This window comes from Haliotis cracherodii, unplaced genomic scaffold, assembly GCF_022045235.1.
Source record: "Haliotis cracherodii isolate W230 unplaced genomic scaffold, xgHalCrac1.p SCAF_5, whole genome shotgun sequence".
NCBI lineage: Eukaryota > Metazoa > Mollusca > Gastropoda > Lepetellida > Haliotidae > Haliotis > Haliotis cracherodii.
The window spans coordinates 29,983,455-30,055,543 of NW_027266308.1; the positions used below are offsets into that span (position 1 = coordinate 29,983,455).

At 41.8% G+C, this 72,089-nt stretch overlaps 2 protein-coding genes across 2 annotated transcripts; both read right to left on the reverse strand.

Moving 5' to 3' along the window:
- Nucleotides 1-10,296: 10,296 nt before the first annotated feature.
- LOC139442631 (transmembrane protein 196-like) lies at nt 10,297-34,681 on the reverse strand. The gene is made up of 4 exons (XM_071223491.1): nt 34,458-34,681; nt 33,295-33,856; nt 13,939-13,995; nt 10,297-10,633 (listed from the first exon to the last, which is right to left on the reverse strand). Exons 2-4 carry the CDS (start codon nt 33,445-33,447, stop codon nt 10,298-10,300), a joined length of 546 nt encoding a protein of 181 aa, XP_071079592.1. The 5' UTR covers nt 33,448-33,856; nt 34,458-34,681; the 3' UTR covers nt 10,297.
- Nucleotides 34,682-45,448: 10,767 nt separating this feature from the next.
- LOC139443645 (uncharacterized) lies at nt 45,449-46,306 on the reverse strand. The gene has a single exon (XM_071224595.1). The coding sequence runs from the start codon at nt 46,304-46,306 to the stop codon at nt 45,449-45,451; it is 858 nt and encodes a 285-aa protein (XP_071080696.1).
- Between the last annotated feature and the right edge of the window lie 25,783 nt (nt 46,307-72,089).

Consider the following 72,089-nt stretch of genomic DNA (forward strand, 5'->3'; position numbering starts at 1 on the left):
GATATAACTGGAAAACTGTTACTAGCGGCGTTAAACCCAACTCACTCACTCACTCACTCACTCACCATGCCAGGCTTGAAGTTCGATGACGTGGCAGCCAAATGGGACGTGAAGCTGACGTCGTGCAAAGTCCTTGCACTAAGCCGGGGATGCAGCGGGCTGTCAAAGTTCCAGTCTGAATCTGATTTCGCAGGTTAACCAAACCAGATGGACATGTTTATCTGGCCGACGTGATGTGGTCGGTCCCTGGTGTTGCCAGTCTGTTGGTACGACCCCAGAGTGACTGCTTGGTGAACGATGAACACCAAAACGTCCAGTAACAACGTCTTGTGCATTTCCGATTTTATGCATTTCATTTGCACGCAACTGCTTATTTTCAGATAGGCGTGACAACGTTTACGAGGTTTGGCTGTCAGCAATGTTGCTTTTTACGGTTAAAACACTTCAACGATTTACTCGATCATCAGTGTTTGAATTGACAGTGTGAACTGTGAACACGTGATGACTCATGACATTTTGTGTGCGCAATGACCGGGATGCACGTGCAGTTTCAGGGTTACCGTTGGTAATAATGTCATTGAGTTTGTGCATATCATTATCATGCATGGTTCTGAAAAATCCACAGTAATATTAATTCAGTTTGATTATATATTTTGCACAGGAATTATCCCAGCTAAATAGGGTGAGTAAAGCGGCATGGGTTTCTGGCGTGCCCAAGGGACGCAACTCGGCACAGCGAATTGCAGCGCCTTAGACGACTGTTTATTGTTAGTTGATAACCTCTGACTGACCAATCAGAATCGAGTAATTTACAAATTCGTGGTGGAATATCGGCTTACGAACCTCATCTCGAACACAACGAGCATGCGTTTCTTAGAACATCTCGCACAACACTAAGCGGAATTTCCCGATGATAACCGACTGACCGATGTAGATAGAAGCTGTTCCAGGGTCACGTGGTCTGGTAATTTTGACATTTTCTGTCCTAACCTTATATTCAAATCGCCTACTATCAATTTCAGAACTTGCCCACAAGTACACCACTCCAGTAAACTGACAGTATCAGTCTTTTGACTGGGATTACCCACGTGGAAAATGACTGATATATATGGCTTCTTATCCATTACGCCTATCTGTCGTGACAGCAACCCCACGGTGCCATTTATTGCGAGATAATACGCAATCAGAGTTACCCTGGTAACGGAGAGGCCGCGTTCTATTATCAGATGGGCAAAAGCCCATGGGCCATATGACATGAGGCAAATAAGCTTTTTCTTAATTTCTTCCTCTAAGAGCTGCACCTGGTATTTACCATGTAAAGGTCACGGACGTCCTTCAAGACTATGACAAATGCTGCTTGCAACATAACTCCTTATGACTAAAATCTTGCATGTCGATGGTTACAACTGAAGAACCATCTATGACGTCTTTGGACATTACCACATATGCTTTCCGTCCAACAAATGTCCAAAAATGTCGTTTCGCGATTGATTCACGTGGTTAAGTGTTCCTGAAGAGTTTAGTTCGTGACCAGTGAAGGTGATTGACTTTTAACCTGTCTCTGGATTCAATTCAGTGTCAAGCACGCAATGGTATGGCACATTATTTAGGAGCCAAATCTCTGGGATCAAAGCGAAATACTGAAGCAAAGTAACTGTTCCTCTTTTGCGTAATTTTGCCAGCTGAAAGTTGAGTTTGGGTATTATGTGTTGGTGATACAAAAGGACTCACATGTGACAACAACAAAAACAACCGGAAAAACAAACACGGTAAACGAAAACATGGTTCCTAAAACACTGGTTACAAGAATTGTGTGTTTGTTGTTTTACTCCGCACTCAGCATATGTCCACCTGTATGACGGCGGTCTGTAAATAATCGAGTCTGACATCTTGAGAATCGATCTACACAGTTTGACCAAGCAACTCAGTGAGCCTGATCACCCGATCCCGCTAGTCGTCACTTACGACAAGCATGGGCTGCTGGTCAATTTTAACCGGACCATTGATTATGATATGGTGTTTAGTCGTTGTGGCGTGTTTGATTTGGGTTTGAATAATAAATCACCAGAATTCAACCGGTGGTCAGGCTCGTAGACTGGTTAATTGTCATCGTACTCCGACTGCGATGGGCGTTGCGCATAATATCAATCACTGGTTTGTATGGTCGAGACGCGATTTTCTACAGGCAGTCGTTTGAGTGCTTCGTCTCGTTAAATAGTCAAACGACCTTGTTATAGTATGGAATCTAAACTGGACGATTGTGTATTTCTATGTTAAAGTGTGGGATCTTAGAAATTCTGTCGTAAGTTGTTCTATTATCGTAGGTCTATGTTAAAGTAATGCTGTTACAGCCGTAAGATTACGTTTACGTGTTTGATATTACTTGTAAGTTGATGTGAGGTGAGGTGGGGTGAAATTGGGTTTAACGTCGCGTCAAAGATTATTGCACTTATACAGCGACGTGCAGGTATGTGTGACTGCTTGTACTAGTCCGGACTGATGCCGATTGATAGTGCTAGCTCGCTGAGATACCATGCCGCAGTTTAACATGAATACCTCACTCAGACACAGTATACTGATTCCGAGCCGACCAGTCCTTGTTTTAGCCCCTTAATGCCGAGCGCCAGACAGGGTAACAACAAGTACCATCTTTTAACGTCTTTTGGTATGACGCGGCCGGGGATCGAACCCCGGACCTTCCGCTCTCGGGTGGACGCGCTACCACTAGACCACGGAGGCGGTCACTGTAAGTTGATGCTTTACAATTTGAACTAAATTGAAAATATGAAAATAATATGAAAATATGGGATCGTTCTGAAACTATTGTCATAGGTTTTTGTTAAAGTATAGATTGAGGTTGTCCTACATCACTTTGTTGGACGACTCCTTGTTCGCATCTTCCTGTGGTAGCGTGGTGGAGGTATGAACAGTGAATGTCGCTGATTCGCTTTGACGTGGAATTGTACTTTAAATCACATTGTCTGTCTGTCCCTTACTGGTTTTACTCGCATATAATTAGTCGGTTAATACTATTGACAATGAATAATGTCACTTATAAGTGGAACCCATGGTATCCGACTATGAGCCGGGCTGCTATGCTTGTATAAAAATATTTAAGGGTTCTGCAGCTCACCTAAATATATGACATAATATGCTCTCAAAAACAAATTAGAGCACATTCTAACATAACAAATGGTACAGAAATACAACGAGGTTAGGAGTGATGGATGCATAAGATGGACTAGAAATGACCAACAACAAAATTTGTCGGCGGTATGTTGTAAGAGTTCAAACAACCAAGAAAGAGTAAAAAGAAGAACGACTTGTTCAATAATGGGTCATGCCCAAACGATTGGTCTCCCAGTGATGAATAAGGAAGTCGTGTCTGCAGCGTCTGGCCCAGTCTGGCAAACGTAGCGGGTGACCTCTGACGTCGGCGGACACGTCACGTCTTCCGCCCATAGACATGCTTTTTTGGGGAAGGTCAGATGGCCATTGCACTCTTTTTTGTTGCTGGAGGTTGTCAGTCAAGATCCGTGCAAGGTGGGATCCAGCGTTATCGTCTTGCACGACAAAACGTGGCGCAACATGGCGCGCAAACGGCAAAACTACTGGCGCCAGTATGTTGTCTGAGTAGCACTGCCCCATGAACAATATGTAATGGCGTTGTGGGGTCAAAGTGATCTCGTCCCATATCATTACATATCCTCTCCCAGGTTAAGTTCACATTCTACCAATGTAGGGAATCGAACCCGGGCCTTAGGCGTGACGAGAAAACACTGTAACCACCAGGCTACCTCACCGCCCCGCAGTGTCAGAGAGGAACACACACACACACACACACACACACACACACACATACACCCACGCACGCACGCACGCACGCACGCACGCACCCGCGCACATACACACACCACACACATACACACGCACGCACACACGTAAAGGTGTAACAGATGGATTAGAAATGCGACGAGCAGACGACGGACAACCCCCTACGATATACACTTTAACACATATCTCACGCTTAATGCACATCAAACATCACATTTATTCTCACAAACGGCTAAGTAATATGTCGATGTACAATTTCAATATGGCAACCATTGATCCACACAGGTCAAAGGCCTCAACTGAGACGCAATCATCTTGGTAATGACCAGGCGTTGTGCACTGGCAGACAAGCAGGAATCCCAGCTCCGCAGACCTTTTGTAAAGGAAATATGGAAAGATAATATAAAACTTTACAGCAACTGGGTCGAGACCGCTGAACACATGACCACTGATTCAGGTGAGCTAAAACACCAATGTTTTCGCTTTAAAATATTCCTGTCTATATTCCGCCTGTCTACACACTGCTCACCTAATCAGCATATAAATAGAGAACGCCCGGGTTATGTATGCCACTCGGTATAATGAATTGTACTAGTATTCAGATGAAATTGAAAATATTTGGCTCTCAACCACGTTTATTACCTATGCGGGCAAACATATCGGGGTTCATAGAAATCGTATGTGCCCTCTGACAGAGGTACCGAGACAACGGTCCTCGGAACACCGATAGGCTAATGGCGAACTTACGTCATGTGCTTCTTCCACCGATCATGTCGTTGCTCGGAGATTAAAACGGTAACGGAAATAATTAGAATACTATATTCGTGCCCATGCCATACGATGTTTACGTCCCCCTGCCTAAATTCTGCTATCGCTCGAGAAATACAGATTTATTGAGAATTTATATAGGCTGTCGAGTCTTAAACATCGTATGACATGGACACTCGTGTGACATCCTCTACATGTTGGTTCCTGGTAACTGAATATACGGTTTCTTATCATCTCTTATATTTATGTGTGTGGGGATATATTTCAAAGGTTTTTCTTCCTACCTACTCAATTAATTTTATAAAAAGTGATGAGAAACATTTTTTTCTTTTATGTGGCCTAACGACAGTATTCCATGTTTAGAAAATCCGTCATATTGTGAACAGTCTAAATCTTCCCTTGACCAAAGCCTGAAAGTACTTACAAATCTAATATTTATTCAAACGTTTACCTGAACTGGTACGCGGCCCAAATTGGAGAAATCCATTAACACCCATCAATAAGCAAATACAAAGACGTCGGCGAATGTAAAAATGTGTCAGTTAATCATATTAATGGATATATCGTATATCGATCCGGCATTGCAACACACATGCCAATACCACTCTCAATTTACAACCCTGGAACAGAATTCCTGGAAGCTATAAGTAGTTCCGTCTGTTAACTACAAATAAAACAGCTTGGCACCCCAGACCCGAGCAATAACCGAAAAACGCTTTCCTTCATTTAACTTTCCTTCTTCACACGCCTTTGAAAACTGAATTGCCACTTTGATTGAATTTTACGAGAGCTATGTTTGTTTCTTATCACCGTTCCGGAATCCTTTTTAAAGGTTTTGAAATAAAGCACAGTCGTGGAAGTGAAGTACACGTTTCTGGAAGTTTGCCAATGCTGAGATGGGAAATATAACATTCATCGCCCGTCGCAGAGGTCTGCATAAAATGATTTATTTTTCTATTTAAGAGGAATTTGGGTCGAGAGAGCGAAACAGCACCATCGGTATCCGCAGATAGTCCGAGGTAGCATTAAGATAATGGAGTTTGATAAGACCAAGCCTTAAGTACTTCACGGGGAGGGTGATGCTGCAGGGAAGGATAAACAGACTTGCTGAAAGTAGTCAAATAGGACGGGATGAAAACTCCAGGAAGACTGCATCTGCTTCATTGTAGAAGAACTGAAGAACTGCTTTCCCCGTTTGCTTGACTCTTCTTGTAGATGGCTAGGTCCTCAAGAACAAGAGGTATCAGAAAGTGATGCTGTATTAACGTTTTGTGTTGTGGGTTATTTTAGGCTCGGGCCAATCACTTCCTCTACCCGTGATTGACGTAAAGTGTGACATTCCATATCGAATTTATTTGATTGGTCAGCGTGTAAATTCCTGTTAGACTCAATGTCTGAACTGTCGGACAAAAGCAAGTATACACCCATGTTTGATGGTGGCTAAAAATGAAACAAACAAGAAATGTTTATTCAATGAAGATGTATTTGATACCGGGTACAGCAGTTGTGTTTTGGACCTTAAATTTTGCAGTGTGTCGGCGACTGTTTTCACCCTTGTCATTTTTTGGCCAAACTCAATTTTCAAGTGTATATTTGCTTTTGCCCTGCTGTTAACACGTTATATCATTGGGATGTGCTGTGCAGATGTACAAGGGTTTTGAGAGTCCCATCTTTCCGCATGGAAACAACTTTCGTAAGAGGGAACTAAGACTTCATGGGCATAAAACTCCAAACTCCGAAGATAATGTTAAATATGTGATTAACACGTCTCTCTTTTACCATTAACAAACCCATACTCGGAACGAGTGTCTGTTTGTTTGTTTCATAACGCCGCACCCAGCAATATTCGAGTTTTATGACGGCGGTCTGTAATGCTCGAGTCTGAACCAGACAATCCAGTGATTGATGGTTTCTGGAGAGAACCGGAATAGCGACTCAACCAGTACCTTCAAGATGAGGTTCATGCGCAACATTTTCCATTCAGTTTGTGTTTCAAGAAAATATGACATTACATAATCATATTACTGTTAGCAAAAAACCCATAGTTATATATCAAGTATTAAAGGCATAAAACCATCTGTTGAACGTCTCATGGGGTATATATCATCTGTATGCGAATTAGAAAAATCGATTTAAATTCTAAGAAAAATATGTCTTAATTAGTTAAAGAAATGAAAACCACTTGCAGAAAACATTTGATAATATGTCATGAGTAAAATAATGCGAATATATTGCCATCACGTCATTCAAGGCTATTGTCTATTTAAAGCTCTTTTATCTGTAAATTAACCCTGTACATATATCAACCACCGGGTACCGATTGTAAAACACCACCTATAGGAAATAAAAAAAGAGAAAAATATATAAAATAAAAATAAAAGTCCCGACATTGCTGTAAAATTGCTAAATGCGACGTACTTATACGCACTCACTCAAACATAATTGTTTAGATGTTGTAGTATTTCCGGTGTTGGTCATGATTCCATGGACCAATGCATTTGATTTTCCTGGGTTTTCGACAGCTTTGGTTTATGCCCTGTGTGTGCCTCTGGTAAACATATAATCCCAACGAAGTCCCACACTGCCTTCAATAACATTATTACATCATCCATTAAGTCATCACAGGCTTCGATCACATATATTGTCAGCTGTAATAAAGTGTAATTCTTTATGATTGAAATAGAGCATTAAAAAGTTTCCAATCCCCAAAGACCTCTTGACAGTTTAATAAAACACAGTATCCCTCCAATATTCTAGAATACATAAATTGTGAGATGGATGATGAAAGATCCCCTAATTTCCCCAAATAGTCAGCATTTGACCAAGGCGCAGTAAAGAGTGTTAGTGTTTTGATCGGCCTGTCGATGTTTCCTTGATAATGGCCGCTGTAAGCTCCCTGTGCGGTATTTCGGAGTCGCTTGTCAGATAAACAAAGCCTCGTCTTCAAAGCCGACTTAATTTCATTACTTTTTGCTTGACAGTCCCATAAACAACACCCTGTTGGCTACTGTGACCCGAACGTGAGCTGTTGTCGAGTGGTTCAGTTGATGGTATTTTATAGCAACCTTCAAAGCTGTTACCCTTCCATGAACGAAGCGGAGAAGGGGTAAAAAGTTGGCGGATCGATACAGTCAGCGCCCCCTGGCGTCGAGCAGTTTGGTGGCAGATGTAGGACAAGTGAGCCCAGAAGCGGATTCGCTGTGTTAAGTATTGACAACGGCCTATTTAGGGCTCAATTTCAAAGTCAATTGGAGCCCAAAATATATTTGTGTGTCGTACAGGTGCATAAAAAACAGTTTTGCAGTATCTTTCGAGAAATTAGTATTTTGAGAAAAAATGCAGAAATTCTGATACAGTCATACATCGTCCTTGACAGTTTGAACGTTCCTGTAAAGGAGTTTTGTTAATACGATCGCCGTCTAATGTCCGCGTTTGATCTCCGCTTGAGTCAAATATGTCATAGCGTTATTCGTGATGAGTCGGTGAGTGTGTTGGGTTCAACGCCGCTTGGAGGAATACCCAAAATGGCACAGACCATTTACATTAGCACCTGGTGAAACCCATCAGCATAGGTACGGTTCCGACTAATAGTCATTGTTGATGTGAATCTTGGGTTCTAACCCTTGACCCAGAAGAAAGGTTAACATTAAATTGATCACTTGAATCAAAATGGAACACAGATGCGAAGGTATTCCTTTGACAAATTCGTGAATCTTATTGTGGACACAATCACTGTGATGTATCGAACCAACGATGAATATGACTACTTTCTTACACACCTGTGGGTGAGAAACCCACTTAAAATACCTGGTATCAAACATATATCACACTTATCTAGTTCATCATCACCTTAACAATCCACAAATATAGCGGAGGCATTTTTTCAAAAGAAATTGTGAAGGGTCACACTAGGTATGTGTAGTCGGCAGTAAACCAGATGACGTCACTCATTAACGCTGTGTTGTGTATTAGTGCGCCACTACGATCATGAATGACAAAATATGCATCGCTTCTATCCTAAATTTGTGCGAATTTAGAACTTTTAAGAAACAGATTCATGTACATTATGCCTGTCAAATACCATTTTTCCTTCGCACGTTAGTTACGTTTAGAAACGGTGTAAAATATAATGGTATCTGACAGCACTCGTTCAGATTCGTTTGACAAATTCGTGAATCTCGACTCTATCGCTTATCAATCATCCTCACATCCCCCTCTGGATTGACATAAAACAGAAAATAGCCTCTATACATTTTAATCATATCTCACTTCATACACGTTTGTTTCTTTTAAAATAAATGACATAACGGGCTACGTTTTAACTGAAACTATATAACAACACAACAGTAGTGTGGCATGCCTCATGCACCAAATAACATATGAAACACGTGATCACGATTCACCAATCACATGCCACTTCACCCATCACATGGTGCAAGGATATCCCCATTGAAAAGAAGGAAAAATATTATATATGGTAAAATATCAAAGCTTTTCACCTCCTCAAATTCTGTAGTATTACCTGGCGTTGTGGAATTCAGTGAATTGTCATGCTAAATTCAAAGACAAGAGAATAAAAGCACTGCATATATATTGATTACTTCGTGCAAAAAACGCATCTGCCAAAATACTAAGTGATGTTTCATGACGATGTTTCCTACACATTACGAATTGTGACGTAATTTGCTTGAAATGAAACAGTTTCTGAACATGAAAGTGTGAATATCAATGAACAAAGAACACGAGAGTCCCAGCCATGCAAAGCACATGCTTAACGATTCCTATTGGAAATATTGCCTCTGAGCTTCGTAAGGTTCATGGATTATTGAGTGTTCAGAGTCTCACCGACCCCGCATGGACACGCAACGATGGTTGAATTGCTGTTTATAGAAGTTTCGACCACTCCCTTGTAATGTTATTATTTGGCAAATCAGGGAAATTTGGCACCTTTCCTAAAATCACAGGTCATAGTCTCTACTTGTATTGCATTTTTCTCCATTGCTTCTCTCCGAGACGGGTTATCTCCCCTTTGTTCTTATTACTGCTGGTATCAGGACTGGATACTGGGAAGGATTGAGTCTCTGCTCGAGTTACCTCCCCCGAAGAGACTGACAGGCTCTGTGCAAATGTATCTCTGGGCGTTACCCAGGTCCCACAATCTCTGCGATGGTTCCTGCATGTTGGTCACATAGAACGGCGTGTGTACGTCACACGTTGTTTCGCCGCGCTGGTTCTCATAACTAGAGTCCGACTGACACTCCTTCACGATTTCTCTGATATCAAAAGGTGTCCTCTCTTTCTGCGTTCTATCGGCAGTTCTTGGAGACATAATGTCCAGTTCCACTCCCCCCTCCTCTAGAGGCTGTGAGTTGGTCACGTGACCGGCCAGCGTCGTTGGGTTATCGTCACCGCCTCCCTCCCCCTCCTCATCTTCCCCATCCTCCTGTGTGGAAAACATACATATACAGCGACACTGGGAGATGCTGAGGAACACAGGGCACACAAGAAGCAGCAGCAGGAGCTTGACGGGAACGGACGGACGGACGTCACAGAAGTCTAACAGACACAACTTTTTCGGGACATGGAGGATGGGTGGTGACGTCATCACTAAAGGAAGAGGTCAGTGTTCTGTTGAACCGGGTGGCAGAGGCGAGGAGAGGCAGGGAGAGCGGTGCAGGAAGTGATGACGTAAAGCTCACACAGCGGTGACGTCTTCATTTTCAGTGAAGGGTCGTGTTACTACTACAATATCCTTCTGACCTAATACCTTAACATGGAACATGCCCTCTCGCCGTTTACACATCTCCTCCTTGGCAACCTTCGCTATACGGCAACTCAGGGCGCTGGAGATAAGGCACACTAGACACTCGGACCCCGCCGTTGCCAGGGCAACGAAGATGAGAATGTCCTTGTTCTCTTTCTGGAAGGTGTGTCCGTCCGTCGTGTGGTTGACCAGGCCGAGTCTCAGCAGCTGGATGCTGACCACAGCCGTTACTAGGGAAACCACCGAGAAGGCAGTGAAGCACATTATCTGGAACAGATGGCAAAGGTATTTCACAGGGATACAGTTTGCATTTTGATTAACGCAAATATTCGAGTCTGGACCATACAATCCAGTGATTTACATCATGGTCATCGATCTGCGCAAATGGTATGCGATGACATGCATGAACCAAGTCAGATCCCGAATGCTGAAGTCCAATTATAACTCGGATCTTCACAGAGCCACCCTGATACAGGATACATACATGGTACAATGTTGAAGATATGTGTATAAAGGGTGGCCTATTAAACACAGGTTCATGGTAGAGAATATAAAGTTGTTCATTGTTACAGAGCAAAGAGTGTTGTCCCGGTACACAACACTGGACGATATCACGAAACAGAAAATATAGTGATGTATCTTTCTAAACAGTGAGTGATGTCATGTTATAGAATATAAGGAGGTATCATGTTGGTGATATCATGGTGTATAACACAGGGTGATGTCATGTCAAGACCTAGGGGATGTCATGGAATGGAACCGTGGATGATGTCATGATATAAAACAACATGTTATTATAAAACATGGAACAGGGAAGTGGGTGATGTCATGGAACGGAGCAGTGGGGTATGTCATGGAACAGAGCAGTGGGAGATGTCATGGAACAGAGCAGTGGGTGATGTCATGGAACAGAGCAGTGGGAGATGTCATGGAACAGAGCGGTGGGAGATGTCATGAAACTGAGCACTGGCTGATGTAATGGAACAGAGCTGTTGGTGATGTAATGGAACAGAGCACTAGGTGATGTCATGGAACAGAGCACTAGGTGACGTCATGGAACAGAGCAGTGGGTGATGTCATGGAACGGAGCAGTGGGAGATTTCATGGAACAGAGCACTAGGTGAATTCATGGAACAGAGCAGTGGGTGATGTCATGGAACGGAGCAGTGGGTGATGTCATGGAACGGAGCAGTGGGTGATGTCATGGAACAGAGCAGTGGGTGATGTCATGGAACAGAGTAGTAGAATATGTCATGGAACAGGACAGTAGGAGACGTCATGGAAGCGAGCAGTGTTTGACGTCATGGAACAGAGCGGTGGGAGAGGTCATGAAACAGAGCACTGGCTGATGTAATGGAACAGAGCTGTTGGTGATGTAATGGAACAGAGCAGTTGGTGACGACATGGAACAGAGCACTAGGTGATGTCATGGAACAGAGCACTAGGTGATGTCATGGAACAGAGCACTAGGTGACGTCATGGAACAGATCAGTGGGATATGTTATGGAACAGAGCACAAGGTGACGTCATGGAACAGAGCACTAGGTGACGTCATGGAACAGAGCACTAGGTGATGTCATGGAACAGAGCAGTGGGTGCTGTCATGGAACAGAGCAGTGGGTGATGTCATGGAATGGAGCAGTGGGAGATGTCATGGAACAGAGCCGTGGGTGATGTCATGGAACAGAGCAGTGGGTGATGTCATGGAACAGAGCAGTGGGTGATGTCATGGAACAGAGCAGTGGGTGCTGTCATGGAACGGAGCAGTGGGTGATGTCATGGAATGGAGCAGTGGGAGATGTCATGGAACAGAGCCGTGGGTGATGTCATGGAAGGAAGCAGTGGATGATGTCATGGAACAGAGTAGTGGGTAATGTCATGGAACGGAGCAGTTGGTGATTTATAGAACAGATCAGTAGGTGATTTCATAGAACGGAGCAGTGGGTGACGTCATGAAACAGAGCAGTGGGTGGCGTCATGTTTCAGGAGAGTGTGAATGACAACATTGTACATATACATAACGGCTGGCGAAGCCAAATTAATAGCTTGAATGGGGACAGCTGGTTCATGTCAAATATGTAAAGTATATAACGTGACTACAGAACAAACGATACTGGGCATGCGGGCAGCAACGCGATGAGGTTTTGCTAGCGCGTCCCGTCAGACGGCCGTTGAAGCGGTCACGTTGTTGCCTCGTGGTCGGTCTGGAGCAATACCACTGACAGATCCTAATGGACAGCGCTTCTTTTAGAACCCACGGTGAACACATAGAAAGAGCAAGCTGATGACATTAGCTTTTCAAAATGAGCTGTAAAGAGGTTTCAAATCTGGTTTTCCCGGAACACAAATCACTTGATGACGATCTTTGGAACGTCTCCAACGGACCATGTCGCCGCGGAAGAGGATTAACATGTCCACAGCGCCTGCTACCGCACCGCGTGATCGACAATCTGCCATTCTGTTATCCGTGTTAACAAAACCGAATAAGGTTATAAAACTTAATTAGGAAATCTTCACGAAATTCTGCACAATTAATTATCGCCACCAGATCGGACTGCAGAGGGAGTAATCACGACCATTGTAACGAATTCACGGGAATTCCGACTATTTCACCGCTGCCACCAAAATAAATCCATAATTTTCGACTCCGCTTGTTTGCCTGCCGTGGCTACATCCCCCAACCCATTCTAATTTTATGGTGGTTCTGTCATTTGGTTTGATAAATTCGATTTATTTCCGTCATTTTATGAAAATTCTACAGCAGAAAATTGCCATCTTCTTCACATTATTTCTAGTGTTTTGCCCCTTTCAATGTGGCAGACTTGATTTATTGCCTATCAGTTCCTTTATAGTGGCAAACTTTGGAGGACTGTCTACGTAAATCAAATTCTTTCCACCGTAAAGTTAGTATCAGTTTGGTGTGTTGCTGTTGAGAAGTGCACCCTACAATAATGCTTATCAACATCAGCATTAATCCCTTGATACACTGTCAGTATTTCAACCTTATTTTCCAATTCAGCACGTTGTTATAATGGACAGGGTAAACCTGCAGTTCAGTATGCATTGTGGATGTGACCCAAGCAGACACGACTAACAAGCGAATTTACGCCACAGATTGAAGAGGAATTATTTGGAAGAGCGACAGAATTCTTCCCGTTTCGTAGGCTAAATAAGACAGTCAGTGCTCTGAGCAAACCACTGGTAACCTTGTCAGCGCTCGCAGCTTCATCCGCCAACGACATTTTCCAAAGGGATGAGCTTGTTCCTTTAATCATTAGTGTACGTACGCGAGTAACCTCATTAGGTTCGAGATGTTACTAAGATAGACTTCTTTGACGTAGGGACGAGATGAAGATAGATGAAAGCTAACACTGTACGATAGAAGAAGAATATCGTGTCTCCTTCATATATATTTTCTTCATGGGGAATATTTGTTGAATAAGGATATTTTTAACGTGGGAAATGCCCATTACGTTACACACGTTATTTTCAGTTAAAGAGACAGGATGAAAAGGGAGAGTGGTATGACGTCACGCTGACGAGAAACATCACGTTCCTGCATGTGTACTTACCACGTAAGATGACTTCTTTCGTGCGCACAGGACCCCCAGTGTGCCAGTAATGATAAACTGAAATAATGACAAAACAGATTATTTACTAATTCTCTAAATAAATACTAATAGTCAACGGAATACACGTTTTAAAAACGTGACATGGCGTCACTGACGTAATGCGTTAGGAGATAGGTAAACGTCTTTGAAATGGAAGCTAGGATGCAAATTTGTTGTATTATCTTCGAATCGAAGCAAATGTAGCAAGTTCTCGGTATCGTGACATCAAAGAGGGCACAGCATGGCTTAAAGCCAACCTTCGGTATCAGAACGGGAGGTGTCACGTCCAGGCGACCCTCCATCATGTCAGGGATACCCTAAATAAAGCTTAGTTCAGAGGAATCTGCCACTGACATCAAATACAAACGTATTGTGCTATCTTGGTATTGGATAAGGTTCGCATCAAAATTTTCACACAAAATTGTAAAATTCCTTCGATTTCATGAATTAAACTATTACTGCACTGCACTGCACTGCACTTAACTCCACTCCACTCGTCTAAGTAACACTACAATACTACACCGCATCACAGCACACCGCACCGTATCGGAGAGCATAGCACAGTGCAGCACAGCACAGAACAGCACAGCACAGCAAACACAACACAACATAACACAGCAACCAACGCAAAACTGCATAGCACTTAACTGCACTGCACTACGCTAAACTACATTGCAGATACTACAGCACATGCTGCTTTTACAACAATGAAGGAAAAAAAGAGAGCAACGTTTTGCAATTACCATGAAACGTGTTGCGTAATCACTAATCACCGAGTCAGGCATCAATAATAGCTACTATAATGACTGATTTTTAATCAGAAAGCCTCCACTCAAGCAACGCCCGGATATTAAATCCCCGAAGAACTAAACGCAAACAAACCGACCTTTGCTGAGGTGAAGGGCGTTTTAGAAACGAATGTCAGGCTGACCCCCGCTGACCAACTTTCACGTTGATTGTCATTTGGCGAAATTACAATTTACATATTATTTTTTAAGGTAGAACAAAGTGCTTTTAACAGACATGTGCATGCATGTGTGTGTGTGTGTGTGTGTGTGTGTGTGTGTGTGTGTGTGTGTGTGTGTGTGTGTGTGATTTGCTTCTTCTCTAAAACTGTCTAAGACTAATGCCGTTGTTTTTATTGTTTTAGCACACAGAGATACCATGACGCAGTTTTACATGGCTACCCCACTCAGACACAGTATGCCGACCAGTCCTTGTTTCATACCCTTCATGACGATCGCCAGACAGGGTAACAACAAGTTCATCTTTTAGCGTCTTTTGGTCTGACGCGGCGGTGATCGACCCACTGACCTTCCGCTCTCCGGCAGACGCTTTAACACTAGGCCACGGAGGCCTTCGAAATAGATTTAGGACACATTATGTGTTGAGCCTGGTTAAATAGAGAAACCTTAGTAAGTTACTAAATTGTACCATCTTGGCATATTTGGGAAATGACGTTTCTATCAAGAGTGTTCCTTTATAATCATATAAGTAACTTCGTGTCGGGGTCCATTTGGAATTATAGCACCACTAGAGGCACATGATCATGGCACAGGTTCGCATATTTGTTAGTCTGAAAATTAAATTAAATTCAAACGCAGTATAATGGTATACAAACCCAATACAATATACGGAAATAACGTATATAAATGTATCCTCGAAAATCCTGCGTATTGTATCTCCATTCCATTGCTTCGTGTCGGAAGTGACGTCACCATCTCAATCTCTCAGCACAGAATATCTTTCGCTCAAGGGTGTAATTTGATTGGACGGCTATATTTAGCCTCATGTAATTTTGAATTAGTCTCCAAATAAATAATTGTTTCGAATAGGTCCAGGGTATTTATCATAACAGAATGGGGATAAAATAACCAGGATAATCGAAGATGATCTTAAGATTGAGTTTCCAGTCAACAGTGAAATAACCAAGACTTCATCAATATTAAGTACTTTTCTGGTTAGCGTAAACGAATTCTCTACAAGCCTTATCAATGTAACTTTAAAAAGAAGTCATGGCATTTTGGTCAATGATTTACTGATTTGGTGGCAGTCATGTCCGTGGGGTCCAATTATTTCTTCTTTGAATAAGCTAGGGATTGATTTCAGCTCACCGAAACAGGATGCTTTTCATCTAAAATAGTTTGAAGGTTCGGAAAATGACAGAATATAGACTAAAGTATATTGAGGTAAAAGTTAGTTTCTATCAAGTAATTGTCACAAAACTGACAAAATGAAATAAAGAATAGAACGACGAGTCAATAGAGACAAATGTGAGGACTGAAGACAGTTGGTTTAACATTAGAAAATAATAAGGTTTCTTTTGAGGGTATCCTAAGAAACCTGTAAGTGTATCCAATCCTTACCGACAAGTTATTGATTGAGAGAAAAAAAATGAAAAGAATTTATATAGTAGCAATATTTAAAGATTTTCTTTCGGATTAAGATGAAGTATGCTTACATAAAAAATAATTAAGGTAGATGATCTAAAATAAAAAAGAAACACCCAACATGCGCATTTGTAAGCCTGCTATGTCATATATACTATGTGCATACTGAGTACGAACTTATGAAATTGTTTTGCAACCAATGTCTCTGATCTGTTAAAATGTATGACTTTGTCTGAAGAGATAAAACCGTCTTGTTCTTCGTGCCCTTTTGATCAAAGAAATATTATGGTTCTCCATCATCAGTTGTTTGCTCACATGCCTGACACTAGCATTTCCAGCTAACGATGGCGGACAACACAATATTACCGGCAGATATTAATAATTTGCCCACATTTCACGACCGGGTTTAGGATATTGACAAGCTCTCAGCCGGATGATTGTAAATCATGAACATTACATGCCGTAATATCGGCGGCTCCCACTGAATAAACATACTTCAGACTCGTTATCGACTCAATACCAAAACGAGGCAGTGTCAGCTTTTCACCTTGTCTTACCCTCATCATCGCGAAGAGTCGACTTAATTAAGTGAGTTTCGGCCAGCAGCGCTCCAGATGAGACGTATACGTGACATTAACCACGTAGGTGACGTCAGCCAGTAAGAAGCCCAGGACTCTTAGGGCAATCCTGATTGGATGAACAAAGGTGAAGGTCACTTAGGATGAATCTTGATGTGTGGTGTTAAGGGATGGGGTAGAGGTGTTAAATTCACGCCAGAACTGTAATGAGGGGCTAATTTCGGGATGACTTGACGCGTCATATAGACGATGGATCCCAATTGTTGCTCTAAGTAATGAAAAATTCACTCATCAGTGAGAATTGCAAAAATTGCAAGAATTGCTGTTTAGTTTCATCTTTGCCATTTATGTGCTCTTTAAAATACAATTCTACACTTTATTATTCTTTTAGCACTTTCGAAGAAGACGCTAATTAGATACTTATCAATTCTCCATGCATGGTATTCCAGAACTTTCAAGGTAAATGCTAGTTCTCTACAAATTAAAAAAACAAACTATGTTTAGTTTTGAACTTGTTGTCTTAAGAATACTCTCTAGTCATTATAAGTAACTTGAATTGAACGTTTTAATGTAGGATTACGACCGTTGTTGAAAGCCCGAAGTGGTGAAGGTCTCTAACGTTTACCACTTTGGTGAAAGTCACGAGCACGGGTATGGTGCTGACATACCTAGAAACATAATCGGGGATTCGAACCCACAATCATAGGTTTCGGGCGTGCCCAACGGACTCCCCTAACCAGACCAACTAGATCCGTTTACTTGCCCCGTACGACATGCATAGAGTTTAATAAGAGGTGTGTGTAATATAAGATTGAAAAAATGTGAGATTGAATATGTGTACGTTTAAGATAACTGAGGAAACGTTTCAGCTGGGATAGTATTTATAAGTTTGCAGTGGTGTCGAGGAAAAAGCATTTGACGTTTGATTAATAAGTGACTATCAGCAAAAACGAATTGATATATTAAATCATATGCTAACTGTAACAAAGCAAAACATATTCAAATCAAACTTTTCCGACTCCATACCAAATGTACCACATATCAAACAAGAAATAACCGATTCATATTACATCGACAGAAATATATCATTTTCACAATGTAAATACACACAGTTCATGACATTTTGGTCTCTCTGTCACCACCTATTCGTTTAAAACCACAAACTTGCACAATCCAACAATATGCCACTGAATAGTTTTTCTTTGTTATCATCTATAGATATACTTTGTAACTTGTATGTATTTAAGATTGCATGTGAACTATATTCTGTAAACATATTTTTTGTGTTCTCCAAAATCTTTTTTAGAAAAATAAATAAATAAGTGCATTCTAGTGCAATACTCGTGTCAACTTTCATGCCGTCACGGCTTTGTATGTAAATGTATACCAATAGCACACACCGTTCCCTAACATGACAACATTGAATGTATTCCGCGTTGCAGCCTTTTCAAATAGACTGGTTCCTGGAACTATTTGCCCTGCGTTACATTTAGTCGTATTCGTTTTGAGAACTATCTGTACAGTGGAAGGCCAGTTTGGGATCCCATTTTTGTTTTTTCATCCTTCTTTTAGTTTAGTTTAGAACAATGCCATATTTTGATATACCAGTGAGACCACTAAGTGAGTGAGTTGGATTTAACGCCGCTTTTAACAGTATTCCAGTTATATCACAGCGTGTCAGCTTGTGGGAGGAAATCCCGAAGTGAAGCAGGTCTCAGACATTTACCACTTAGATAAAAAACCCGACCACGGGTATGGTGCTGACAAACCTAGAAACATAATCGGGGCAAACCGGGATTCGAACCCACAATCATAGGTTTCTGGCGCGCCCAAGGGACGCACCTCTGCACAGCGAATCACTGCGCCTTAGACGACTAGGCAAACCGTGCCCCCGATACTACTAAGTAAATTCAATCTGTAGTAAATAAGCCTTATTAACTACAGACTGAATATACGTTATTGTCTTGACACATGCGATCACCATTGTCATGGAGGATAAAGTAATTATTTCGCATCCGTATTACCAAAATAGCACATGATGCTCAATAGGACGCAGGTGGTAGGCTTTGAAATCTCGGGTGAAATTAATTAGCTGTTTATTATGCCGACAGAGGAGGAACTCTGATTTGAACCAATAACCAGTGGGTCGACACAACGATTTACAACGTGCTGCGATGGTACTTCTCTCATGGTGGTTTAGTTGACCCTGACAAACAAAGCATTATGTTGACAAACAAGTTAGTTCTGATGTTAACAAACAAGTTAGTTCTGATGTTAACAAACAAGTTAGTTCTGATGCTGACAAACACGGTAGTTCTGATGTTGACAAACAAGTTAGTTCTGATGTTGACAAACATGGTAGTTCTGAGGCTGACAAACAAGTTAGTTCTGATGTTAACAAAAAAGTTAGTTCTGATGTTAACAAACAAGTTAGTTCTGATGCTGACAAACAAGTTAGTTCTGATGCCGACAAACAAGTTAGTTCTGATGTTAACAAACAAGTTAGTTCTGATGCTGACAAACAAGTTAGTTCTGATGTTAACAAACAAGTTAGTTCTGATGTTAACAAACAAGTTAGTTCTGATGCTGACAAGCAAGTTAGTTCTGATGTTGACAAACACGGTAGTTCTGATGTTGACAAAAACGGTAGTTCTGATGGTGACAAACAAGTTAGTTCTGATGTTAACAAACAAGTTAGTTCTGATGTTAACAAACAAGTTAGTTCTGATGTTAACAAACAAGTTAGTTCTGATGCTGACAAACAAGTTAGTTCTGATGCTGAAAAACAAGTTAGTTCTGATGTTGACAAACACGGTACTTCTGATGCTGACAAACAAGTTAGTTCTGATGTTGACAAAAACGGTAGTTCTGATGTTGACAAACACGGTAGTTCTGTAGTTGACTAACAAGTTAGTTCTGATGTTGACAAACAAGTTAGTTCTGATGTTGACAAACAATTTAGTTCTGATGCTGACAAACAAGTTAGTTCTGATGCTGACAAACAAGTTAGTTCTGATGCTGAAAAACACATTTATTCTGATGCTGGGAGTCAAGTTAGTTTTGCTGCTGATAAACGTGTTACTTCTGATGCTGGAAAAAACCCAGTTCTGATACATGCGAACAAAAAGGTTCTGATACTAACAAATACGTTCAGATGAAAAGAACACTAAAAGTAAATCTTCAGATCATTTTATTTGCTAAGCAGATTTTCCATAATCAAATAACTCACGGTGAAACGTTTTCCCTACTACATATATTTAAGGGACAACATTTATTATCTCCTATTAAATGGGCAACTGAAAAATGGCCATTGTCTGCGATAATAACGGGATTAACTTTGCACGAGCAACCTGAAATTTCACAGTGACGGAGAGTTCTCCCTGTTTTATAACATCAGATATACACTGTCAGAGTCAGTGTCAACTGTCTTCACAAGAATCACGCTCTCATTAATCCCCTGTCTCGAGACGACTGAAAGATGTTCTTTGAGAGCCAGCACAGTGTATGAAATTCAATATACACCGCTATAGAACAGGCGGTATTGATATTCGGCCGTCTGAGTGATTGCCTGTGCATACTGCCTCTCACACTGACATACTGTTCGGCGTAGTAATATCATCCCCGAGTAGAAAGTGGCCACTTCACTCAGAGCTTTACATGTTCCTACGCTGTTCAATTTAAGCCAAGTATTTGAAGCCAGTCGCCATGACGAAAGGTCGACAAATGACGTTGATTTATAGCAGCAAGGAGCCATGACCTGACCTTGACACTGCAGTCTTGACCGCTCGTGTTATTTCGCGATGCACTTTAAGGAATGATCATAGATAATTATCTGCTTTAACAATGATGCAGGGAACTTGGACGTGGTTGATTCGATTTATACACGAGATGGTACACACTGTGAAAGGATGTTTTCTTCACCGCATCCCCTCCCCAGCAATATACAACTTGACGCAAACTATTCCACGATGACACTTTACGGGCTTCAGCAACCCATGCTTGTTGTAACAGGGGATTAGCGGGATCGGATGGTAAGATTTACTGACTTGGTTGATGAATGTCATCGTATCCCAACTGTGTAGATCGATGCTCACAATGTCCACCACTTGATTGTCTGGTCAAGAAACCCGATTATTCACAGCCGTCATATATCAGGACAATTGTTGAGTGCGACGTTCAACAACAAACAAACAAAACGTTTCTGATGGTCATAAATTGACTCATGACAAACAAGACAATACAAATGTTCGTGATCTACATTTTTCTGAAACCAGTGCTCAATATTTTACTGAAAATATACTCGACACAGTTCTTTGCATAATAAAAAGAAATGTCTGCTAAACGCAGAATCCGCTGGACGCTTCCGACTATATCATGGGCATGTGTTTATGAATCACTATCACAACAAGTTTCTTGCCCAACCGGTGGCACGCGTCACAAACACATACAAAGGCAAGGCAAGTCATCTAAACACATAGCACCAGTAGAAATGGGGAATTGCATCAGGCATCGTCCTTGTCACTGATCAAATTTGGACATATCCTGATCATGTCTGCATAAAATATTTTGACCAGAAGTAACATCAGGGTGTCAATTACCCTAATCACCTGGGATTTTATCATTAAAAAAAAGAGAAAGAAACTGAACCCCGAAAAATTCTGAAGAAAATATTTATGCTACAGACTTTTAAAAAAAGAAACATATTGTTGCAAGAAGTTTTAAATAATATTCTATCTCGTTTTGTAGCTGTAGCTGAACAACATCTACAGTCTGTAATCTCGAAGCAAAATCTCAGGCTCCTACCCCGCCTCCCACCTCGCCCCGCCCCGAAACCGCAGACTAAGTCTTGACACCAGGTGTCCTGGAGACAAAGGGTTCGGCACACTATCATCTATTAGTAGACTACTCTGACGCACACCGGGTTTATATCCGCCTTCAGACAAGCAGTTACATTTTGACATTTCGTTTGATCTCTACATTTCTAAAACATATTCCAGCATATTCTTTACCAACAATCACTGTGTGATCTTTGACGGCGTTCTGACAGCGCGTCACATAATGATGACGTCAGCACATCACCAGACACTTTGTTGTTACCGTTTGATCCGGATAACAGATCCACCATCGGTCTTTGCTTTTGAAGTTCCATATTAAAAATGACATCGGTTGATATATGCATATCCTGCTCTCTGGAACTGGGCGAACGTGACCTTTGCGAATAACATTTCAGAAGGCCACTCTTTGTCATCTTAGACATTGACGTTTTCTTCTACACACTTTTTTATTTGTACTTCCGAGCAGGTATCCTAGGCCGACAACAGTCTGCACACGATATTGTTACTTTCATGTAGATGTCATTTCATGAATCAACGAGGCGGTAATAATACGCTCACGTGTTCTGTTTAATGGCAATGGATTTCAAAGTTTGAAAGACAGTCATGAGTCCCCTTTCGTAAGCGGTCTTCTTTAAGAATCCTATTTCAAGCTCTTCCAATAATCCTTTAAAACGCCAGACTTCATAAAATATATTTATGCATTACAAAGTGCAAGATTGGTTCTGCCTTATATTGGCGAGGCCACCTCATGAACTACACATGCTGGGACCTACACTCTCGTAAGAATCCAAACTGATGGGTTTTTTTGTATTTTATATTCAGGATGTGGTTACTTTTATTAAAATCCTATACACATGAACCCTTAACAGGAATAATTGCGGTTATTCCGTATGCTGTAATGTCTTTTTGACATTTATTCCTGACATGGTGTCGCCGACTTCATTCCTCAAAATAACTGAGAGCTTGGGTTATTTGGTCGCCAAAATTCACAGTAGACAGTTGCGTCCCTTAGTTGTGCCAGGATCTGCCGGTAATATCAGATTCGACTTGATTATGGGCTTTCATTCCATATTAAAGTGGCCCCCGTGGGAATTCCGGGTTAGAACTGGTCCTGACGGTTTGGATCGATGCTCACAATATCAATCAGTAGATTGTCTGGTCCAGTTTGGATAATTTGCAGAATGCTTATGCTTAAAAACAGACTACAGACCAACAGTGACTGACCCTATGAGTGAGCAACATATGCATGTTCAGACAATATTTCCTTTTCTGGGCGATTGAATGGCAGGAATCAAATGTACGTACGATTTGAAAGTATTGCTTAAAGCCTACAATGCACAACGACTCGGAATGGAATCCAACAAAATCAATCTTAATGTCTCTTCGAAATATTCTAGGCATCTGCATACCAAATTAAATAATAGTCTAATTGCATATAATTCACATTTGATTATGCCAGCGCAATGCGATTCTAGTAAAATTCAAATTAAGCAGTAACGAAGAGCCATAATACGAATCCGTTTTCAAACTAGCCTTGCGCTGTGAGCAACGTATATGGCGCTCTTGCATTACTGTCGTGTTTCATTCTCTGAAAACGTTTTGCGTGAGAGATTATATATAGATTATACCCTTTAAATATTAAGTGTCTTTGAAGAAAAGATTCAATATGAATCAAACCGCCATCTTGATTCCAGAAACAGGAAAAGCCGAACCTGAATAGCCTTGCCTTGGGGGTCGTCGAGCCAAGCAAACTTCAGAAAGGGTCCAGTGAACAAAATAAATATTTGCGTCAAATGATATAATCTATTCGAGCTAAGTAAGGCAGTTTGAATCATGATTCGCTTCAGGAGGTTAAAGGTTAGAATAAGCCGGGTGATCAATAAGCCTTGGAAAAGCGGCTGATACTTTTTTGGATGAAAAAATCTATGAGAAATATAAAGCAGGATAACGAGAGATACACAGAATCGATATACTCATCCAGAAAACCCGGCAGCCATAACGACTGGGGTAATTAATCTATTTTTTGGGTGTAGATTGATACGGCGAAACCGACTTAAATAAAACACAATATGGCTCGACAAGTTTACGCAGTGGTATTGTAAAACAGCGTGTAGTCAGCTAATACCGAGACATGGTTTGATCGGAAATTTAACCGTTTACGTTACACTCGAGGTTAGTAATAGTCGGCACACATTGGTCTAAGCGCTTGCACATTCATGGCTATTGTGAGGGATGAGTTACTGCTATTTGATTTAATTAGTGCATTGTGAGAGCATTTTATGTACACTCTAACGTTTTATTGAATTGCAACAAACATGTTTATGACCACAGGTAATGGAGGCATATTGGTTTTATGAGATATGTGTTTGGTTTTCTATCGGAATAGAGACGTCAAAACCTGTCTGAAGAGGATGCAGAATAATTTTATAATGACCAAATCATTCTTTACTTACTTGACACTTATGGCACTGTGTAGTGAATGAGTGAACACACTAATGTTTTACGCTGCCTTTAGTTTTATTCAAGCATTGTCTCGGAAACAGGCTCCATTGTAGCCTTGTGGTTTAATCGAGTGAGAGTAAGTGAGTAAGTTTGGTTTTACGCCACTTTTAGCAATATTTCAGATATTTCACCAGAAATGGGCTTCACACATTGTACCCATGTCGGGAATCGAACCCGGGTCTTCGGCGTGACGAGCAAACACTTTAACCACTTAGCTACCCGACCGTCCCAGGTTTAATCGAGCCTCTGGTGACGAGCGAACACATTAACGACTAGGCTATCGCACCGCCCCTGAAAGTGTAGAGCGCCAGTTTTCAGATGTTGAGATATATTTTACCCTATCGTGTGTTTGTTATTATGTGGGGTTTTTTTTATCATTCACATCAATACATCCCATTCTTTTCTTTTCGCGAACACCTGATGTCATCAGTTATTTTCAGTGATCTATTCATTTAATTTTTACCGCTGTTTTGCCTTTTACGCACAATGGAATCAGTTTCAGCAGAAAATCGAGACTGGTTATTATCTAGCGTTGACGTTTTAGGTTCAAAAGAGTGTACCCTTTCAACGCCATGTTTGCTTTAGACGAAAGATTGTGATTTTGTCTCTTACTGACGTCATAATATGAAAGGAGAAATTTTCTCCCAAGACTTACAAACTTGGGTGTTAAAATAGATCCATCAGCTGCTATTGTCACAGAGATGAGCCTCTAGCGGTGGTTACTTAAGAGAGAACGACTCTGCATTGTACAGAAAATACGAAACTGTGCTCAAGGCAACAATCTGACAAGTTTTATGTAATTTCCGGAGCTGTCAATGTGAATACCAACCAACCGAAAATAAAACAGGATTGCAGGGAGAAAATCTTACGGGGAAATTTGAATAGAATCAGTTCTTTGAGCACAACGGGGAAAAAACACGATGTAATTCGCTTCCTGTCGAGTTCATATAGAATTTTAAAGCCATTGTCGATCGCAATGCAAGATCTGTAAATTGGAAGAACTTTTCTAGTCGTAATAAAGTGTTAAAGTTTACACCTAATTTAAAACTATTGCGCCGAAGGGGATGCATGACATTTCAAAAGAGAATTATTTTGTAGAAATAAGATCACAAGGTTGTTGGTAACTGTTATACTTTTTGCCTTGAAGAAATTTTAAAAGGACGCATGTGCATTCACTAAAACACTCAACTGCAATTTCTTGAAGCTAAAAAAGTAAGGAAAGTTGGATATCCACTTTTATTACTTATAGTAAATAGTCTCGCTTAAGGTTATTCGAAACGTACCTTAATTAGGTATTTACGGCTAAATTTTCCTTCACATATTTTTTTCTTTTCTCAGAGGTCCTTGGTTATGGATATTTTGATTATCCGCCAATTCCGCGGTTGCCCCACGGGAATCGCTGAATACGACAGTTAACGGCCTATGATAGGCAATCTGATCGTAAATCACAGCAACATCCTTCCAGTTCGCAGATCTGAATTGGCTCAAAAAGTTTGGTGACTGGTAAAGGATTGAGGGTATAATGAACGATAATGACCACTAGTTGTGCACAGAATAGTATTTGTGTTAATGAGAAGTAGTTGTGGAGAGATTACAACGTCTGCTCAGGATATGAAGTGAGATGTTTTCGTCTCTGTCTAGCCCCGGGATAGTTCCACTCACTTTCGAATTCCACCAAACGTTTACCTGAATTTCTGACCGTTGTTGAAAACATTCAAACAGTGAATCAGTAAATTTTCCGAAGTTTGATCTTGTCTAACTTTGAGAGGGAATAAATAGCCAGCCATAAAGCTTTGCAGTTCATTTGAATTGTTCTGGAATATTGGCAACATTTGATGCATCTGATTACACATTAAAAGGTGAATCACTGGATGTGGAGAGTATAAAAGCTATCATCACATGGCACTGATAACCCCAAATTGAAATACACATGAAGAACATGTGACACATACTATTGGGCATACCCTATACTTCATACAAAGGGATACAAAGGGCAACGTGTGTCACAGACACTATATGGCCCAGCATCAGCGAAATTACTCTCATAGACCGACTGAAGCCTTGAAATATTTCTCTCACGCTGACCAACAGAAGCCTTGAAATATTTCTCTCACGCTGACCAACTGAAGCCATGAATATTTCTCTCACGCTGACCAACTGAAGCCATGAATATTTCTCTCACGCTGACCAACAGAAGCCATGAATATTTCTCTCACGCTGACCAACAGAAGCCATCAAATATTTCTCTCACGCTGACCAACTGAAGCCATGAATATTTCTCTCACGCTGACCAACAGAAGCCTTGAAATATTTCTCTCACGCTGACCAACAGAAGCCTTGAAATATTTCTCTCACGCTGACCAACTGAAGCCATGAAATATGTCTCTCACTGACCAACTGAAGCCATGAAATATTTCTCACACTGATCAACTGAAGCCTTGAAATATTTCTCTCACACTGACCAACAGAAGCCATCAAATATTTCTCTCACTCTGACCAACAGAAGCCATCAAATATTTCTCTCATGCTGACCAACTAAAGCCATGAATATTTCTCTCACGCTGACCAACAGAAGCCATGAAATATTTCTCTCAGACTGGCCAACTGCAGCAGTGAAATAGTTCTCTCACGCGGACCAACTGAATCACTGAAATATTGCACCCACATTGATCAACATTAGCCATGAAATATTTCTCTCACACTGATCAACTGAAGCCATGAAATATTTCTCTCACACTAACCAACTGAAGCCATGAAATATTTCTCTCACACTGGCCAACAGAAGCCATGAAATATTTATTTACTGCTGATCACCAGAAGCCATCAAATATTTCTCTCAAACTGATCAACAGAAGCCCTGAAAAAATATATAATGATGACCAACAGATGCCCTAAAATATTCCACTCACACTAACCAACAGGAGCCCTAAAATACTTCTCTCATACAGAACAGAAGCCCTAAAATATTTCTCTCACACAGACTAAAATATGCCCTCAAAAGGTTTCTCTAACCCCGACCAACAGAAGCTCCGGGACATTGCCCCTAAATCGACCAACATAAGCCTTGAAAGCGCTGTCTAACACTAAGACGGGGCCTGCAGTAATTGTTATATATACATGTATATTATAGAACACATACTTTTTGGCATACCCAATTCTTAATAGAAAAGTACATATGGTGTTGGCCCTATGTAACCCCAAGGATCTGCATTACTAATGGCGAGTGAACATTCGACAGAACCCCTGGGATATTTATCTAACACTGACCATCAGAAGCCCCGAAACAGCGCCCAACACCAAACATTAGAAGCCCTGAAATATTTCTCAAACACCAACAAACAGAAGCCCTGAGTATTTGGCGATTCATATACTGTTCACAGCTACAGCTGATTTGCCTTTTGCACCCAAAGTAATCTGTTTCGGTGGATAATTGAGACTGGTTGTTCTCTGAAGTTGACGTTTAAGCTCATATTTAACCCAGACTGCGAAGGCCGTGAAAAATGTCTCTTACACTAACAAACAGAAGTCTTGTTATATTTCTCTCGCACCGACCAACAGAAGCCCTGAATTATTTCTCTAAATCTGATCAATATATAAAATAATTTGAATACATGTATGGCGCAAACAGCGTCCGACATTGTCGCTGCAGTGCTCAAAGGAAGCCGTGAAACATTGTCAACGAAGTGCTGTTCTGTTAAACAAAATACATCGATGTATTCATTCCCAACGTCCTTGCTTGTAAATGTCACTACTTAACAAGAGAATCATCCCTTTCCCGCTTATAACCCTTACCCCTTCCTTGAAACCCTGGTAAAACCAAGCTGAACACTAATACTGATTGATGTATAGGCACAGTGAAGAACTCGTCGACAGTTGTCGGGATAACACTACCATGTCAACACCAGAGTGATGAAGTGTTTTCTTCATTTCTTCTTGTCTCATGCCAGCAGCCACACGCCCTATTAGACTTAACGTCAGTAATAGACTTTCGCTTATCTGCATCCCATGGACTGCGGTCGGGGTATGTCCTGAGTTGAACAAGGAACATTAGGATCGTAATGGGAACAGTTCGGGAAGGCTGATTTGATTCCAATCATTGAATTTAACCTTGGCGAATGTGGTGTAATTTTAAGTTGAATGAGGGAGTGCACGTGTACCTAAAGTCTGAAATGCACCACGAACGTGAAGGTATAGGAATATCCTCATAAAAGTCTTGATGTTTTAGTCATGTTATACGGGAAATATGTGGACAAAGATACAGTGATCGAATATTGCCAATTTTGTCCATTTTCAGCAGCAGAAAGTACTTAGTCTGATGCCTAGAGAAATATGCTGCCTGGTTGTGTACTTGGTTCAAAAGCAGCGTGTAAGCCTGTGAAACATTGAACATTCTCAGTGTTGGAGTGAGTGAGTGAGTTGGGTTTAACGCCGCTTTTAACAGTATCCCAGTTATATCACGGCGTGTCAGCTTAATGCCCGAAGTGATGCAGGTCTCAGATGTTTACCACTTCGGTGAAACCCACGAGCACGGGTATGGTGCTGACAAACCTAGAAACATAATCGCTAATCGGGGCGAAACCGGGATTCGAACCCACAATCAAAGGTTTCTGGCGTGCCAACTCTGCACAGCGAATCGCTAACAAACTCATGACTTATAACAACATTGAATAAGTGGCAATACGGCTTGGGCAATAAAAAAACAATGCTCTCAAAATTTATAAGATCGTATTGGATTAATGGGTTTTAAAAAAAATAAGGTAAATTTCAGAGATAAAAACAGGCTTCGTTTGGGAAGATATTTCCTTCCTTCCTGCTTCATGATAACCGGTGCTGACAGATCATGGTTTCATAATCTACTTCAAAGTTATATTTTTACTTTGTGTAGCGTTTTTGTCCATACTTTCGCGAGGCATTGTCTAAGTTTATGAATATAGCAGGATGCACTCAATGGTTCCGTCCTCCCGGCTCCGGGCAGGTTGGAAGAAGGACTCAATCATCTGGTATTGATTTGGGAGCCCACGTCATTATTATTTAAAATAACTTTGTAATAGAATTGATCCAAAGTTGCATGTTCCAAACAGGATTTTCCTTGACATCGCTCGTCTTTGTTGAAGGCCAAGTCCGTAGTGCACGCAACATTGTACTTCAATCAATTAAATATGAATCATAGTCATGTCTCCCACTCTTTCGGAACATTTACATTTATACTAAGCAAAAAAGAAACGCAACAAATAGTGTTGCCGATATCTCCAAAAATTAGTACCAAACTTGAATGGGTCATTTCTGCATGGAATGGGATTAATTTATGTGGAAAGGATGAAGTACTGCAGAAATGTGGTGAGAAGACGGAAAAAACGCAAAAATACAACCACGTGAGAGCCCGGCGCCGACACATACCAACGTGACATGCACGTGCAAAATTACTAGTTGTGCTATAAAAACGTTGTGTTTTTATTTGCATGCCATCACAAACTTACGGCGGAGAACAGCGAAAACATGCCACGACTGACGAAAGCCGAACGCAAAAACGCCATCGTCTGCAAACAGGAGAATCACTGAGGTGAAAGAACCACCACGGCCACCTCTACAACAACGACAATACCAGGATATCAGCCCAGTCAGTGAGGAACCGTCCACGCGCTGAAGGTTTCGAGGTTTCATTTTCACGGACCTGCATCATCGGCTGCGGCGTCAATTTTGTCAAGGTCACAGAGTTATGCCACAACCTCGAGTGAGACAAGTTTGGTTTAGTGACGAGTCACGTTTTATGCTTCGCCGGACAGATGGTAGATGTCGTGTTTACAGGCCTCGCGGGTAACGTAATGCACGAAACTGCAGACAGGAAGTGGACATAATTGGTTGTGGTAGTGTGATGATGAGGGCGTCTATCTCCTGCACTGGTAGGACAGACTTGGTGCAAGTTCTGGGGAATTTAACGGCACAACATTACAAGGATGAGATTCTTCGGCCACGCGTCCTTCCCATTATTAAACAAGCGAACGTCATTTTCCAGCACAACGCCCGACCTTACATAGCAAGACTGACAACAGCCTTTTTCTGGAATCACAACATTCAGGGTCTGCCATGGCCCTCCAGGTCTTCAGATTAAAACTCAATCGAACATTTATGGGATGCACTGGATCAACGACTGCGAACACGTCAGCAACAACCACAGAACCATCGACAAAAACCCTGCAGACAGAGTGGGTGAACATCCCCAGGCCTCAATTCGGGATCTGATTGCTTCCATGAGACGATGATGCCAGTCAGTTTTGGACTCTAATGGTGGTCATACAAGGTATTGAGAACAGATGACGTTCATCTAAAAAAATCTACTGTCCCATGTGTGCCATATGGAACCTGGGTCAATCACAATGACCTGTTCTAATTACTATAATTATTTGTATGATATGTAAAATATACAATCATGTAAAATCATTTTTGCACTTTCTTTGCAGAGTATATATTCACGTGAATGTCAATAATTACATTGAGATTATTTTAGAAAAGACACATATCATGAAATAAGTAAGCATTGGCGGACGTATAGAGCTAGGGTAATTTACAACATGCGGATGTTAAATACGAAGCTGCTTAAACGTTAAGAACCACCTAAGAGATACGATGATCCCAGTCTCTCAGCTCCCTGGGGAGTATGCCTCCTTTCCAGTACACATATTCTAGCAGTCTCATCTCCCTGGGGAGTATACCTCTACGCCAGTAAACATTTTCAAGCACTCTCATCTCCCTTGGGATTATACCTCGCTGTCAGTATAGGAACTGTAGCAATTTCGCTCAACTCCCTGGGGACTAAAGCTTCCTCTCAATAACATACTTTTGCATTCTCTCTCCATACATATTTTTTATTTCATCCACACAAACAAATTCACTTTCATATAATTGTTTTCGGCAAAGTCCTTGAAGAAATAAGTCAATTTCTTTTCAAGTCCCGATGCAGTGAAAAGCTTGATACGTTGATGACGGATTTTATCGAGCTCGTGATCTAAATAATACAAGAGAGGGTGCAGTTTCAAGTCTCCGCTTCATCAGTTGGACGAGCTACACCTCATCGCCTGATTCTCACTGCCCAGCTCTTAGACAGTTTCACATATTGATCACAAGTCTATAGTGGTGCACACACTTGTGTATTTCGAAATGACATTGAAGGCTGACACACCGTGGCCTCTAATGGGGTTAGAATCTTCAAATGTAATTTCATAGAATCTGGTATGAGACTTAAACATGCTGCCCATTATAAATTGCAATTGGTGGCGTTCATTCTCGACCAGGGCTAGTTATGAGGAAGGTCTAGGTCTCACCAGGGTTAGCGCAAGGAATGTGACCCCATAAACCGGAAACAGTGAGTGAGTGAATATGGTTTTGCGCCGTTTTTAGCAATATTCCAGCAATATCACTGCGGGGGACACCAGAAATGGGCTTCACTTATTGTACCCATACCCCTAATTACTTACGAACGAGACCGCGTCCTTGGTCTAGTGGTAGAGCGTCCGCCCGGAGAGCGGAAGGTCCGGGGTTCGAACCCCGACTGCGTCATACCAAAAGACGTTTAAAGATGGTACTTGTTGTTACCCTGTCTGGCGCTCGGCATTAAGGGGCTAAAACAAGGACCGGTCGGCTCGGAGTCAGTATACTGTGTCTGAGTGGGGTATTCATGTTAAACTGCGGCATGGTATCTCAGTGAGCTAGCACTATAAATCGGCATCATTCCGGACCAGTACAAGCAGCCACACAAACACACACACGTACATGCACGTCGCTATATAAGTGCAATAATCTTGGATGCGACCTTAAACCCCATTTCACCTCACTACATTCGTAAATACGAACGCGTTCACACATATTAGTACACGTATCGTACATGTTTTGGCCGCAAGCGTTAATCTTGTTGTGCGAACAAACTTTGAAACCAGTATATAGAAAAATGCTATCATGGCGCCGGGTAAATTTAATGTAAATTTGTAATAATAGTGTATAATCGGCACGCCAGGTACTAAAACATACACTGTAAAGTACCCGGGTATATAAAAGTGGGGCGGTAGGGTAGCCTGGCGGTTAAAGCGTTCGCCTGTCAGGACGATGGTCCATGTTCAATGCTCCTAATGGCTATGACGTGTAATGGCCGTTTTTGGTGTCTCCTGATGTGAGACAAAAAATATACTCTCACTCACTTGAAAGTGGTACCCGCTAAGACATTGACCTTTCAGCTGTTGCACAACAGAATATTGTATAAGCATAAATGGGTTTCGTTTTAGTACATTCGGTCTGCTTGTTCACAAAGACCTTTGTCCTGTGCCTTTGTCCTTGACCGTGGATAAAGCGTGATTATGTCTGCCAAACCCCCTGGGCCCCACAAGTAACGGCACGCGACAACACACACGCGATGCTGTACGTATTACTGTGTACAGAACACTGTGTTATTTCTTTCCACTTCTTATTATGCCAATGTACAGAAGAATCACAGATGAAGTGACAGTTTTCTAAAACTATCACACTCACAAATCATAATATCTCAAAGATGACGCTACAGGTCTCAGAAAAAGGGATTTACTACTGTGTCCAATCCCTAGCACTTTACATCGTGGTCTGTCATTCTCTAGCCTATTGGACTAAGCAAGGGGGCACAAGTCAATTGCCGGAGATGAATTTCTGTGAAACTGTTACTACAGGTAACGTTTCTTTTGTGATCTTAAGGATTAAATTCAACACTAGTGTCAGTAGTGTTGCAATAGATGTAACTTACATAGAACACAAAAGATACACAATAGGTATATCCCGTGCAACTTTCATGCTGGACAAAGGATATATGACATATCCAACTTTTGATTTCTTAATGTACAAAGGATATAAGGCAGATATATCCAGTGCAACTTTAAATTTCATGCTGAACAAAGGATGCGCGACAGACATATCCTGTGCAACTTTAAATTTCATGCTGAACAAAGGCTGCACGATAGATATATCCTTTTAAAAAGTTTTAAAAAATCTACTCACAAATCCCCCGCTCCAGATGGGCGATACACTGTGGGCAAGCCACACCTCTGCCTTGATGCTGGATATGACACCGACGACAACGCTAAGTAACCCGAAGAAGGCGTGGAAGCCGGAAACGATGTAGACGGCGGTTACTACCAGTCGGATCATCATGGAGAGGGAGTGGCGCAACAGGCGGGGCAACAGGTGGTGCTGTGGGTTGATGCTCAGGGGAACAATGAGCTGATGATTTCTTCTGCGTTTCTTCAGTTCTTGCCTCTGAACCTCAATTCTTCCAATTGCACTGTTTAAACGATTAATATAAGTCTGTTCTATAATGTTCTATAATTTAATGATTCCTTAGTCAGCGATGAAGAAACGTTGAAGCAGACAGGCGGACACGTTACCTGCCTTTCAATTGACACGCATTGGTTCCATGCAGAGAGCAAAGAAAGCCGTCTTCACGTTTTACATCGACGTCGCGGTAGTAGATGTGTTTAACAGTGACGTCTGCTCCTCGTCGTCTGCTGTAGGAAATGGCGGGAAAGAGAGGCAGTGGCAGGAACGAGATGCTGTGTAAATACTGCAAATACAGAGGCATTCCTTCAATATCGACCCCTCACATTTACCATTCAGAATCAGAGAAGCGTAAGATAGGACTGAAAGTATTTTGGACGATTTTGTTCGTCCACTTTGGTTCCAAAATCAAATTTAAGGCCATGGTAATACTTGAGATAGCGCTAGGAGTATTGGTAGATTTTCTTAACAACAAAAGTAGAAATTGCTCTGCTAGCGAAAGTGTTTTCTTTTGATGCGGGATAAATATTCTTCCCTCACGCACCAGCGAGATTCGATCCCTGTCGCACCAGGGCAAATGTGATTGTCTGTAAATGAAGTCGGCATTATCGACATCCTGGAACTCCAACTGAGTTGAATGGTTGGAAGTCAGGATTTAGTGGACGTTCAATAGAAGTTAATAACGGCATTGCGTGTGTCTCCTGCTGAATTTACCAGCATGCTCACCAGAACAACATAATAATTGCCTCAAAACATTTATTGATTTTTTTTTATGTAAAATAGCAATTGACAGAGATTGTAAAATTCAAAGGGATGGGAATCTGTAGTAAGGTGTATCAATATTATATCGATATCAGATCTGTATGTTGATAAGACAGTAAACAAACCTGCACGAGAATAGTTCGTCTATTAGAGTCGTCTGCTTCTGTTTCAAGGCCTCTGTCCTGCCGAGCGTGGTTGAGTGAGCAGTACCTGATGGCCAACGACGGAACTGTGACTGACAAGCGTCGAATGAAGCTTCCACGTTAATAGGACATTGCCTAAACAAGTCAGGGGTCACTCTCGCAACCAACTGGTATCACGGGAGGACGACCGTCCGCCATACTCCTTCTTCGATCCCGCGCATGCTCAGTCAGTCAATCGATCGATCGGATGCAAAGCTGGTCGGAGCGAGGAAGAGTTATTGATCTGCAGAATTTGCTGGAGGATGCCTGCATCAAGATCGCCACAAATAGAATTTCATTTCAATAGAATCTCTCCTTTCAATGCTTTTGTTTCCGTTCACCGATGATTCCCGATCTCAGATTCGGCCAATGTCGGAAAAATGTGACGGATTGCCAAAGGCCGGGGTTGTTAACACATATGTCTGTCCGGAAACCCTGATAGTTCAGACCCTGATAGATTTCCAGCTATTTTAAGAAATAAAAAAATGAGAATTCTTCAAGCAGCGACCCTGAAGAAACAGCCAGCTCACCACGTCAAATATCGGTTTTGATTATTGGGTTTCCGTCTATTTAACCGCTCTACTGTGCTAAAGAAGGACACATCTCTCCCTTTTAACGCAAGCGAGACTTTTTTGTGTCTGTCAAAATATTTGATGTGGAGGGGTAAACGGGATTACTGGCTCGGCTGGTCTGGCTCTTTAATCATCAGCGGAGACTAACTTTGTCCATTCTGTCCGGTATTCCGCCAAGATCAATGCAATCCGGCGTTCGGTCTGCACCAGACACCTAATCCGATACGGATATGCGACATTCATAGAAAACGCATGCTTTTTTGCAGAGAATAGGTTAGGCAGTTACAGGGTGAACGTTTTTACAGCATTTCTGACCATTTACTTGCAAGCCTGAACTGAAGGAATTGTTAGATTTAGATCGTAAATAAATAAATGATTAATTTCCTAAGTAGGGTCATGAATGATAAAAGTGTAGCGATATCAGTCTTACTCTGAAACCAGCTTCAGCCATCATTTCTACTAAAGCGACATCTGCCACCCCAGGTACTATCGCAACCTCTACGGCTACGTTTACGTTTACGTTTACACTACTGCTACTTGTGCAGCTTCAACCAGCAATACGATCAAGCCACTACGGCTACACTTGCTATACTTCTCCCGCTACAATTACACTTCGCTATCCCCATGCCAATACTAAGAGGGCTTTACCACTATCGCTACACTTGCTATACTTCTCCCGCTACAATTACACTTCGCTATCCCTATGCTAATACTAAGAGGGCTTTACTACTATCGCTACACTTGCTATACTTCTCCCGCTACAATTACACTTCGCTATCCCCATGCCAATACTAAGAGGGCTTTACCACTACCGCTACACTTGCTATACTTCTCCCGCTACAATTACACTTCGCTATCCCTATGCTAATACTAATAGGGCTTTACCACTATCGCTACACTTGCTATACTTCTCCCGCTACAATTACACTTGGCTATCCACATGCCAATACTAATAGGGCTTTACCACTATCGCTACACTTGCTATACTTCTCCCGCTACAATTACACTCCGCTATCCCCATGCCAATACTAAGATAAGAGTGTTTTACCACTACCGCTACACTTGCTATACTTCTCCCGCTACAATTACACTTGGCTATCCCCATGCCGATACTAAGAGGGCTTTACCACTACCGCTACACTTGCTACCGCTACAATTACACTTGGCTATCCTCATGCCAATACTAAGAGGGTTTTACCACTACCGTTACACTTGCTATACTTCTCCCGCTACAATTACACTCCGCTATCCCCATGCCAATACTAAGAGGGCTTTACCACTACGGCTACACTTGCTATACTTCTCCCGCTACAATTACACTCCGCTATCCCCATGCCAATACTAAGATAAGAGTGTTTTACCACTACCGCTACACTTGCTATACTTCTCCCGCTACAATTACACTCCGCTATCCCCATGCCAATACTAAGAGGGCTTTACCACTACCGCTACACTTGCTATACTTCTCCCGCTACAATTACACTTCGCTATCCCCATGCCAATACTAAGAGGGCTTTACCACTACCACTACTGCTACACTTGCTTTACTACTACCGCTACTATTACACTCCGCTATCCCCATGCCAATACTAAGAGGGCTTTACCACTACGGCTACACTTGCTATACTTCTCCCGCTACAATTACACTTGGCTATCCCCATGCCAATACTAAGATATGAGGGCTTTACCACTACCGCTACACTTGCTATACTTCTCCCGCTACAATTACACTCCGCTATCCCCATGCCAATACTAAGAGGGCTTTACCACTACGGCTACACTTGCTATACTTCTCCCGCTAAAATTACACTTGGCTATCCCTATGCTAATACTAAGAGGGCTTTACCACTACCGCTACACATACCATTACAGCTGCACTAACTATTGTCTCTGCAACCACCAATTATCGCAATATAACTACTACCACAAAACAACTATACCTCCACTACCATTATCAATGTAATTACCACAACTACACAATACCGCTACTACCATTACCACTACCACTACCACCCATGCTTGCCGTAAAAGACGACTATGCTTGTCGTAAGAGGCGACTAACGGGATCGTGTGGTCAGGCTCGCTGACTTGGTTGATGCATGACATCGATCCCAATCACTGGATTGTCTGGTCCAGACTCGATCATTTACAGACCACCGTCATATAGCTGGAAGATTGCCGAGTGCGGCGTTAACCAAGCAACAAGCAAAACACTGCAACTACCACTAAGACTATTCCCCTACAAACAACACCTGTTCACCATCACCACTTTGACTACTGCTACCACCATCGCTACTGCTACAATAGCCACCACACCAACCATCTACATATAAGCTACTGGGGACCCATTCTAACGTAAACTCACCATGCGGAGGGGGTTGATTAGCCTAGTGATCATGGCCCAGTAGGACAACGTCGTGTGGGCGTCGCTCTTTCAACGACAGATCGATGCTCCAAATGGAAACAATGTCTGAAGCTCTCTAATGGATGTTTATTAAGATCTATAATAAGCAATCGAACAAGCAAACAAACTTTGTCACGATATTGTTGGTTGGTTGGTTTGTTGTTTAACGCCGCACTCAGCAATATTCCACCTATATGACGGCGGTCTGTAAATAATCGAGTCTGGACCAGACAATCCAGTGATTAATGTCATGAGCATTGATCAACGCAAGTGGGATCGATGACATGCATCAACCAAGTCACCGAGCCTGACCACCCGATCCCGTTAGTAACCTCTTACGACAAGCATGGTCGCCTTTTTTCGGCAAGCATGGGTTGCTGAAGACCTATTCTACTACGGATCTTCATGGGTTGTCAAGATGTTGTAAAATTGTGACTGTGAACAGATACGGCCACAGTTGCCTCACGCACAAATACAACGGTACATCATAAACACTATATGGACACAAGATATATGTAAAGGGCGTCATGGAAAATGATGAACACAAAACTGTTTGGAATAGGCCCGTATACAGCCTCGGACATATCTAGGCCATCAAACCTGATCTTGTCCTTTTTGATAATCCAATGAATTCATTTATATCATTTCAATTTTCTGTCCCTTTTGACACTTATGTGATGGACAGGATTCAGGAAAAACATGGCAAATATGCGGACCTCGCTTTCGAAACGTCACGCTTGCATCCCAAGTACCAAGTTGTCCGACTCCCCATTGTTCTCGGTGCTTTAGGTTTGGTACCTCCCAGTCGGTTGACTGACATTGGGAGAGTACCCGGATTTGCTGCCAGGAATACAGCCCTTCTGACAGTCTGGGTAATGCAGAAGGCTGCAGTGTTGGGAGTCCTTAAATTCTCTGAAAAGTTCTGGGTGGGTTCGAGTAGGCAGCGCAGTAATTCATATGGTGGGTCGAATTTTCGAACACTTTCTGCTAAAAGATCAACTAGATAAGGTGAACAATGTTGTACCTGAAAAAAACCCCAGATTCTGTTGCTTACTAAGAAGATTATTCGACTGACCTACCTCACCACCCTTACAGTGGCGACACACTTACAGGATATGTCCCACGTACCACATGTTTGTGTACTCAGAGAAGACTAACTAAAGCGACAAAACCTTTCCAGATAGGATAACCAGTAGGAATCCCAGCATAAAGCAGAGTCCATTGTACGATTCAGACTATATCATGAGCACGTGTTTTTGAATCACAATCGTATAGTAATGATACCAGGTGTTCGCGTATCCTGTCCCACCGGCGGCACCCGTCACAAACACATGCAAAGGCAAGTCAATTGTTCACCAAAAAAACCCACAGGAACATATGGTACAAGTCAAAATAAGGAATTGCATCAGTAAAGTAATCCTATTCTTTACCCATTACTTAAGACCGTCATAACGCTATGATCGCTTTGCGGATTAGAGCCCATGTGATTTGTTTACTGTCTGGTCACCTATCAAAACTGTTTGGGTCAGATTTGCCCAGATACAGTTGTAATAGTGCAGCATTCACTCCGATAAGGGCGGTCGGGTAGCCTAGTGGTTAAAGCGTTCGCTCGTCACGCCCCGAAGACCCGGGTTCGATTCCCGACATGGGTAAAATGTGTGAAGCCCATTTCTGGTGTCCCCCGCCGTGATATTGCTGGAATATTGCTAAAAGCGGCGTAAAACCAAACTCACTCACTCACTCACTCACTCACTCCGATAACCACCCGCCTTCACAAAAGGTGGTATCGAATACCCAATAGATATGTACTATATGTCAACGGGGGATATTACCCCAGTATTTGGTGGCGGGGTGGCCCAGTAGTCGATGCCACTGAACAACGCTGAACAAAATTGTGTACCTTATCCTATTAGTATCCTCAGGTCGTGGGTTCGAGTCTCAGATCAGTCCGACTAGGGCAGTGGGCAGTGGGCTAAAACGAGGACTGATCAGCTAGGGTTGGCTAGCACTATAAAACCGGCATTAGTCCGGAATAGTACAAGTAACCTCCAACCTCCATTGCAAGTGACCTTCAATTTCTGAGTTGTCCTCCCATATCAATCTGTTGCGCTGTGATATAACTAACACAGTTCAAACCAGCGTTAACCCAAATCACCCACTCACAACTGCTCATTATTTGTCTGAGCAGAAACCAATTGAAATTTCAGTTGAAATTAAAACTGAAAAGACTGAATATGATTGTTGTTTTAGGCCCAGTAGTTCCCCCAGAGCAGCAAGAAGCTGCCTGTTTCATATCGATTTTCAAACGGTTATTGTTTCAGTCGTGCGTAAAATTGATTAGATAATGTGTCGGATTAGCTCTGGTCGGCGTGTTAAATCAATACCTTATCGCTACCATAGAAATAATGGATAAACTATACCGCCTTTCTTTACAATTTATATGCTTCTATTCACCCAACCATACGCCTTGTTATGACCGAATAACCTTCGTTTAACTTGCCAGACAAACGGTAGAGTTTGTTATATGAGCATTGATTAAAAATAGGGCACATCCTATATACAAGATACAGCCCCACTAACCTTATGATGTTTCGATTACATTAAACCATTATAGGTGGGGGAGATGAAGTAAAATGGGGTTTAACGTCGCGTTTAAGATTATTGCACAGACTTACATAGCGACGTGCATGCACGTGTGTGTATGGCTGCTTGTACTAGTCCGGAGTGATGCCGATTTCTAGTGCGAACCTACTGAGATACCATACACAGTTTAACATACCCCACTCAGACATTATACTGATTCCGAGCCGACCTGTACTGGCTTTAGTCACTTAATGCCGAGCGCCAGGCAGGGTAACAACAAGCACTATCTTTTGGTAAGATGCGGCCGGAGATCAAACACCAGACCTTTCGCTCTCCGGGCGGACGCTTTACCACTAGACCACGGAGGCGGTCTTAAACATTTATAGACTTTATATCAGTACAAAAACTGTCGAAATTAGTTGGGTTTTTTTTTAAAGTTGCTGACACAATATTTTAGCTGGCGGATTTTATTTTTAAATTTCAACTCCAACATTAACATACCAATTTAATAACTTCAAAATAATCGAACGAAACTTATTTTAACTTTATATTGCTAGCAAATGGTTTAACGGTAGCATCAGCAGATTAAGTCATCATCGCATACCCAGAATATCTGCAGCAAAGGTCGTTAAGACCTCTAACCAGTGGATTTGGGTTTCGATTGTCAACATTAAAGTAGTTTGAGGAGTCAGTTTAAACGTTTACCTCTCCAAATAGTCTAAAACATGTATTTATACTGTGCGTTACACTTAAAGAAATGTGTTTAGACCCTAAACAGAAACCTAAGCGTGTCCCCTGTCCCATACGTTTGGCGCGTTTTGGGTCTTAACATGTTTAGGACTGTCTTTAACAACTACAGGTGTGATTAAACGTGCGCTTTCGTGGTAATCAGACATATTATTATTTTCAGCTTCTGTTTTTTGTATGAGAGAAATACTATCAGTCATAAACAATTCTTTCAACACCTCGGCGGGATACGAACCCTCAGCCTCTTGAATTGTATTCCTTCACGCTACCACCGGCTATGCATATTGTTGACGTAACAGTTGTTGTTTTTTGTGACCATTATCTTTGCTCGGTTAAGTTGTTCATTTTTATGTTAATATTGTAGCAAGTTCGTTGTGAGTCATGTGAATCTTATTTGTACATCTAATTGCAATAGAGGAGATAAACCAATTGTGTTTTGAAATTTGCAAACTAAAGTCGACCCCACGGCAGTCTTCGCTTGTTTGTAAACAGAACAGTCCGTCGGTTGCGAGTTCAACTCCAAGCGTGGTTGTGACGAACGGGCTATCGATGTGAAGAGCTTCTGAACACGTCAAGCTCCTCACAGCGATATCCCGTTCGCGGAGCTCTCTATACTATGTTACCGACAGTGTAACGAAGGTGTCACGCGCTGGGAAGGAGCTTGGTAAACAAGTAGTCAAAAGGAAACCACTCTAACTATAAATTAACTGCCCTTGATAAGAAAAGGTCACGGTCATTGTGGTAGCATTCTATATTTTTCAGCTGATACAAACAAAAAGGTACGTTGATACGCTTAACGTTTTGCGTGGAATGATTGTTCAGCTATCATCTGTCATGGACTCGCATGAGTCATAATCGGTTAAATATACGATGTTTGCGGCGTGTATTATTGGATTAGTTGTTCATGTTTTGAAAGGCCAAGCGGAAACCATTCGGTTTTGTAGTCAGAAATAATACAGTAGACACTTATGGTCGAATCGTTTTCTTCAACACGTCTTTTGCACGCCATTTTACCCCTCCTAAGACAGGTCGGACCCTGTATTAAATTCTGTCCATAACTTAGCTCTAATTCAGCTTTGGGAAGAGACTTAGCTAGGGTGGTTTTCGCTACGACACTTTTTCGTCAACCTTAGCGCTAAAAGTTAAACAGCCTCGTGAATATGCCGCCTGACTTGTATTAGAGAAACAGCGTTTTCGGCGGCCATCTTTTTATGGATCGATATGTAGACTATCGATGTATTAATACGCATGTTTTAGGTGTGAACAGGCTAAATAAACTTCAAAGAAAGATTTTCTTCAAAAAGGAAACGTTTTACCAATCAGAATCAAGCATTCTTCAATGTCATGGTAGAATATACATTATACATCGTACACATGGTTGACTTAATTCCCATTGATATGGACTTAACTTAAACATGTCTAGATTGTGGGATGTTGTGTTTAGCTGGTGTATAGGCTGTGAGACGATAGCTCATTTCATATGTTTAGACACTAAACGTGTTCAAACAGAACACACCAAATGTGTCTTTCGTTTAGGATTTAAAAACATTCCTAAACATTTCCAGATCTAAACATGTATTGTATGTGTTTACATTCTTAACTCATTTTACAGTGTACACGTTCATGAGGCAATACCTAATTGAGTAACAGGGCCGTTCCAATGTTATTTTTCTAATTACTGTTTGATTTTCACACGGATCTTTTGTAAACCGACTAATACAACATAACGCGCCCTCGCAGCTCTTGGAAAAAGATATCGGGAAATGAAAACTGACGACCTATGAAGTAATACTAGGTTGCCACATGTTAATTTCAAACTAAGTTATATATGTTCAGTAATAAAGATCTCCGTTTTGTTTTCATCTTAAATATAGATCGGGTATGGTTACACAGAAGATCATTATACCGCTTGCACTTGCCCGGAATAATTGATCTTTAAAGTCTTGCGGGAACTCGGCTCTCTTTACAATGTTTGCTCATCCCAGCGAAGCTCCCAGTACATAATATTTATCTTGAAAGGTGCTCTTGACATGTGACAGGGGAATGAATAAGTGAGTGAATATTTATTCGTGATCATTAGCAGCACTTCGGCGATTGATTACGAGACATACTGACACATTAACCGATGGCCAGAGTTATAATTATATGGCGATTAACCGATACATATTAACATTGAGCGAGATAACGTAAGACTAGATGGCAGTGTTCCGGTATTCATTATTGCACGAAGACTATGAATAGGTGAGAGCAAAAGAAACGTTTTTGAATAACCGACGGGTATAGGAATTTATGGCAATGGGGCAATTTTAGCTCACAGTGACCAAGGTGAGCTTATGCCATACCGTGGCGTCCGTCGCCCGTAGGTCAACATTTTTTTCAAACAACTCCTTCTTCTGACATACTGATTGGAAACTTACGAAATTTGACTGGAAGCATCCCCAGGTGGTTGGGATTAAAAATTATACAAATGGTAGCACTGACCCCCCGACTTTAAACGACTTCTTCTCTGGAACTATGAGATAGATATCAACCATATTTGGTTGGAAGCATTCTCCGGTGGTGAGGATTCAAAACTGTACAAATGGAGGGGTGACCCCCAAGGGGCTTAGGGGCGGGGCCAAATAGGGGTAATTTGGCTATATTGCTTTAGCGACCTCTCCTCTGGAACTAAGAGATCGATATCAACCATATTTGTTTGGAAGCATTCTCTGGTGGTGAGGATTCAAAATTGTACAAATGGAAGGGCTGAGAAGAACATGGTTTATGTATATGATGACTAAGACACCGTGGCCGCGTGGCACAAAGCCATCTTAGCGCTACGACTATCGGAAGTCTATGTTAAAGTATGGGAGTTACGATAACCTCAGGGCTAAGATAGCTTAATGGAATGGGGCCCTACACAGTTTTCCCGTAAAACAGCGAAACTGAACAATACCGGAGATCTAAAAGCGAATGCTTACATCCGAACACTGTGCAACTGTTTCACTTCCTATGACGTCATGAAAATTATGACGTTTCAGATATATGACGTCACAATCAGTAGGACGTCTCTTGTAAACCATTTGTAACAATGGCGGACGTTAATCGTTGTGTGTATATCATCGAGTGAAAACGACGTTGTCAGAATTGTAGAAAGTGACAATGATGTCTCCGATTGAGGATGGGTCGACACCAATGTTGTTGGATCTCAACAACTCTACCGCAAGAACAATAGTGAAAACTATTGGCGTGACACCCACGATGGCCAGAAAGATCATCAGTTACAAACGCCAGAAGGGCTGGTACGATCACATTGGAGAACTATGGCGGATCAAACAGATGACGATGCCGCTTTTCGAAGCCATAACCTGCAAGTACACCGTATACAGACAACATACAAGGAAACCATATAGGCGACTGCAAGACGCGTCGAAAAGATTTGCAAGCAAAAGAAAGACACCCGATAGAGATTCCGATATATCAGGACGCAGAACAATTGACCCAGCCTCTCGCTCAGTGTCAAGAACTCCAAACAAGGTCAGTGTAAAGATGGAAAAGGGAAAGCACAAAGCCACTGGCAAAAATCAACGCGTGACGCGTGGGTCAAAAGAAGCCGAAGCGGTTGAACTGCCACAAATTAGGATGGCTCCTGTTGCCGTAAACAGGTCTGTATCTGGTAATGTCGTAATGGTGACATATAAAGCCATGAGTCACGGAACCAAACTAGGAACAGCAGAGACTAGTCAGCTCGTGAGCAAAGGTGACAAAAGAGACGGAACCACCCAAATGAATCTCTCTGAACCAAGGATGAACGGTAATACAACGCCGGGTGGCCCATTGACTGCCCAGAAGCTCAAGACTGTTGAGAAGTCTGATGAGAATCCGAATCGACTGAAGTCCATTGAGAGATGGATTTCTGACGTGAATGATGCGGGAACGGAAAATGAACAGAATAAAGTGTCCAATCAGAAAAAGCATCCACAGAAAACCAAAACAAATGAACTTGAAACGTTATCAATGAACCCTATGCCCGGACCAAGTGGTGTCAAGGTTCTTGAGGGAATTGAAACACAGGACTCATATCACCAAGGGTCAGATGAGGGGAATTTTAGAGGACATGCAGAGTCCCAAAGAAACAATACAAAATCGAAGAAAATGGACACAAAGTCGGAGAAAATGGACAACAAATCGGAGAAAAACAGAGTCGATAACCCAGTGCCAGGAACAAGTGGTATGAAAAATTACATTCGTTCAAAAGGGGATCGTGACAAAGCATTACCTGTTGACGAAATACGGAACTCAAAAAGGAAAACACAGGAAGCTGAACGTCATCGTCGACACAAACGTCATCATTCTGATCGGAAGGATCGTCGGAACGAGGGTCGATCTCCGGACGTCGTCGTTGAAAAACACAGACGCAGCCACCGCCATGATAGACACAAAAGAGAATCAAAAGAATCGGCTGAGATAAGTGATTCGGTTTGCCAAGTGATGTAAATACACGTTATTCTCCAGCAATAGAAAATATGGACTAATTAGATTTGAAAAGTACCACACTTATAGAATGTATGATTTTGTATGCTATTTGGTACTGTATTAAAAGTTGAAAGGAATGTATTTTGCTGTTATTGGCTAGAGTCGAGTTCTTTTCAGGGAAACGATGAAAAAATAAGGTGAGGCTGGAGTACAGGGCAGGGGTCGGGCCAGTGGGAGATTGAGGTAGAGGGGAGGGCAGGGGTCGGGCCAGTGGGTGGTTGAGGTTGAGGGGAGGGGTCGGGCCAGTGGGTGGTTGAGGTTGAGGGGAGGGGTCGGGCCAGTGGGAGGTTGGGGTTGAGGGGAGGGGTCGGGCCAGTGGGAGGTTGGGGTAGAGGGGAGGGGTCGGGCCAGTGGGAGGTTGGGGTAGAGGGGAGGGGTCGGGCCAGTGGGTGGTTGGGGTAGAGGGGAGGGGTCGGGCCAGTGGGAGGTTGGGGTAGAGGGGAGGGGTCGGGCCAGTGGGAGGTAGAGGTAGAGGGGAGGGGTCGGGCCAGTGGGTGGTTGAGGTTGAGGGGAGGGGTCGGGCCAGTGGGAGGTTGGGGTAGAGGGGAGGGGTCGGGCCAGTGGAAGGTTGGGGTAGAGGGGAGGGATCGGGCCAGTGGAAGGTTGGGGTAGAGTGGAGGGGTCGGGTCGGTGGGAAGTTGGGGTAGAGGGGAGGGGTCGGGCCAGTGGGAGGTTGGGGTAGAGGGGAGGGGTCGGGCCAGTGGGAGGTTGAGGTAGAGGGGAGAAGTCGGGCCAGTGGGAAGTTGAGGTAGAGGGGAGGGGTCGGGCCAGTGGGAGGTTGAGGTAGAGGGGAGGAGTCGGGCCAGTGGGAGGTTGAGGTAGAGGGGAGGGGTCGGGCCAGTGGGAGGTTGAGGTAGAGGGGAGGGGTCGGGCCAGTAAGAGGTTGGGGTAGAGGGGAGGGGTCGGGCCAGTGGAAGGTTTAGGTAGAGGGGAGGGGTCGGGCCAGTGGGAGGTTGGTGTAGCGAAGGCATTACGTCAGCAATCTGCAACAGGCTTTCCTTTCTGATTTCACTGACACGCCGTGATTTAACTAAAATTCTGTTCAAATCCGCGTAAACCCCAACATATTCCCTTGCTCAGCACCACACCACGAACGCCATTATCCACGATTTCCTAATTGTATTACAGGCAGGTTTCAAGTAAACAACGATCAAATAGCTCGTTAGTCTGTTGATTGTAGTGATTACATAAAAACAATTATTGATCAAAATACTTCTACGGCACTCTAGCAATGCCCGTGCCACTAACCAATCCAATACAAGCATCCGATTGTACAGAGGACCAACTAAGGAGAAAAGAGTTATGTCCCCTTAGTAATTCAATAGCAAGCACACTCCGGCGCAGTGGTGACTCAGCATAACACCACTGCAACAGGCTAATTTGCATATCACGTGACCGGACTTTTCTCTTGTTTGTAAACAAACGCGCTTTTTCAGAAATCAGTATAGAACGGACTAATGCAAGTTTTTTTGGGGCGCTTTACATATTGTTTTGCATAATTATATAGATATGCTAATACAACTGCGACAGTGAGTTGCATGACAATATATATTTATACATCAAAGTGACCCTATCGCTATCTCTCCATGTGGCTTCGATGACAGCACGTGGAGCCGTACAACTTATGTAAACAAAGGATAACTACGCAAAACAAGTAGATTTTCACGTATTAGGATACTTTCTTAATGAACCGTAACCATTCTTTGACATTTGTTCATGAAAATGTGTAGACTTGTCAAACATGAAACGGATGAAAAGCATATGCAATATCTTGAATGGACTGTGAAAGATGTCACGAATCGTCAGATGGCGCTGGCCTGTGGCAGAGGTACTATGCTGGCTGGCTGCAGGCCGCATGGAACTCTGGGTAGGAGAGTGAACAGCAAGCTCCTTCCCAGCGCGTGACACCTTCGTTACACTCTCGGTAACATCGCTGCCACCAGTGTGGGCGCGGCCATTTCAAGAATCTTGAAATTTGCCCTCCAACCCCATATGTAGTATCGTTTATACCTTTGGCTATGTCTTTGGGAATGCCATCATATTTCAATTTGAAAAGGTTTACGACTGACCAGATGAATTTACTTTGTTGTTTTGATAATCAGATTGGTTCGAGATTGCAGACTAACGGAAAATAAACCAACTTTTCCCTTACATTCTTACTATATCAATAACACGATAGTTTTAATGAAACAGAAATTCAAATTGACAAACGAAGAAAGTAATTTAGCAGCGATAAGTGTATTCGGCGTCACAACAGTCGTCACTTGTTTTGTAAACATAACGGTCATTCGGTTGCGAGTTCAACTCCAAGCATGGTTGTGGCCACCTATTCACAGTTGGGAGTTTTGACTGGTGGCAGCGATAGTATAGAGAGCTCCGGGAACGTACTATCGCTGTGAGGAGCTTGATTCAACAGTTTCTTATCAGTGACAATTGATTTTATACACAACCCACACGAAAACAGGAGATGCTTATGCCAGGTTGATGCTATCTTACCTTTACGTCCAATGGAATCTGTATCGGTGGATAATCGCGACTGGTAATTCTCTGGCGTTGACGTTTTAAATTCATAAGACGTGTGTTTCAAAACAGGGACCATATGGTGTCTGTTCACGAGCACAGACAGGTTAGCCATTTTGGTAGTGTTCCTGGTAGACATGAAACAGTGAGTGAGTGAGTTTGATTTTGCGCCGCTTTTAGCAATATTCCAGCAATATCACGGCGGGGGACACCAGAAATGGGCTTCACACATTGTATCCATGTCGGGATGCGAACCCAGGTCTTCGGCGTGACGAGCGAATGCTTTAACCACTAGGCTACCCGACCGCCCTAGACATGAAACAGGCATTTAGTCCGACACAATGTTACCAACACGGAAATCAGGAAACGGAGATATGCGAGATGAAGATGCATGATATTGAGATTTGTGAAGGGGAGGGGTGGGCCAGTATCCCTTAACATTTAGAGCGATTGTTTGCCAGATACAGTGTATGTACCCTGCGTTATTGTAGCGACAATCATAGTCAGTACTGATAAACAATTGGCTTTATACAGTGTTCCACATTTGGAAGTTGAACACGGACCTTCGGAGTAAGGAGTTGTAGCTACTAGGCTACCCTACCTCCCCTTTAAATACAAAGATATACAACTATAGCAAAAGAACAGGGGTATAAGGTGATGTTAAATGGTGTGTGTGTGTGTGTGTGTGTGCGTGCGTGCGTGTGTGTGTGTGTGTGTGTGTGTGTGCAAGTACTAGTCCGGGGTTATGTCAGTTATATAATGCTAGCCTACTGAGACACAGTATCCTGACTCAGAGCCGACGTCCTTTGGGGTTTTTGCCCTCAACCTTCCGCTCTCCGGGCTGATGCTCTGTACACTAGAGCCCGGAGGTGATCGTCACACGCCTACATTGCGAATACGTTGATACGCTGACCAGCTGCTACGCCGTGATATAACTGAAATACTGTTCAAAGTGAACCCACTCACTCACGATACGGGTATGTCACAGGAGTGGGTATTCCGGAATGTACAAAATATGAATTATTTAAAGGATAATATTAAAGACAAATATCGACTGGCCAATACAAGCAGCCCTGGCGTAAAGCAGCTGAACTATCATCTTCAGATTGTACCATGGGTACGTATCCCGTGAAGATTCCGGTTTAGAATTGGTCTTCCGCAACATATGCTTGTCGTAAGATTGGTTGGTTGGTTTGTTGTTTAACGCCGCACTCGTTAAAGGCGACTATGCTTGTCGGAAGAGGCGACTAACGGGATCGGGTGGCCAGGCTCGCTGACTTGGTTGATGCATGTTATCGTATCCCAATTCCATGATGTCAATCACTGGATTGTCTGGTCCAGACTCATATAGCTGGAATATTGCTGAGTGCGGCTTTAAACAACAAACAAACAAACAAACAAACAAATCTTGATCTCTCTGGATGACCATGCCACGTTATCTTGAATGTCCGGATATCTCTAAGTTACTACACAGTCCCGCTTGCTTTTTGTTTAACGCCGCACTCAGCAATATTCAAGCTATATGATGGCGGTCTGTAAATAATCGAGTCTGGACCAGACAATCCAGTCGCCTCTTACGACAAGCATCTATCGAAATCTTGGACATCTGCCAGACCAGCCAGACATTCCAGGCGCAAGTATACCTAAATCCATAATATTCTATATCTGCTGCAGCACATTGATTGGGGAAATCCAGGCAAACGTCGATTATATAATATTATTATTACAAAACATTAAACACGGATTATTAAATAAAATATTTTGTTTTAAAATGTCACGCGTCTTATAGGAAGGCTCTAAGAATGTATCAGACATGTATTACCCAAGAATGGACATTAACATTTTTTCAAAAGTTTTGCATTTTTAGTTTTTGTTTACATGGTTGTGGTGAGTGAGTATGGTTTTACGCCGCTTTTAGCAATATTACAGCAATATCACGGCGGGGGACACCGGAAATGGGCCTCACACATTGTTACCATGTGGGGAATCGAATCCGGGTCTTCGGCGTGACGAGCCAACGCTTTAACCACTGGGTTACCCGACAGTTCCTACATGGTTGGGGTATTTTAGGGTGTGGTAGTTATAAACAGTCAAAAGCTCGTGGATGTCGTCATAGCAATCACAATATACAACAAAGGTGTAGGAAATAAAGTCACTTAAGGTTTAACCCGTGTTATCAAAGATAAGAACCATGCGGTCAACCATTTGATGTTCTTGGTGCACACTGACTGTCCCAAACAACAATCTGGCTGAGGTTACGAATGATTGTACAAAGCGCTCGTAAAATCTAGTTATTCCGCTGTCTTCGCAACGTGTCTCTCTCTCTCTCTCTCTCTCTCTCTCTCTCTCTCTCTCTCTCTCTCTCTCTCTCACCGAAATAGAACCACCGAGCTTCCGCTTTCCGACAGACGCTCTATCCACTAGGCCACGGAGGCGGTCCCGCTAAATATTTAGGATATAAATTGTTGATTATGGTTACTATGGTGATGAAAGAAATCGTTCTCAGACACATATCCTTGGATTCATCTTCTCAAGCACCATCCTGTGACACTTTAGATGGATGAAAAGCTTTTGTTTCACAAGAAAATCTATACGATCGTAGTTACTGTGGGCTTTGATTATATGTTTGGCAATAATAACAGTAATTGCGTGATTTACCGTCTCCATAACATGTTCTCTCATAAATGTACTGTACGGTGGATTCTTAGATTTGGATTAACAGACTGCCAAGCACATAACATGAATTCAGAGTTAGAATACCGTATTTCCTCCATTAGACACCCGGGAGTCTAGTATTTTCGGGCACCGCCTCCGTGGTCTAGTTGTAGAGCGTCCGCCCGGAGTGCGGAAGGTCCGGGGTTCGATCCCTGGCCGCGTCATACCAAAAGACGTTTAAAGATGGTACTTGTTGTTACCCTGTCTGGCGCTCGGCATTAAGGGGCTAAAACAAGGACTGGTCGACTCGGAGTCAGTATACTGCGCCATGTTAAACTGCGGCATGGTATCTCAGTGTGCTTGCACTATAAATCGGCATCAGTCCGGACTAGTACAAGCAGCCACACACACACACACACACACACACACAAGTGCATGCGAGTCGCTATATAAGTGCAATAATCTTGAACGCGACGTTAAACGCAATTTCACCTTACCTCACCTCTATTCTTTTCGCGCAAGCTTTGTTTGTTTGTTGTTTAACGCCGCACTCAGCAATATTCCAGCTATATATGACGGCAGTCTGTAAAATAATCGAGTCTGTACTAGGCAATCCAGTAATTGACATCATGAGCATCGATCCACGCAATTGACATAGATGACATGCATCAACAAAGTCCGCGAGGCTGACCACCGGATCCCGTTAGTCGCTTCTTACGACAAGCATAGTCGCCTTTTACGACAAGCATGGGTTGCTGAAGACCTATTCTAACCCGGATCTTCACGGGTCGCGCAAGCTGTTGACCCGGTGTATATTCTGTTTATACCGCCACAGTGGAAACTTACAATCTTACCGAATCCAAAAAAACGCGTGTACTTGATATGGCGTTTCCATAGACACTTGGATATATCAGAAGTGAAAGGTGGTTATCCTTACATGCCCTAGATTAATCTCATAGCGATAAGTAATAATATTAAATGATGGACCCGGCTTGTAGTTTATGAAAAGAACGTTTGACCCGGCGCCAGTTGAAGGTCGTGGTGTACTGGGTTACAGGCGTCTAAAAGAGGAAATACGGCAGGTCCCAACAACCTCTGCTCGTAAGGCCGGGAGGCTCATTGTCACGGGGCTGTGCTAAAGTGAGTGAGTGAGTGAGTGAGTATGGTTTTTAGCAATATTCCAGCAATATCACGGCGGGGGGACACCAGACATGGGCTTCACACATTGTACCCATGTCGGGAATCGAACCCGGGTCTTCGGCGTGACGAGCGAACGCTTTAACCACTAGGCTACCCGACCGCCCCGGCTGTGCTAAAGAGACCAGCGTGTCATTTACCAAGAATAAAGTAATACTGAAAACGTGGTAATAGGTTCAAAGGTTTATTACTACCAGGTAGTAAGCATAGATGACAATAAAAAGGATCAAAATCCCAATTTACGCTGACAACGATCACTGATTAGCTAGGCAACAGCATAGTGAGTGAGAATTGTTTGACGCCGATTTTAGCAATATTCCAGCAAAATCACGGTGGGAGACACCAGAAATGGGCTTCAGACATTGTACCCATGTCGGGAATCGAACCCGTGTCTTCGGCGTGACAAGCTAGCGCTTTAACCACTAGGCTACCCGACCGCCCCTAAGCAACAGTATAACAGTGAAACAAACAGGGCAGCTAAATCAACACTGACAAGATAATTGACAAGATTAAGTAAGTCGGCTGCGACAAATAAACACCTGAGAATTAATTAACTCAACACTCTAATCAGTGAATGTCCTCGGCTGGGTTAAATCGAGGGGAACAGACACAGTTTGGTTTGGTTTGTTTTATGTTTGACGCCGCACTAAGCAATATTCCAGCTATATGACGGCGGTCTGTAAATAATCGAGTCTCGAACAATAATCCAGTGACTGACGTCATTAGAATCGATCCTCGTATTTGGAATACGATGGCATGTATCAACCAAGCCAGCGAGCCTGACCACTCATCCCGTTAGTCGCCTCTTACGACAAGCATAGTCGCCTTTTACGACAAGCATGGGTTACTGAAGACCTACCCTACCCGGAATCTTCACCAGTCTGTTAATGTATTTACAGATTTGTTCACCCAACACAAAATTGATAGTGATGTGCATTGTGTAGGTGTGGTTTCGTCCAAAGACTGAATTCTAACTCGGATCTTCACGGGTCGGAATAAACACAAATGCCCGAAGATAAGTCTCTTGAAAAATAAAATAGACGAAAAACGGCTGAATAGCAAGACTAAAGTCACTTTGACTGAGCAAGGGAAGTCTAAACTTTCAAAAAACACAAGGTACTTGACCTAAGGTGTATCTAGATTCACAATCATTAAGAAAGGTACTTGACCAAAAGAGTAACTTGAAAAAAAAAGGCAAATAGGTACTTGAGCTGATCTAGGCAATTAGGGAAATGTTGGTTATACACCAGAAATACAGAGTATAAAAAAAACCCTAGCTAATAAATTTATCTCAATAAAAACAGTGTAAGTCAGTACTTGCGAACGAGACCGCCTCCGTGGTCTAGTGGAAGAGCGTCCGCCCGGAGAGAGTCCGGGGTTCGATCCCCGGCCGTGTCATACGTTAAGACGTTAAAAGATGGTACTTCTTGTTACCCTGTCTGGCGCTCGGCATTAAGGGGCTAAAACAAGGACCTGTCGGCTCGGAGTCAGTATACTGTATACTGGGGCATTCATGTTAAACTGCGGCATGGTATCTCAGTGCTAGCACTATAAATCGGCATTAGTTCGAACTAGTACAAGCAGCCACACACACGTGCAAGCACGTCGCTATATAAGTGCAATAATCTTGGACGCGACGTTAAACCCAATTTCACTTCACCACTTACGAACGAAACCTGAGTTTCGAATGACCACCCAGTAGCAGGGGGACCCGTAAACGGTCTAGCGATCCCTACCGGTGAAAACACATGGTTTCGCCAAGAATTATATTGGTGTGCGCGGAACAACCTGTCCCCACCAGCCTTAGAATGCAATAGCCTAGTGAGGTTCCTAACATAGGGAGAATCCGAATAGCACACTAGTTGCTACCCACTGAAGATGTGGGTACCAAACTAAAGCGCTGAACATAAGTTATCCAGCTATCACTATTGATTTATAACCATTATGTACAATTATTGAGGTGGCAAAAATGACCATAAATACAAGAGAAATACCTACCAGTATTAGATAATCGCGCTATTGCGTGAAAATCAAAGTTACAAAACATTTTCAATGCATGAATAAGTTTGCATAAGTTACCAAGCTTTGATATATTTACCGAAGAGAGTTGTATTAAAATCATAATACGCGAGGATGTCAGCTGTTATGATCCAGCATTGTTCCGAATTATTCATCACATAAACAATAGTTATTTAAGATCAAAAGCTTTTGACAATACTGCACGTCTTAGGGCATGAGAATTACAGCGCATGAGAATTTCGATATTCCTATTAGGTCAAGGACATATGCATGCGGTATACCCTTCTTCTTCAACCATAAGGGGCGGTCGGGTAGCCTAGTGGTTAAAGCGTTCGCTCGTCACGCCGAAGACCCGGGTTCGATTCCCGACATGGGTACAATGCGTGAAGCCCTTTTCTAGTGTCCACCGCCTTGATATTGCTGGAATATTGCTAAAAGCGGCGTAAAACCATACTCACTCACTGACTCACTCTTCAACCATAACATTGAGGTTGAGTAAAACTCGAAAAACATCACACACACACACACACACACACACACACACACACTATTTCAAGCATCTTACTCGAATACACTCTTATGAAAAACATTCCATGGATAGAATCCATTGAGCCCTGAAGAGACCACGGGTATCTTTGATTTATTAAACAACCATAGGTCATTCTGAAACATCGCCAATAACCCTGAAGTCGTTTAGACTGTTTTAGAAAATACCAAAACAAGAACGCCGAAGTGAACTTTCCATCATATTGGATAGTGTTTACAAAATCTCGTTTGGCGTAGGCATTTCCCCCTGGGTATTTTCAGAGATCCATTCGTCTACTCTCCGTATACAATGGCTCACATTTTTGCGAATATGCATGAGAAGAGTAATGAAGTATGAATTAGGGAATTAATAATAGATACGTTGCAATGGATACGCGAATTCAGCAGAAATTGTCCAAGTTTGTGTTCTGCGTGACGTCTTGACCAACGCAAAATCATACACAACGACGACGGCGCTTATGTCCATTTCTGACTAATTCTCTTGATTACAACGGAAAACATAAAAAACAAATAACAACACGCAGATTGTCAAATTGTTTCTGATTACTTACATAACACATTAACATACTAGCATATACGAGCTTGAATCAACGCATGTCCTGCGTCAGTAAGGGTCCTCTATCCCAGTGTCGACACACGACAACTCAAGCTGACAGGATGTCCAATTGCAAGGGCAGTTGCCGATGATGACGTCACTGTGAGGAATGTGCTCCTCGGGTGTATGACGCGTAGATGCCAGTCTTCGTTGGGGCTCGTGACGGATGTCTACCACTCATGGGTTTGTCCAGGGTAGGGCCAGTGTGCCCTTGACGTTTCATCAACTTGGCGATTGTACTGCGGGTACAACTGAAAATTCTCAACACGTGGCCATGTGTAACACCCATTTGTATCATACCTATTGACCTTTCTCTCTCTACTTTCGTTAACCTTTGCATGGTCGTTGTGTTTTATGCTAATTTGGGTGCCACGGGAGACAGCTGCACTGCTTTGATATCATAATTTTCCAAATAACATCGTGTTGCACGTGCATCAAACTTTCACGGCTAAAGTCATTTTGCCCGAGATCCCGTGACCTGATTTGTGGCTTTCAGAAACATCCGTGTTGTTTGAGTTTAGGCGATTAATATACAGCAATTTTGTAACAACATAAAAAATTTAATTATCAAAAATTCTACTTTAAAGTTTGGTATAGTTTCTTTTGCCCGTGAGTGTATATACCTAATATCTGTAAATATACCTACAGAATGTACATATGTAAGTATATATGCACAAATAAACAGTATAAAAAAATAAATAGTTTCATAGCAGCATGTCTCACCAGGATATGTAGTAATTACGTTTGGATAAAGATGTCCGTGTGTAGGATTTACAATATGGCTGTCGTGGCGGCCATGTTGAAAATCAGATGTGAACCTCTTGAACAAATTGAGGTGTCGCCATTGGTGGGAACATGCTTGTCAAATCTTATCTTCATCGGTGCGGAGGTTGTGGAGAAGAAGACGGACGACTATATTCACCACCACTCACCTCTTTCAGTTACCTACTAAAAAGACTCGCCAATACAAACCATTTAAGAGGCGAGTATGAATATTATGTCTAAGAGTCCCTCCTACATATTTTGTGTTCAGGGGCATATTTAGTGTCCAAAATATACAACAGCGACAGTCGCAATGTGGAAAGTAACTTATGTTGTAAATTAATTTAAATATTGGAGAGCAACTTATGTTGTAAATCAATTTAAACATTGGAGAATATCAATTGATATGTTACAGTCAATGTTTAAAATCAGTCAAAGTGTAAAATGTAATTTACTTTGTCAATTTACAAAATGCCAAAATATTGTAGTCATTGTACCATATATTTGACAGATTGACTAAAAACTATGAAGAAGTTCAAAAGGGAACAATGGCCCCCCTCCCAAAAAAATATAAAGACACTGACTTTTGTTTTCTTTTAATCCTATCATTTTCAGTCACTGGATGATGAAATTCAACATAAAAAGGTATGGAATTCGTTATCATAATAATTTGTATTGACAGATGAAATGATTGAAATTATGAGGCGTATTGTAAATTGCCGAAGTGAAAATTGCAGACATTTGACTGATCGTATGCAGTGAGTGTAAGACCTATAATTACTCACAAAGCAATGACGGAGTTAAATATGCACATTCGCGGGGGGGGGGGGGGGGGGGGGGGGGCGTGGCTTGTACCAGAACGACACAGATGGTCATAACTGCAGACGCAGTTCATGACATGCCTGTCAGTCAGGTGAGCTAAAACTGTAAAGACGAAAAGGGGAGAAGTGTATTCCTACACCGTATTTGTGAGAAGAAGTCATCAGCAGCGAATATGATTATTTCCTACAAATAGCCTTTGTGCTTGCTGGTAGCACTATAATTACCAGGTGTCCTATAACACTCTTGTGTAATATGGTTTCGTGTCTGTGTTTAAAGGTGTGCTCCAGCGTGCTGATCATTATCATGTATTAGCGGTAACTATTGGCTGAGATGACATCCCCACGAGCCCATTTATATCTGAGCTGCCATCACGCATAGGACCTCATGCGTGGGTTTATGCGTTTAATGGGGCGTCTGTTAACACACTTTTATATGCCCAATCTTCAAGCATGATGAGTGTATTTCGATCATAAGCTGAAGAGCAAAAGAAAGTACACACCCATGTTTGATGGTGGCTACAAATGAAACAATCAACAAATGGCGCCCCACATTTGTATTTGTTCACAGGTATGTGTTGTGTTGGGACCTTAAGTTTGCAGTGTTTCGGAGACTGTTTTCAGCCTTGGAACGTTTGGATAATGTTAGTAATTTTATGTCCAAATCCAATTTTCAAGTGTGTACTTCATTTTGCTTCGTAGCGTATTTCAACACACACACACACACACACACACACACACACATACACGCACACCAAATGTAGTATGTTGCAGGCAGTATAATTGACTGACAGAGGATTTTGATATTTTGAGTCACTCCCTTATACAAATGCGGGACTGCAAGAGACTTCGTCATCGGCCTCGACTATACATCATGTACGTCATGCACGTCATGCTTATTATCCGTGAAGATCCGGGTTCGAATAGGTCTTCAGCAATCCATGCTTGTCGTAAGAGGCGACAAGTGGGAACGGGTGATCGATGCTCATGATGTCAATCACTGGATTGTCTGGTCAAGACTTGATTATTTACAGACCGCTGTCATATAGCTGGAATATTGCGGAGTGCGGCGTCAAACAACAGACAAACAAGTATTATATAAGACGGTATTTCATTTCAGGATTTACTGTGGATCTTTTTCGGTTCATTGAGGTATGAATCGAAAAAGCGATGAGCAAACTGTATGAAATCGCGATAGACATACGACTGTCGTTGCGCTTCGATCGCCTTGTGGAACGGGGCCCGTCAAATATTTCGCTCGTCAGATACCAACACTATTCACTCGTTTATGTTTTTACTCGAGATTAGTATTTTATTTATTACTTGCCGTTTACATATTTATTTCAGATTCTCTTTCGTGTGCAGACAGATCTCCGTGATCCACAGCATAATCAAATTGAGTTTTACAGAATGATACTCATTTTCAATAAATGTCTTTATGAAAGTAGACGTCGCAAGTCAAAAGGTTATGTTCGTTACATTACGGGTCCCGTGAATATCCAGGTTAGAATTTGTCATCAACAGCCTTTGCTTGTCGTAAGAACTTCAAAAATCTCAAAAGTTGACACGTATTAATTTAATACCATACACTGCCCAACTTTAGAATTCCGGATTCCGTTCGACAAACAGAGAAACCTAACTATAAAATATGATATATTCCGCCGATATTCACCCTACGCTAGAGGAAATGAGGGCATATTACTTACAAATTTAAAACCGATACCTTGACGTGCATCAACCAAGTCGGCTAGACTGACCACCCGATGCGGTTAGTCCCTTCTTACGACACGCATGGGTTACTGAAGTCAAACTCTAACCCGGATCTCAGACTTGTATAAAACGAACACAGAGAACAGAAGTGCAATTCAGTTTCAACTTGTGGAATAGAACGAACTGGACCTATTCTAAATTAGCACGTTAATGTTATACCTTTCCCTACCTTGTCATTAAATTGGTTCTAACGTCTACAATACCATGTCCTTTAATATTCCTCACGTGCAAAATCGAGTATGATTGCGCCTTAAAATTCAGTCTTTGGACGAAACCACACCTACACAATACACATCACTATCAATTTTGTGTTGGGTGAACAAATCTGTAAATACAACTCATCAACTCGCTGACTTGGTTGATGCATGTCATCGATCCCAATTGTGTGGATCGATGCTCATGATTTCAATCACTGGATTGTCTGGTCCAGACTCGATTATGTACAGACCGCCGTCATATAGCTGCAATATTGCTGAGTGCGGCGTTAAACAACCAACCAACCAATCATGACAAGCTTAAGTCATATGGGATGAGAAACAAAACTGCTTCTTCATCTTGAGACGTAAAATTCAAATGAAGCCGAGAATAAGGCTTAATTTCAGAGCGGAGGCAATCAAGACTTGCCAAATCATTCTAGACTTGAGTTGGATTCATCTTTTCAATATATTCTTTTGTGTGGGGGAGAGTGTGGGGGTCACGGCTTACAAATCTAAGGGATGCAGTGTCTTTTTGCTTTATGCTTTCAATGTTTCTGTCAGCTCAGTGGTTGGTTTGGTTCAAACCGACTGTTAGACAGTTACGCGAAATTAACTATCAGTTGACAAACTAGAACTCCCCTTTCTGGGGGACTTTGAATGAGAAGATTGCACGGCAGTTTCAACGCTCTGTGGAAAAGCATCTATTTCCGGAGCATCCATGAAAATAGATCTGCGTCCATGACCTTCCGACTTCATCTTTACAAAACACTGCTTCGTTACATCTTTCATCTCAGACTCGTTTTTCAAACGTCAAACTCTCTGATCTGGAAGCAGTTCTATGATTAATATCTCGGAATAAACACGCTGATTCCAAATTATAGTAACAGTTTTTTAATAATACGTAATGGTCATGTCATCATCAATATAAACGGCAATCATCGTCTTTTGGGGCATGCGCAGAACAGCCGGCTACAACACCAAAGGGAAGGTGATTGGGGCGTCGGTGTGCGTGAGCGGCGAATGTGTTTTGCATGTCGTAATCGCAACAACAATTATTATATTAAAAACTAAACTAGTATTCACACGTATTTTATGTTTTGTTTGGGATGTCGCGCGTTTTGCAGTTGTGTGTGTGTGTGTGTGTGGGGGGGGGGGGGGGGGGGGGACACACACACACACACACACACACACACACACACACACCCCTCTCTCTCTCTTTCGGTACTGAAATACAATTAGTTATCTTGATTTCCGTAATCTCAAAACTCGAAAACTGCCTCAATTTCTTTGTCACGCCATGATCTTCCACGCGATATTTAATCCTTAATATAATGAGGAGGTTTCAATTAGGATATATTTGTGTGATAGGTAATAGTATTGCTTCATACCACTCCCACGGGATTATCTTTTTATGATTAGTCTCTGATTAAATCAGAAATCCATCGGATGTTTATTCCGGGATTGAGATAGTTTCCTTTGAATATTTCGTCTCATCAAAAGATAATGCATCTTTAGGAAACAACATCTAATGAGGTGTGGTATTATCACCAAGACAACAATGTTATTGTGGCGTGATGAATAACGATAATAGTTTTGTATTCGTAAGGACCAGTTCCATTTAGGGAAGACCTTTGAACATCGCAAAAGATATTAACATCCACCGACATGATGTGGATCGTACTGAGTTTGTGTAATGTGGAGGGTCTGTATTGGCTGAGTATCCTGTACGACCATAGTTATAACGTCATAATGTGGTAAATTCAGTGTCGCGACGTGAATCGTATTGTAGTGTAAATATAAAACTTAACGCCAGAGAATAACCAGTTTCCATTATCCGTCGAAACAGAATTAATCAAAAAGGCAAAATAGCTGTGAAACTATATGAATGGATCACTGAAGACTCGTGATGACACCAAGCTCAAGGATCATGAAACTTAGTCCACATTTTGTCGTAACTCTTAAGATATATATAGACTTAAGTCCAAATAGTTCAGTCTATGAGAAAGTTTGATCTTAAGTCCTAAGTCTGTCCCTGAGAAGTCTTAAGTCAAAATTCGTAGCTGAAAAGATGGCGGAAGTTGTTCGTTTCATACTTCGCCTCGGCTCTGAAAAGAAGAAAATACGCATCCAGAGGACATTCAGAGGCCGGTTCAATTCAACCCTCTAGATATGTACAATGGCGAACAACTGTTTGGAAGATACCGGCCTACCACTTTCTCATCGTTGTTAGTTGATTTCATCAGCGACGAACTTGCGCATCTCGCTAAGCGTTCCCACAAACTCCCACCTATTATTTTACTTATGATATTTCTTCATTTCCTTGCCACTGGGGCTTTTCACCTTTTCGTTCCCCTTCAGTCATATCCTGTCAGCAAAGCAACAGCCGCCATGTGAGTCCGCCATGTGGCAGAGTTACAGTGTAGACTTCTCAGCCCGCTTCATCACATTCCCTACAGGCCAAAGATCACTTGACGTGAAAAGTGCATTCTATGCTATTATAGGTAAGTGATACGCCCAAAACTGACATCTGAGCATTGATATAAGTCCGAATATACACATTCACGATAAGGATACATACGGTGTTTTCCCGAGTCTATGGAGGCAGCCATTTTGATCTAAAATTAGAACACGACACTGGTGCCACCTGCAACTTACTTTACCGTATTCGTGCTAAAAATGATGAAAATACATGTCTACGCTTCAGTTCAAGTAGCAGGCTCATATAAACGCATATAGTTTATGTATTACTTTATTTAGGCTTTCCACGTGTGCTTGACTGTGTTGACGGCAAACAGATGAGAATTGAAACGCCAAAGGTGAACGAAGCTGACTTTGTAAACAGGAAAGGATTTCATTCTATGAATATTCAGGAAATTGAAATAACAAATGATGTTTGTTTTCAAAAATGGATTTTTAAAAAATGTAACAATTTTCCATAAATATTGAGTCAATACATCTCCTGTGAATATATGTATGAATAATACTTCAAGTCAGACTGTGGTGTTTAGGTTTAAAACCTTCAAATGTATGTACATGGGGCTGAGTTTTCATTGAATAAAAAGCATTGCCCAAAACATTGTTTGGAATAATTAATTATGCTTAAGGCTGTTAAAAAAGAAATTGACTGCCATCAAAAAGTACATTGTTGCAGGATGCTTTAAAAAAAAAAAATTACTCACATAGAATTCATGAAATACAGATCTAGTCTCCAAACAAAGTCCTAGTCACCCCCCAAAAAAACAACAACAACAACAAACAAACAAAAAAACAACAACAACAAACAGAAACAAACACCACCACCAACAAAACAACAACAAAAAAACAAAACAAAAAAACCCAACAACAAACAACATTAAATAATTAATGGCCGGTCCCTACGCATAAATTAATCTGGACTGATAAACATGACGATTCTCACCATGTTTTCGAAACAGATGATTTTCCTCTCTTCCACCAATCATTCATATCATCAAGCATTGTTCATAATACAGGTTGTATATTTCTAAGACTTTAATATAGATGGTTTGCGACCCCAGTTTTCTCATCACAAACTGTGTGATGCCTGCATTATCAGGGAGAGTAAATTTTGTGATAATTTGGAAAATGGTAAGTTTGCTCTGGCACCCTTTCATAAACAGTTGTTGTTACTTTTATTGCATTGGTCATCAAAGTCTTTGGTGTGGGTTTCGTGTTCAACATTATCGTCACACCGACTAACACTTGGCTAGACAGTGATGGCTGGTAACTGATTTAGAATACTGATAACGGAAAATCGCCCGTGCCCTTCTTGGTTTTATTAAATTATCAATCTGTTCCTAATTTGAATAAACTAATTGCTGCTTTCGAAACATTTTAAAAACTCATTTATATGTCATTGATATTAAACAAACTAGACGTTAAACATTTTTTTTTAAAACTGTAGTCATGTTTTCATAGTCCTCGAAATCTAGAAATAGCTATTTTAAAAGAAGTAATTGTATTCCAACCCAAGTTTCTCTAATCCTAACATCAGACAGAGTGATAAAAAAAGGCGCTATACGAATAACCTCTAAGATTTCGTTCTCTGAAACGTCACTGTACGGAGTCCTCCCACGCGTATATCCTTTTCAGTGCAGTGAACAAAGGCAGCTATGTTTAACATTAGCACTGTTAGGAGTTGTACCTAGTTAACGTTTAATGGATTCTGTCATCCAAGAAAGTTCAACGGTTTTTCAGAAAGGAAATCTCAAGATTTTCTAAATGAGGCTCTTTGTAATGCATTTGATAAAAACATAGAAACACACTGACACCACCTTAATCAAACATGATCTGGAAAAACAGCATGCATGGCAACTGTAAAAGAACCTAAAATTGTTCGAAATATCTTTCTGGTCGTCGGACAGTGCTAATAGGTGTAAGTCTAGCAGAGAATAATAATTCCTATTTTAGTCGAAGAACGGGAAACATGTTTTCTTTAAGAAAAAGGTGTCCCGAAATAACACCGTTCGTGATATCTCATTCAAAAAAAAGGCAAAAGAAATATCCATGTGTTTTCTCTACTGTTGATCATTCATAGCCATATTCGTGCAGCCTGTACTATTTCTAGTTTCAGTTCGCCTGACATGACAGTCGAGGCAGCTTTATTCAGGGTGTTCTTATAAAGTGCGACATCTATTCCGAGAATTCAGTTCTGACATTTAAGCTTCGTAGTACTAAAATCAAACAGTGCCGACGTCTAGTTTTACTACAACTAGCGCGTAATCGCAGATCTTGTGGCAATGCCCGCAGGAGACAAATTCATTAGATTCAATAACTGGTATTGCGATGTCTATCCCATCTACTTTCGGAGGCACTTCAGTTATGACAACACAACGCAACCCAGGGAGGGTAATCCACTCCCTAAAGGATTTGTTTACCGTTTAGCATAATGTCGCGTTTATGTCTCATTACTGGGCAGTTCCGCTGATCAAGCGTAATCAAGACGAATGGCATCTGCGCCCTTCGACGGCCTTTTCACAGTATGGCACGGGATTAACCGGCGCATAAAACAACAGTGTAATGAACCAAACTCGCCAGTTTGTTTGTCTGGAACAGCTCTGAACGGTGTAAAACCAAGTGTCAGGTGCCTCGTCTATCACTTCCTTCGACGTGGATTGCCCATGCTCAGGATAAATGATTACATGTAAATCTGCCGCTGATTGTCAATTTTGTAATGGGCAATGCGCTGGAAGTCTACAAAGGGTCTCTCTGACCTAAAGAAAGGTCACCAAGGAAACCTCAGTATAGCTGGGGAAAACGTGCCATTGCACCGCAGCATCACTGGCAAATGACGGCATAAACGGAGACGTCACCTACACGGAGCCAGATAGCTGACGTCAGTCTTCCGTCGGAAGTCTTCAAAATACGACGGTTAACGTTCTCAGCTGAGCGGGAGTTATCGCCTGAGAATGTGTGCGAGGATCAAAGAGTCCCAAACCTTTCTGCATGGGTATTTTAATATCCCTGCATTAATCAACTGCCCTATATACGTGTGGCACAAACCTAAATGTCTGTTTGCCTACGCAGCTTATGGTGATGACAAAACATGTTTTTGTCAAATATCAAAGCAAAATGATAGTTCAGGATTGGCATGTCGGGAGTTGTGAAAAATCATGAGCAGGTTAGCATGAAAACAGATTCATATTTCATATGATATGGTGGCATTTAGTTCCTTTGTTCTTTGCAATGAGATCGATTCTTCTTTTCAGCTCCCAGAACATTCGACCGTCCAAGGAGTTCTTTGTTTGGCGAATATTATTGATGATTATGAGCCAGTATTCCATTATCATAAAACCTTTCTACACAAATCATTTAAACTTTGTTATCTCGAACTTCACATTATCTCGAACTTAATTATCTGGCAGTATAGTTTACGAAGATGTCAGGCTGTGTTCTTAATATATTTCTAATCGGCACTATGGTTAGAAATCGGAAACCGCTTGTCTCGAACTGCAAAAACTCGACCTATATATGACAGTCTTAACATCGTCGAGTTGAGAAGGTTTTACTAAATCTATTAAAATCGATAACTGCTTTAGGAGAGAACATCGATTTTTAGTCTTTGCGAAAACATGTTTTGTTTATTGTTTGTTTATTGTTCCAGTTATAATGGTGCTGACGAACCAAAGATCATTATTCGTGCGAATTTGGGATTCGAAACTACAATCAGAGAATTCACAAGCGGTTTTGTGCGTAACTTTGCGCATTGCGGCGCCCTGAACCACTTGGCGACCCGTTTCCATTTTAGTTTGGGGAGTGTAAGGTCCGGGGTTCCATCCCCGGGCGCGTCATACCAAAAGAGGGATAGAATAGGTCTTCAGAAACCAATCCTTGCCGTAAAAGGCGACTATCGGGATCGGGAGGTCTGGCTCGCTAACTTGGTTGATGCAAGTCATTAATCCCAATTGCGTGGATCGATGTTCATGATATCACTGGTCCAGACTCGACTATTTACAGACCGCCGTCATATAGGTAGAATATTGATGAGTGCCGCGTTAAACAACCAACTAACATACCAACCAACATACCAAAAGACGTTAAAAGATGGTACTTGTTGTTACCCTGTCGGGCGCACGGCATTAAGTAAATAAAACAAGGACTGGTCGGATCTAGGTCAGTATACTGTGTCTGAGTGAGGCATTCATGTTTGACTTCACCGTAACATCTAAGTGGACCGGCAAGAAAAGTCGGCATTAGTCCGGACTAGTGTGTGCAGCCACACGCACGCACGCACACACGCACGCACGCACTTGAATGCACCTCGCGACGTTCAATCCCATTTCACCTCACCTCTTAGTGTGTGTATGCCACTACTATCCAATAACAAATCAACGCATACACCAAGACACGTCGATTTACGATTTTGAAAATTCAAGGTTTGAAAAACATAAAGAGACAGTAAAGTCAAATATCTACGGTGTATCTTATTCTTGTACGCCTTACGAAACGTCTACCACGCCTCAACAATAGTCTTAAAGGGCAAGTTCACACGGAAATGAACCATTTTTTCATGTACTTTTTTCACATCAAATGTGTTAACATAGAAGTGTCATAGACAAAAATATAAAAACATCATATTTAATTAACATATTTTTTGCACTAAAACGATTTATATTTTTCACATTTACCAAGTGTTCTATTTTCCATAACAAAAACACCATGGCTTATGCCCCTTGCAATATGACGTCATTGGTGCCAATTGATAAACATTATGACGTCATCATGCTTTGTTAGAGCCGCTTCACGTGGTGTGGGTACAGTTTTGTGATTCTAGCATCTCAGATGCCAGCCAGAATTGTGTTATGCTGAGTCACCACTGCGCCGGAGTGTGTCGTAGACCATGTTGTTTTACTGCAAACTGGTCCTTGATATCTTTTGCGTTGAGAATAGACAGGGACCCAATTGAATTGGCACCAATTACGTCATAATCTAAGGGGGGTAACTCAGGCCTATTTCGCTCGTTAAACGAAGGCCTCATAACGGCATATCACTTTCACACTATTGTGAGCTTCCTACTTTCACTGTGAAAAAAAATTAGTGTATATTTTCAAACACAGATACTAACTAATTCTAAAATTGCGTTTTGTTTAGAAAAAAAAGAAAGTGATTTTTGCGTGTACACTTCCCCTTTAAGGGCATCATATCATTTTGAGTGAGTATAGTTTTACGCCGCTTTTAGAAATATTCCAGAAATATCACGGCGGGGTCACTAGAAATAGGCTTAAAATTGTAGCCATGCGGGAATAGAACACGGGGCTTCGGCGTGACGTACTATCGCTTTAACCACTAGGCAACCCCACCGCCACACATCAGTTTGAGCTTCAGGAACCAAGTGTACAGTACAAAAGGTTACTACCTACTTTTATTACTTGCCCGTGAAGAGATCACCCGTTTAATAAACATACAGCTGTATTACACATTGTGTAATACCAAAACGCGTGCTTGTGTACTCTCGGAACACGTTTCACGAACAAATATTGAAAGCTCTCAACATCCCTTGGCTTATTCATCGACATTGCGTGTGGAGATGATAGATCACTGAGAGGAGCTTATGCACACCCGATGACCCCAGCAACCTTGTTGCCAGGTTGACGTCACATGGCATTGTTTCGCCGTAGGATCTTGCAACAAAATTCCACAAATTACGTCATCGGGTATTGTGACGTGATGGTAAACTTAGAGGTGCAAGGCCCCGATCCACAAGGTGATCGTACGGTAGCGCAACGACAGTCGTTGGTCTAAAGTAAAGTATATGAGTTGCGATAACCTTAACGCTACGATAATTTTGTGGAACGGACGCCTGAATTCTAAAGGTGGACCGTTGAATGGTATTCAATTCATACGTTTCAACTTTTGACGTATATGAAGTATTACTGTGTTAACTCAGTTGGATTATGCCGTGGATCGTGTAGGTGTCAGCCTATTCACACTCAGCAGTATAATTCTAAAAACGTTATAAATGGCCATAATAAATAAAATACTAAACTCGCTCCCGTGTAAAACCAATTTTATGAAACTCGTGAATAGTTGTGGTATCTGACTCGCTTTCGCTCATCAGATACCAGAACTATTCACTCGTTTCATAAAATTAGTATTACACGGGAGCTCGTTTAGTATTCTATATGTATCTACTTGTGTGGCCTGCAGTAGTGATGTATAGAGTTATTGCCCTTGACACACAACCTCATACCAAGCCAGAGCTCTGGATACAAACACACATACATAAAACTCCAACGCCCTAAACAGAGGGACCCCTAGTGCTGTGTTGCTAAACTAAAGCATTAGCATAGATCACACAGTACACTTTGAGTGGTGGGGATCGTTAAAGCCATGGTTATAGCGGCAGGAACACATAGGTGACGCCAGACCTACAGTCGCTGTAGTCGTCGTGTGACGTAGCCCACCACGTCACAAGGGCGTTACACCTGTTTCCAGTTTGCAGCTACATGGTAGACTGGTATAACATGGTGTTGGCCGTTTGTAACAATTTCCTCACAATGATCTTTGTCATCACTCACAGGACGTCAGAAGGGGTGTTTAGACCGGATGGTTAGGCCGTGAAAGGTTATAGACGGGTTGTCATTAACTACCAGAACAGTTAGTCAAGAAGAGGAAAGTTCAAGTCACACACAAAGGTTCTCGCTACGTCAGACATTCTGACCGAGTCCATCAAATACCGTCTGAGCGCGACATGATTTGCACGAGAGCCTCAAGTAATCAATTCCACTTGGCTTAATTGCCTATCATGCGTGGTCCCCCGTTGCTCTGTTAGTCAGATGGTACGTGAATCTTCATCTCTGTTGTTACGCGATGACCCTGTACTGTCCAGCGCTGCCACAACAATCTGCCCTTTCCGCTGACCACGAGCTCCGCGTGCAATCTTTGTGCTGGCTTCCGGTCGTCCCCCACCGCCCCCTGTCGGCGAGAAGAGGAAAAGGCCAAGTCATAACTGTCTTTCACCTGGCAGACTATTTGCTCTTTTCTGGCAGGACAGGACAAAGGCAACTTTTGCATACTTTCCCTTGGGCACAAACGAACCTTTAGTACTTTTCCCCGGAGGGGAGTGCATAAACCGTCTGCAGAATGGATGGTCTACATACTTTCGTTATTTCTTGGTATGGTAAAAAGAATTAGGAATGAAACAAGGGCAACACGTGATCCTGTTAGTTCTGAGAAAATAACATGTTTTGACGGCACTCTTTTATCAATCATTTTGGCTGAAATTATGTTCATATGGCCAGGTCATATTGATAGTTGGATGTATATAAACGTTACCATATAATCAACAGTTCTGGACCCGGTTCCACAAAGTGATCTTAGCGCTAAAACTATCGCGTGAAAAACTAACGAGTTATAAACCCAGTACTGACACAAAGGAATACAAAACAAGGCGAGCCAATGAACAAAAGCATATCGGCAATATCATGTCAATCACGCCGTATGTCGCTGTAATATCTTTTGAATTAGTAATACATATTTCATGTTCTTACTGACTTTCCCTGAGAACTTATCAAATGATATTATGCCAACCATGCATCATATGTTAAATAACATGTATTTCTTATGAACTGATTTGATTAACATATGTTTAAACAGAGACCATATACCATCGGTATATGGTCTCTGGTTAAAATGGCTGACATCGGACGTGAGACATTGACGAAAGAACTCTCAAGTCCCGAAACCCGACGCCTCGTAATGAAGGGACGAAACTGTTCAATACTCGCAGACTGTCGTTTCCTGTAAGGAAGAACCGGACGTAAAATCAGGGATTGCGCGCCAACTCCGTTATTTCAGGTCAAGCTGTTGCTGAAAGAAAACGTGCCCTTGGGGAGAGGTCATTAATCAAAGAAGAATCATATGAAATGGTTGCCTAATTAGAGGTGCAGATCTACAATTGCAGGGATCATTTCCAATCTGATCTCTCATCTGTATCCTACACCTCCCAATCTGTCAACGCGTACATGTGCTGCAGCCAGGTACGTTGGGTTGCAGTTGGCAACGATGGTGACCAGGGTGGACACGTATGTTGGTGATGAATGCCATTGATCATACACCAACGTGATAACTAGTGTAGGTATATGTTAAGGTATAGGCGTACAATAAGTTTAGCGTTCAGATAGCTTTTTACACATGGCATTGTTTGGCGTTAGAATCATAGCTTGCTATCATACCTTGTTGACATTTGAAACCAGTTTATCCACGTGACAAAATCGATGCCCGTTAATAATAACTCACTTAATGGATTAATGATATCGCTGAACGTCATTTGAAACTCGACACGACGCTTTCGCTAGATATATTACACTGAAATTGGGTATGTTCGCTCTTAACTATGAATATTTTATCAGCGTTTTTCTGAACACTCAGATCTCCTTAAGCCGTCTTTTAAGTTCATATCAATCAGTGAATTGACTCCGCAAGGTGCGTGATCAAAAATCGAACTCGTGTATCGGAAAAAAACCCCATTGGATTAAAACGCCCGTTGAGTCAAAAATCATTTGCTATAAAACATGGAAAGTAAAAGCTGTTTGTGGCTTATCTACGGATATATATTGTTTAGTCATGTGGCGAAATATTTCTTTTAAATTTATTTATAGCAGGTCTCGTATTACAATCTCTGCTGATAGCATGCCTCATATTACATTACTGCTGATATCATGCCTTATATTACCATTACTGCTGATATCATGCCTTATATTACCATTACTGCTGATATCATGCTTCATATTACCATTACTGCTGATATCATGCATCATATTACATTACTGCTGATATCATGCCTCATATTACCATTACTGCTGATATCATGCATCATATTACATTATTGCTGATATCATGCATCATATTACATTACTGCTGATATCATGCCTTATATTACCATTACTGCTGATATCATGCCTCATATTACATTACTGCTGTTATCATGCCTCATATTACCATTACTGCTGATATGCATCATATTACCATTACTGCTGATATCATGCATCATATTACCATTACTGCTGATATCATGCATCTTATTACCATTACTGCTGAAAACATGCCCCATATTACCATTACTGTGTATAACATAATTTAAAAAACAAGAATATTTCAAATTCAACAATAATTGAATCAGTCGTTAAGGGTGGACACAGGAGATGTTGTATAACACGCCTTGCGTTATGCTCTCTCTGATTGGCTGAGAATATTTCTCTCCTTTGAGTCCATTGGCTTAATCACTTTTGAGCGCTGCACGGCTTGGTGGGCCTGCAGGGCAATACCGTGTTTTAAGAAAGGCCATGTGACTCTTTCTCATCCAATAATAATACAGATATAATTTCTAAAAGTAATAATTTATGGTTCATTTGTATCCCGGGCGTGAATGAGCTGGCTATGTTTTTCTTAAAGAAAACAAATACTCAGCTATTTGCGAATTATCCTCAAAATACTCTCGCAGTAAAAACAACCCAGGTAGAAGCATCGCGCTGCTAGTGCGACGCGCGATGCATAATCCTGCTTGACCTGTTACATAACTAACGCGTCGCGCATGCGCTCTTCCCACGTCACAGTAACAGAAGATACTGTTTTCCTAATCTGCCTACCATACCCAAGAGAAAAAACAAGAAAGGAATCCAACTCAAGTCTAGATTAATTTGGCAAGTCTGGATTGCCTCCGATCTGTTGACGAACATCTAGTCTCTGCAATGAATATATTTTGCGGATAAAAATAGTTGTTAAATTATAGTTATGAAATATAATGAAAAAGAGCCCATAGACACTCTTCATTTTCATACTGGAGTAATCTAGGCTTGCTAAATACTATAGACTTGCATTGGCTGTATTGGATATATTTGTTTCAGGGTCTGTATTATAGACTATCTGCTCTGGGTCCTGTCCAAATCTGCAGGGCACACAAGTGAGATTATACCTTGTTTTTATCAGTTAATATTATTGTGTGCACTGGTGTTTACAGTTGATGTGGGTGATCCAAACTGAAAACCCTTCATTACCCCCTCTCACTTGCCTTAACGCAATGAATGCCAGCTGATGGAGAAAATAAGCATTGATCTGGGTTCCATTTGGATTTCATTTAATATGTTATAGATATACATTTTTCAATAAGGTAGCTATATATGTGGGACTAAATGTTCTTGACTGAACTTATAGAACTATAAAAGCAATACATAATCAAAGGTGCCGCTGAATGATGTCCCCGATTTTCAGAGAAACTTTGGTTATGAAGAAAGTATTTAGCTCGTTGACTTTTAATCCAAAACTCGTGATACTCTGGCTCTGTTTGAAGATGATCCAGAAAGACTCTTGCAACGATTTGTGACTATAGATGAAACCTGGGTTCACTACTTCCAGCCTGAGTCCACATAACAATAAAAAAAACAGTCGACACTTTTGACATCACCAATACCTACACTATCAGCTCGAAGTTTTTGGCCTCTGTCCTCTGGGATGCCGAGGGTTTCATCATGGTGGACTATCGTCCAAAAGGCCAAACAATAAACAGAGCATATCATGCTGCAGTTTTGAGGCTAATTTAATTACGGAAAGAAATTAAGACTAGGAGAGTAGGAAACCTGAGAAAAGGTGTGCTCTTCTATGAGGACAATACGCCAGTGCACAAACCATTGCCATGGCTACACTCCTCTCAGCTCCCAACTCACTCTCCTGATCGGACTCGGTCATATGTCCTTCTGTTCCCAAACGCCAAAAAGCTCTAACCGGGCCCATTTTGACGCGAATGATGACGTCATGGCAGCTGTGGTTACATTTTAAATCATGGCAAATCTTTCTATGTATGAAGTGGACTTAAAAACATCTCTACCTCGTGCTGTGGTGACATACAGACAAAAATAGACAGACAAAATATTTTGTACGTCAGGAAGATATGAAGGTTTGAAGTGAAATATTGTTGCAAGATGCTTTTAAAAAAAGATTTAAGCTCATAGCTTTAATTAAAATAATATCACGCTGAAAACTGAAAACTTATGCAGTCTCCATAACGCACCCGTTATCGATCACTGGATTGTCTGGCCCAGACAAGAATAATTACACAAATCGACTTGTTGAGATTCGTCTATAATGCAATCCTCTACCAGTTAACACACACACACACACACACACACACACACACACACACACTATTTCAAGCAGCTTACTC

Excerpts from the sequence above, each read along its gene's own strand:
- LOC139442631 (XM_071223491.1), bottom strand. The coding sequence starts at position 33,447 with ATGATGATCCGACTGGTAGTAACCGCCGTCTACATCGTTTCCGGCTTC. Across the intron at positions 13,996-33,294 it reads CCATCTGGAGCGGGGGATTT|TTTATCATTACTGGCACACT; the intron begins GTGAGTAGATTT and ends TCATTATTTCAG. Across the intron at positions 10,634-13,938 it reads GAAAGAAGTCATCTTACGTG|ATAATGTGCTTCACTGCCTT; the intron begins GTAAGTACACAT and ends CATCTGTTCCAG.
- LOC139443645 (XM_071224595.1), bottom strand. The coding sequence starts at position 46,306 with ATGCCTTCGCTACACCAACCTCCCACTGGCCCGACCCCTCCCCTCTAC.